This window comes from Odocoileus virginianus, chromosome 28 (genome assembly GCF_023699985.2).
Source record: "Odocoileus virginianus isolate 20LAN1187 ecotype Illinois chromosome 28, Ovbor_1.2, whole genome shotgun sequence".
In the NCBI taxonomy this organism is placed as follows: domain Eukaryota; kingdom Metazoa; phylum Chordata; class Mammalia; order Artiodactyla; family Cervidae; genus Odocoileus; species Odocoileus virginianus.
In genome coordinates, this window is record NC_069701.1 from 6,462,696 (window position 1) to 6,534,784 (window position 72,089).

General features: G+C 40.3%; 1 long non-coding RNA gene across 2 annotated transcripts; it reads right to left on the reverse strand.

Moving 5' to 3' along the window:
* Positions 1-28,200: 28,200 nt before the first annotated feature.
* On the reverse strand, positions 28,201-37,215 carry LOC110129024 (uncharacterized). Of its 2 annotated transcripts, XR_002311360.2 has the most exons (3): positions 36,946-37,210; positions 32,784-32,980; positions 28,201-31,653 (listed from the first exon to the last, which is right to left on the reverse strand). It is a non-coding gene; the product is annotated as an uncharacterized lncRNA (long non-coding RNA). The 2 variants fall into 2 exon arrangements; XR_011484281.1 differs by lacking the exon at positions 28,201-31,653 and having other exon boundaries at positions 32,754-32,980; positions 36,946-37,215.
* Between the last annotated feature and the right edge of the window lie 34,874 nt (positions 37,216-72,089).

Sequence of the window (72,089 nt, forward strand, 5' to 3'; positions counted from 1 at the left end):
ATGTCAGACTAGTGTCTCAAAGAACCATTTTACCCCAGTCAGATTTCAGAAAGGGCGCATGGTTGTTTGTTGCAAGCTTCTTGGTGCAGGAGTACTTAGTTCTTGCAGGTGTTTATGTAGGTTGTCACTGTGTTCCTGTAAACCTCCAACAAGGCAAATGTTTTCCTCTGTTCTGAAACTTTTTATCTGTGTATATATGAACTCTTAACTATCAGAGCCCTGAGAATAGGCTCTCCTGTGTGTTTCAGGCTACAGGCAATGTTCTTTTAGAAAAGGTGCACAGCTGGCATGACTCAGTACAGGCAACAGGAACAAAGTTTAAACAAAAAGGAACAAATCTAATATGGAGTCATATTTGTTCATCCCTATTGCAAGATCATCTATGTTCTTACTGAGTGTTTATCTAGCTATTATATGAAATGATGAAACAGAGTTGTTATAATATTCTAGTATGGTCAAAAAATTGTTTCCCTTCAGTTCTCTCAATATTTGATTTATGTATATTGAGGCTTTGTAATTAAGTTACATAGGCATTGATAATATTTCTTCCTGATTAATTTCTCTTATCATTGTTTATAAAAAGTTATCTGTGATAATACTTGTTTTATTAAAGTTTACTTTATCTGATATTAGTGAAGGCATTTCAGTCTTCATATGCTTACTATTAATGTTTCATGTTTTCTGCATCCACTTACTTTAAACTTATCTGTGTCTTTAAGTGTGGTTCTTAAAGCAGCATATAGTTGTTCAGTCTTGCCTTCACCCTGGACAATATAAAAGGCTGAGTGCCAAAGAATTGATGCCTTTGAACTGTGGTATTGGAGAAGACTCTTGAGAGTCCCTTGGACTGCAAGGAGATCCAACCAGTCCATCCTAAAGGAGATCAGTCCTGAATATTCACTGGAAGGACTGATGCTGAAGCTGAAGCTCCAATACTTTGGCCACCTGACATGAAGAGCCAACTCATCTGAAAAGACCTTGATGCTGGGAAAGATTAAGGGCAGAAGGAGAAGAGGATGACAGAGAGTGAGATGCTTGGATGGCATCACCGACTCAACGGATATGAGTCTGAGAAGACTCTGGGAGATAGTGAAGGACAGGGAGGCCTGGCACGCTGCAACCCACCGATCTCAGAGTTGTACATGACTGAGCGGCGGAACAGCCAATTGTTCGGTCTTGCCTTTACCCGTTGTCAGCGTCTGTTCACTGGGATAGTAAGGTCAGTAACGGTTTATATAGTTACTGGTATAGTTGCATTTAGTTCCGCAAGTTTCTTATTTATTTGTCCTTTTTTCTTTTTTAATCTTCCCCCATATTCTCTCTTTCTTGATTTTTTCTTTTTGGAGTATTTTTAGTATTTCATTTTATTACTTGGCTTTTTGGTTACATGTGTGTGTGTTTTATTTGATTGTTTGCTTCATTTTTAGTTGTTCCTTTGAGGATCACAATATACATAACTAAATTTTCACAGTCTATTTAGAATTTCTTTTTATATCATCTGTTAGTGACACATACTACTAGTTTTATTCCATCTGAAAGTGTCTTTAACTCACCTTCATTTCTGAGGGATATTTTCATTAGATACAGAATTTGCTTTGATAAGATTCTTTATTTTAGCACTTTGAAGATGTTATCTTCTGGCCTTGGTAGCTTCTGTTGAGATATCAATAATTATTCAAATTATTGTTCTCCTATAAGTAACATCATTTTTCTCTAAATGTTTTCAGAACTTTATATTTGAATTTTGGCGGTTTGTCTCTAATCTGGCCGGCATTATTTTATTTGGGAGTATATCAAACATCTCTGAATCTATAAATGCATGTCTCTTATGAAGGTTGGAAAGTGTTCAGCCGTTATATCACAAAATATGTTTCTACTCCATTATCTTTCTCTTCATTTTTTCTGGAACTTCAAATATACGTATACTAGACCTTTTTAATCTTTTCTTTCTTTGTTATTTCCACTATAATTTACATTTTGCTTTTGAGTCCATTCAGTGATTTTATTTTTTTCTGATAATAAATTTTCAGGTCTAAAATTTTCACTTGCTTCTTTTTTTATTGTTTTTATTTCTTGTAGAGATTTCATACATTATAATTAATCCCGTGTGTATTTTTTGTTTTTGACTTTATGGAACATAATGATGTTTTAAAATCTTTGAATATTCCAACATCTTTGTCATTTTGGAGTGGTATCCTCTGCCTTTTTAAAATGTGAGCTACATTTTCCTGATTCTTTGTATGTCAGGTAATCTTGGATTGTATCTTAGATTTTGTGGCCTATTATCATCTTTTGAAGAATGTTGGTATTTTTATATTAGCAAGCAATACACAAGTGAGATATGAACCTCAAGTTCTGTCTTATCTTGTGGATGATGGCTCAAGTTTCAGTTTAGTCCTTTAAATTATTAAATTGTGTGTTTATTTATGACTATTATAGGTATGCATTTGACAATTATGCTGAGATTTGTACAGATGATTCAAATCTCAGTTTAGTTTTTAAAACTTTTTCTATGCTGACTTGAATTTGTCTATGTGTGTGCTTTTCAGGGATTAGGTTTAGTCTTGTCTTAGTGGTTCAAATCTCAGTTTTCTTATCAAGATTTGTGCTACATCAGTTTTGGCATGTCCCGTGAATATTTTTTCAGGTTTAAGCTAGTTTGTCGGTTAATTGTAAGTTTCCCCATATATACAAGGCAAACTGATAAAGTCAAAGTGAATATTTGCTTTAGTTTAGTTTTAAATTAGCTAGTATGGATGCAGAGTTGTAGAGGGCTCAGTGATGAAAATGTCAAGAATAGCCAAAAACTGATAAGATATATTTTGAGAAAAGTGTGAGTCTGAATGAGAATATAGAGCAGTGGTTAAGAGTATAGCCCTTGGAATCAAGCAAAACTGAGATCAATCCCAGATCTAATGTCTGGTTCTGTAACCTTAGGGAAATTACTCATCCTGTCTTAGCCTCTCTTTACTCAACTGCAGTGACAAGAATGATTCCTCTCTCATAAAGTTCTCATGAGAATTCCATGTAATTGTGCAAACTGCTTAGCATAGGGCCTGACATACATTGAAATTGCAACCTATAGTAAGAAAATAATTAAACCATACTTGAAACAAGTTGAAGTAATGGTAGTGTTTATGAGTTAGAAACAGTCCTGAAATCAAACAAGTAACCATCTCCGTATATTTTAGTTTCCATGTAAGTCAGTTTGAAAGAGTATTCTTCATTCTTTTCAAAGGATTATTATTATGAGGATCAAAGGTAATAATCTACAGGAAAATGTTTTGGTAAATATGGAGAACCATACAAAATGCAAAGGAGTACTGGTAACTTCAATGGGGGCATTTTGTGAAAGCTCACAAGCAGAAAACACAACCAGTTAAATATCCTGAATAGATTAAAACTAAACTAAGAGGAAAGGTGTTAAAAGTCCAGACCAATTAATAATAGGGTAACGTCTAAAGAACAATGTGCCTTTAAAATTAAAAGGTGATAATGAGTGCAGTGAAGGAGGATTTTGTAACTAACTGAACCTCTTGAGAGAGAAAGAATGGAAAATTTACATTACCCAGAGCCTACACTATAACTTTTTCTTAGCAGTCTGGAGGAACCATAATTTATTTTCATACCATGGGTTTTTTTTGTTTGTTTGTTTCTAAACTAATTTCTCATTTATTTTTTCACTGGAATATTTTATAGGAGCCTTATGAGGTAATGCAGATATTAATTTCACTTTTTATGAGAAAATTTAGGTTTAAGAGTTTAAATAGAATAGAGAAAATTATCTCAGAAATAAACCATGGAGCTGAGATTTCAACCTGGATCTTTTGACTGCAAAGGTAGTGCTGCTCCTTCTTTATTAGGAGTTATCAATGCATATGCCAGTCAATGAAGCTTCCAGAAGCATCTAGAGGTACATTACCTTGGCCTTGACGTGGCAGCAGAGACTAAGTGAATGTCCAGCTTTTGAGGAGTTGATAGCTAACTATTCAGCTAACTATGCAGCAACATTATCACATGGCTCTTGCTTCTCTGAATAAATAAGTAGAGTATCAGTACCCATCACAACCTCCAAACAAAGAAAACTGAAAAAAAAAAAGAAGGGGATTCGAATTGGAGTGTGTATGTGTTAGTTGCTCAGTCATGTCCAACTCTTTGCAACTCCATGGACTGTAGCCCGCCAGGCCCCTCTGCCCATAGAATTCTCCAGGCAAGAATACTGGAGTGGGTTGTCATTCCCTTCTCCAGGAGTTGGAGAGAAGCCAGTAAAATTTTATAGAAGTTCAGGTCCTGGTTGTTTGGGACATGTGTGGACTAGGCTTCTAATGAAAGATGCTCACCTAACATCTGACCAACATGGAATTTGCAGAGGTAGACAGAAGTGCATACAGCTGTCTATTTTAAAAAATGGGGGCATCAATATGAGCTTTGTGATGCCCACTTCTCACTGCATCTCAGTGGGGCCAAATGAGCTGTCTAAATAAAACATCTGTTTTGTTTAGGTATAAGATATCAGATATGAGAGAATAACAAGATATGTCTGGATCTCATGAGCTCATATGGCCCCTAAGCTAAAGCCCTACTCTGCCTGTTACAACTAACACTCTCCTACCACTTGTTTCCGTGGCTGCAAAGCCCAGCTTGGCCACATATAAACTGCCTATTGAGACAAGTCTCATACGTTTCATGAAAATTGCCTCTCAAATGATGGAAGACTGTGTGGGGTGGGGAGGGTGGGAGTGTAGCTGCTATGAGGGACGGCTATTGATGTTTTGGGCGGTATGGATGGCTTGTGTATGATGAAGGAGAGTCGGGTTGAAATAGAGATAATCGGCAGAGTAAAGGGGAAAATTTTTTAAAAAAGGTAATGTTTTGTTTAGGGACTATTAGGAGACACATTCGTTTATATTGTTTGCAATTTATTATAAATTTTGGATAAACTTCCTTTACAGATATTTATGGCACACATTAATTTTCCAGATTCCGATCAGGACTTGCTCTCTGAATTTCTCAATGAGGATGAACCCTCGGCACCCTCCACTGGGCAGGATGCTCTTTTGGGCTTTGGATGTCATCAAAAGAAGGGGCCTAGAAGCCTCTTTGTGCAATCTTACGTGGACTCCCGAATTCCCGCTTGTCTCATGAGAACTTTCCATCAAATTTGGCACAAATAATTGAAGATCTTATTTTTCCTTCTCTGCCTCTTATTCTCTCATTAACACAGCTTAATAATGCATTGTCTTTTCTCTGGGGAAGTGCTTGACTTTCACTGGGACTGCAGATTTCCGTGCCATCTTCTCCCTTCGCGTCATTTGCTCTCGTCTAGTAAGCTGCAGTTCCTCGTTCTTTCTTTGAACAGTCTCCCTGGCACATTCTTCTGTATTTATCCATGGCACTTCTCAAATCTCACTCTAATAGGACAGCAAAGCAGCCAGGTTATAAAAAGACAGTTGCCTCCTTCAGCCCCTGCACCCAGTCTGCTTCCCTTCCTGTGGCAAAAATGTTTCGAAGGACAACAAAGAAAAAGGAGGAAACAGAGGAAAAGATGACACACAGCTGCTGAGTCTCAGAGAACAGGAAGCCACTCATCCAGGCATTCTTCACACGTCCCCCCACAGAAAGCGGAGCTAAGCTACAGGTGGGTGGCCTTTCCTCCCACGCTGCCCAGGACATCCACCTCCAACCCAGTTATCACCACACTTTATCCTTCAAAGCACCTAGGTTTGCTTACCCACAGAAAATATTAAGAGTGAGTCTTTTCACATCCATTCTGTATTGCATATTCTGAGAATTAGGTACAGAATACCTGAAATTCAAGACTTGTTCTGGTCTTTGGGCACCTTATCTCTGTGCCCTAGCTTTTTTACTCTGAAATTCAAGGCTTATATTGACTTTCCACCCTTTTCAGTTTTACCAAGAAGGAAGGGAACTTACTTCTTTTCTCTGGTTCAAACCCTGACAAAATGTGGTAATCCTTCTAGCAATCACTGTGCACTTTAATATCAGCATCTCCCTAAGTCTTCCTTATTATTTATTTGTTATCATTTCTCTGCCCTCTTCTCTTTTCATGTCTCCCTCTCTCTCTCTCTCTCTTTCCACATAGTTCAGAATCATTTGTGTTCTCCAATAGAGGCTTCTTTGAACTTTTGCCAGTAATTTTCCTGTTGCCTGGAGCCCAGTCTCACCAATGATATTATGTAGGTTCACTGGGCTATAAGGATATTCTTGTCCTCTTTGTTTCCATTCTCTGTGCTTTTCAAGCCTCTATGATATACACCTCCACAGTCAACCTAACAGAAGCCATTTGAGGTACAGTGATGATCCAAAGATTCCTCTTTACTGCCAGATGAAGAATCATTCTTGGTATACTCAGAGTTTGGTCCAGTTCCTGACATCAACTCAGTTATCAGTACATTATTTTGAATGGATGATGCTGGAGAAATTTGTGTTGAAGTCAAATGTATTCCTTATCTTCTATTTCATTCCTTTGCCAATACATTATATAAAGAAGGTTTGTTCAAATATATCTCAAGTACATAAAATTTCTGCTACTTAAAAGGCTTGTCACTTAGAAACTTTAATAGATTGTTTTATCTTGTGTGTTCAAAGTAACCAAATGATATATTTTTAGTCATTCTAGTCAAGATGGTCTTGGTAAGATGTATTAAGGAATCATAGCTTGGCTAGTTTGGCAATACTTTTTACTGAAAACTCAAGCAGTCTATAATTAGAAAGTGGCCAAGTATAGCCAAGTATGATCTGAGATTCCTGTGTTTGATAACCACAGGTCAAAGCCCAGACATATTGACCACCATCGGCTTGAATCACGAGTTTTCTGTGGCATCTCTGGTCATTTAATTTAATTAACAAGCTATTTATTGCATGTCTTCAATTGCAAAGCATTGTGTTAAGTATTTGGAGATACCAACAAAAGACAAGACATGATATTTGATCCAAGGACTGAGGACAGAAATCCATTGAGCACACTTAAAAGTAAGAGATAAGAGACAGAAGCACCTGAAATTCACTTTCTAACAGCATAATTTCGGAAAGCCATTAAATAGAGGTCTTTCACTGGGATATTAGCTAAAATAAGATTATCCCAATCTAATATCTCTCCCGTGTCCCATGAGTAGTAGCACTCTTAACTAAAGTAACATAGCATAGTGATTAGGAACACAGGCCTTTGGCTAGGCATCTTATTGACTGATGGGGTTTGAACAACTTACCTGTGAAATAGAGAAAATGTTAAAATTTACCAGCATTGTTATGAGAACTAAGCAAGATGACCACAGTAACGAGTTTTACACAGTGTTGGTAGTAGTAAGCACTCCATAAATGTTAGTTATTTTTAAAGTTATCAGAGGACAAGCTGGCAGAACTATTTCAAGATGTCATGTGTTGTTTTCATAGTGTAGGATTTGAATTAAAACAGAGAAATATGAAATGTCCACCAGGTTCAGGTGCACTCACATCATTGGCATTTTCTTCTTTCCAGAACAGGTTAATGCTTGCCAGGGTGCTTCTCCTCGTTAAAGGTAGCAAGCTCACCAGGATTCTCGAGGAGAACTCACCTCCTCTTAGGTATTTTTCCCTCTCCAGGAGAAAGTCAGATCTCACAAAGCCATACCATTACCAACTGGAGAAAGATAGACCATAGATTCAAATTCATAAGTGAAGGATGATTGCTGGTAATAAAATAGCTACTGATTCCTGAGTCTGGCTGTTACATAAAATAAGCACAAACATTTCTTTCTATACTTGTTCAGCGAGAAGGACTGAGTACATATCACAAAGTATTAAGCAACATCCACACGTGGAATATTCACTGAGCATTTATTGACAAATTGCTCACTGATAAACTCTGCTTAGGAGAAAGTAGTTGGTTTCAAGGGCAGAAAATTCATTTCAAAATAAGGCAAAACTATTAATTTGTAGACTTAAATATCAAGAGTGTCTTCATATATCTTTGTGGATATCCATAATGTTTATATTTTCGTCACTCCTTTCCCCTGTGGGAAATGATTGTCCAGCTTGGTAGGATGGAGAGTGCAAAAGCTTTGGTCAAAAATTAGTTTCAAAGTAAGTATTAACATTTACTATGTGTGTGATCTGAGCAAAAGTCTTAGTTTATTTTGTTCTCAGTTGTCTCATCATTAAAATGAGGGAACCATGATTCATTTAGTCATTGTAAAGATTGAGTCAAACCATTGGCTAACACCACTTTGAGTAAACACTAGTTTATTCCCTTCATTATACTATATTTCATGGCACTTATACTATAGCACTGCTATATCCTTTTAATCTTTTTTTTAATATTACTTATGACTGATACAGATTTAGAACTTCAAAAGGGTATTCTAGTGCTTTAAGTGATACCTGTCAAAGCCAATTTTAGATCAAACCTGATGCCTCTGCTGGAAGAATGGATGGTAGCAGAATCTCATTCATTCAAGAAAAATATATATTAGATACTCACATTATGCTTGGCGTTATGGATATAAATGAGTCTTTACAGACAAGCATTCAGTACTTGAGACAAAATTTGTTTATGAATATGGGGGAAATGTAGGGTCCCGCAGAAGTATATTGAGTTCAGGAGTGTAGTGATCAAGGAAATCTTGTTGAAAGAGAATGACAACAGAATAGTAATGGATACCATTTATTGAGTGCTTGCAGTGGTCACTTAGCTATTATGAGTGCTGTATCAAACCTAACTTTGCTATTCTCTGTAATAGTTCAGTGAAGAGGATACCTATTTTACTGATGAAAGAACTGAAGTACAGAGATCAAGTAATTTTTATGATGACACACCTAGTAAATGAGACACTGGGATCTGCTCTCTAAATAGAAACTTTAAGTCGTCAAAAGGGGAAATCTGGGGAGAAAGTGGGGGCAAAGGCTTCTAGGCAGAGGAGATTACAAGTACAAAGCCCTGGAGACAGCATGCAAAGAGAAACTAGAGACTTACTGAGTGGTCCAATGGTTAGACTCTGTGCTCCCAATGCAGGGGGCTCAGATCCCACATGCTGCATAGCATGGCCAAAAAATTTAAGAAAAAGCAAAGAACAAACACAGAAAAGAGAAACTAAATGGTGGTGGTGTGGTGGGAGCTAAGAGGGGGCTTGAGGGATAAAGGAAATAAAACTACAAGCAAGAGCAGAGACTCAAGAAGTGACTAAAGTAGGCAAAGACGTCCCCGTGCTTTATTCTGAGGGCTGTGGGAAGCCAGTGGGGGTTTAAACATGTGCCAGAACCAGCTTGCACTTAGAAGGAACATGGGCTCCAATGCAAAGAAAGGATCGGAGGAAGAGCCTGCAGTCAAGGAGAACAATTAGGATTTTCTGGTGGCAGTTTTGAGAGAGAGACGATGATGTGCTGGACTAGGGTAGCGGCAGAAAGGATGAGAACCAGAAGGGGCAGACAGCTGTCTGAGGTAATTGAGTCAACAATAGATGGCGGTTAATTGAATGAGGAAGTTGAATGAGAACGATAGTCAAAAAATATCTCACAGGTTTCCGGACTGAGAAACTAGGTGGACGGAACTTTCATCTGTCAGTGAAGGGGATGGCAGAGCAAGGACAGATCAAAGAGAAATAATCGAGTTTAGTTATCTAATTGCACAAGTGTTTTCACAACACCCCAGATGGGTTTTGAATGAGGTTTTCAGAGATGAATTTATCTGAAAAGTTCAAGTCTTTCATAAAAAGTCACCGTGAAGAATCTGTTCATTGATTATTCCTTTTATAAGGGAAATTGCATTGGTTTTCGCCACATTAGCGTGGCTGTATACTGGGTGGAAATTTTGAGACTCGTTGAAGGAACAGTGCAGGCTAAAAGCTCGATTTGTTATCCCAGACTTCATTCTAATGCAGAGAAGGACAGATGCCCCGATGTCAGTGGAGAAAGCAGAAGCACCCGACCAGGCAGTGGATTCGTGCCTGAACCCCTCATCTTCTGCATTAGTTTGCGAGGGCTGCCATATCAAAGTGCCACAGCCTGGGTGGGTTCCCCAGTCGTAATTTATTTTCTCCCAGCTGTGGAGGCTTGGAAGTCAGAGATCAAGGTGGTGGCAGCCCTTCTGAGGGCAGGATCTCTTCCAGGACTCTGCACTTGGTAATCTTCTCCCTCTGTCTTCTCAGTGGCTTCAGGCCACATAGGCCCGTGAGCAAACTTCCTTTCTTATGCGGACATCAGTCCTGTTGGATTGGGGCCAAATCCAGTGACCTCATGTTAACTTTATTTCAGTGAAGACCCTACCTCCAAATATGTCTCTTTTTGAAGTACTGCAAGTTTGGACTTCAGCATGTGAGACTGAGGACAGAGAAGACACATCCTGCAGCAGTATCTTTGGTAAAATGCCCTAAGGAGGAACACCATACATGGGGCTGGCCAGAAAGTTCTTTTGGGTTTTTCTGTACCATCTTCTGGAAAAACCCGAATGGACTCTTGGCCAGCCCAATAGAAGGCATGATTCAGAGACTATAGAGACAGTAGGAATTCATCCCAGGAGTTTAGAGAGAGGGGTCACACACCCGGATGAAGGTCTGTTGATGACAGCCGGCATGCCTGCCATTCCGTGCCTTTGGTGGAGGCAGTGCCAGTCACATGGCCTCGGTCCAGCTGGCAGATCAGGCTTACCTGGTATTCTTCCCGCTTCTTCCAGCTTTGCCTCCGTTGGTCTCTGCTCATCTTCTTAGCCTCGTTCTCCAGCTTTTCGAGGATACCAAGTACCAGCATTTTGCTTTCTCTGATTCAATTAGTCAGATATGATTTCTCATATTTCTAACTAAAAACCCTTGAGAACAAAGCACCTGGAGATTCTTTTACATGGTGAGTTATTATAAAATTTCTTGTGGTACAATATGAGGAGAACAGTCTGCAGCACAAGAAGACCTGGGTTTAAGTCTTGACTTCACTGTTTGCCAGACATATGAGCTAGTTTCTGAATCTGAGCATCAGTTTCCTCATAAGAAAATTTGAAATCATAATGTATAATACCAAACATTTGTCAGGCACTTACCAGACTTCAGGTGTCTTTGGTATTTTGTATACCTCATGCCATTTATTTCTCGTAACAACCCCTTGTCATAACAAGCATTATTAATACCAGTTTTATAGATAAAGATAATGATGTTACTTGTCAGTGACTCCCAAATGCTTCTTCCAGACTCAAGGTCTGTCTTCTGAGCTCAGAACCAATATGCCCAACTGCCAATCTGATGTACTGCAAACCCAATATATTAAAAAATGAAATCTTGAGCTCTGGTTCTTTCCCCAACTCATTAAGTGATGACAACCAAGTTTCTCAATCCTAAAACCTTGGTTATTAATAACACCCCTAATTTCTTGCCCTCCCCCACTTCCCATTATAAAAAAGTCCTGGTAACTTAGCCTCTGTATTAGTCTCTCACTATTCGAACAAATTGCCACCAGTTTAGAAGGCTAGAACAAACATCCATTCTCCCATTTCTGAATGTCAGAAATCTGTCTACCATGTGGCCCAACTGGGTATCAACCTAGAATCCCACAAGACTAAAAATCAAGATGTTGGTAGTGACGAATCTCCTTCTGGAGAGTTCTGGGGGTAAATCTTTTTCTGAACTCATTGAGACTGTTGGATGAGTTCAGTTTTGTTTTGTGATGGTAGGACCGAAGTTCTAGTTTCCTTGCTGGTTGTCAGATGGGGGCTGATCTTTGATGCCAAAGATTGACAGTCCCTTCCCACGCCTTCCATGGAGCTCCTCCATCAACGGCGGCTCCAGTTCCCCCTCATGCTCTGACTCTCTGACTTTTCTGCTGCATCCCTCCACTGCCAGCTGGAGAGAGTTCTCTGCTTTGAAAGGCTCATGAATAATCCAGGATACTCTTCCTGTGTTAAAACCATCTGAGTAATAACTGTAATTGCATCTGTAAAATCCATTTTTCTATGTAATGTAACATATTCACAGGCTTTGAAATCAGGCTATGGACTTCTTTGGGAGGACATTATTCTGCCTACTACACACAGTAAGCAAACACATAAATACCTCTCAACACACTGTAATAGCAATGTGACACTTTGGTTAAGAGCATAGGTGATGGACCTGGACCCCTTGGGTTCTTCTACCTACTGGCTATTGCCTTGGACAAGTTACTTAACTTCTCTGTGCTTCAGTTTCTTCACCTATAAAATAGAAATAATAATGTTAATTGTACTTACCTCATAGATTCTTAGGAAGATTAAATAAATAACTATGTTTAAAGTTTATCAAAAATGCTTAGTACATAGTAATATATCTAAATATACTTGAGATGTATTTTGAAGGTTGCAATAGGCTAAATAATGGCCTCCAAAATATAACTATGCACTGATATCTGAAACTTAGGTGGCAGAAAGGACTCTGCATATGTAATTAAGGTTATTGGCCTTAAAATGGGGAGTATCTGAATTATCCAAGTGGTTCAATCTAATTACATGCATGCTGCACACTGTCACTTCAGTTGTATCCAACTCTTTGTGACCCTAACCCACCATGGACCATAGCCCACCAGAGTCCTCTGTCCATAGGATCCTCCAGGCAAGAATACTGGAGTGGGTTGACATGCCCTCCTTAGGGATCTTCACGACTCAGGGATTGAATACACATCTCTTGCACCTCCTGCCTTGGCAGGTGGATTCTTTACCACTAGTGCCACCCAGGAAGCCCCAATTTAATCACAGGAGCCCTTAAAAAGAACTGTCTCCAGCAGGAAGCAGGAGAGGACAGAGAGATGTGGTATGAGAAGTCAGAGATTCCAAGAGTGGGAAGGACATGGCATCACTTTGCTGGCCCTGAGATGTAGGTATCTGTGTGCCAGGACTGGAGAGAGACCTTCAGAGACGTTCAGGGGACCCCCAGTTGATAGCCAGCAAAGAAATGGACCTCAGTCCTACAGCCATGAGCAACTAGATGCTACCAACAAGCTGAATGAGCTTGGAAGGAGATTCTTCCCAAAGCCTTCCAGTAAGAGCCCAGCTGGCCAATACCTTGAATCTGGCCTTGAGAAACCAGGAGCTGAGAAAGCAGCCGAGCCAGCTGGACTTCTGCACTGCAGAATGGTGAGAAGTAAGCTGGGTTTTTGTTTTTTTTTTCTAAGCCTCTATTTTGTGCTAATTTGTTATTGCGGCTATAAGAAACTCACAAGTATACACATTAATGTCAGTCTCCCTCAGGCCGTGGGTTCTGTAAGTACAGGGACTGTGTCTCTCCATCACTGAGTCCTAGCACAGTTCTTGGCATATAGTAGGTATTCTAAAAGGATTTTGTTGGAAAAATGAGGGAATAGTGTTTACCTAACTTGCTTCATGTCATAGAGTTAGTAAGTGTTTGAACTAGGCCTTGATCTCATGCCAGAACACCACACATAATATGTCATTGTTTTGGACGTTACAAAGGATATATAAAGCCTCTGATACAGAGTAGGCATTTAATACCTATTATATCCTCCATTTCTGTTATATCTTCCTGACCCCAGCTCTCTGGCTTCCCTTTCTAAATATTGTCCAGGCACCAGCTTGAAAGCCCACCTCCCACTGCACAAAGTCCTTCTTAACTATACTATCCATCCTTTATCTCATTCTCTGAATTGATCGCATTCTTATGCATTTATTTATTTAGTCTATTCCACAATTCTTAAGTATATGTCTTTGATATGACAGTCATTTGTGCTGGACATAACCTGTGACATTTGCCCAATATTTTAATGTTTTTTCTAGTTTGCTGATGTGTGTTTAAGTCTTGTCTCTTCCACTGTGCTGTAGGCTCCTCACAGAGCCCCCTAAGAGGTAGGTTCTGGAGTCCAACAGGCTGCATTCAGATCCTGGCTATCTCTTTTAAAAAAATTATTTTGGTAAAAGTCACATATGAAATGTACTGTTTTAACCATACTTAACTGTAGAGTTCAGTGGCCCTAAGTACGTTCACATTGTTGAGCTATGCTCACCATCATCCATCTCTCGGATTTCTCACCTTCTTAAACTGAAATTCTGTCCCTATTAAATACTAACCCCCCAATCCCTCTCCCTCCACCCCTCCCAGGCCCCTGGCCTCTACCAGTATACTTTCTGACTCTGTGAATTTGATTCTTCTACGTACCTCGTATAAGTGGAATCAAACAGTGTTTGTCTACACCTACTGTATATTGGAATGCATTCCAATCTACATTCTATCCAATTTGATTGATGCTGCATTTGATCCTATTTCTTACTAGCCATTTCACCTTGGGGGGCTTCCTTCTTTAAAATTTAATTACTTCATTTATAAAGTGAAGAGAATAATTGTATACTTCATTGGGTTGTTCTGGGAAACAAAAGGAGGGAATTCATGAAAAGCTCTTAAAATACTCACTGGCACCTATGTACTCAACATTATCCATTGTTATTTTTTATTACTATTACCTTTACTACTATCCTATACCTTCTGCAATGTTTAGTATAATGCTGAACACATAGTATATGTCGGATAAATACCCTTGACTGAATAATTATTGAAAAAATAAGCTATATTAACTGGCTAATCTAATAGAGTAGAATTGGGAAAAGGGTTCAAAGGAGTATTGACTGAACTGAGCATTCAATTGACAGAAACCAGGAAATAATTTGGGAGGTGATGACAGCCGCAAATTATTCCATTATATATAAATCAAACTAAATAAGGAACAGGAAAATTATAATCATTAGGTAATTTTATTTTTTGAAAACTTTAACTGATTAAATTAGTGTGTGTTGTTAGTAAAAATGAAACTCCAGTAACAGAGAGGGGAAGGTAATAGCTCCTCTCTCCTCACCCCTCACTATCCCCACTGCTCAGAAGTACCTATTGTGAGAAGTTTCATATCTGGTTTTACCTAAATTTTCCATGTGTAGTTAATTGCCTTTCCTACCCTCTATCTTCTCATTTTGAGAATTAGTTTAGTACAACTACATCATAGGAGTGTTCCAAAAATTTAATAAATCACACAATATTTTATCCCAGATCAATTTGAGAAAGCTGTGTATCACTTTATAGACACAGAGGCAAAAGAGCAGAGATTTGTCAGAGTACTTGCAAGGTGAATCAGCGATTAAGTCTCTTTAAGGTATTAACTCTCAAATGTATGCCCTTTGCTAAATCCATTTAAATGAGTGCATTGTTCAAACAGGAAGTTGCAGATGAATTAGCTGTTTTAAATATATTTTAAGAAAGAAAATAAATATGTGCATATATAATCATTCATCACTAAGTCAGTTAGCTTGCCAAATTTAAAGCATGTTGTTTGGTAATCAGAAAAGCTGATGAACAACTTGAAAAACAATTCACAGAATAAATCAATAAATAAACAGTTACTGAAGAATGGATACCGAAAAGGGTGGAGTAGGAAGTAGAGCGTGGCAGCCATGGCTGATGTGCAAGGTCTTTGCCCAGCAGTTGCCCTCGGAGCAAGAACAGCCTGGTGATCTTCCCTTGACTTCTTCCTCCACTGGCAGGACACCAGACACAGAATAAAGTGGACTTCAACAGCCTTCATTTTCCACAACTGTCTTCATCTCTTCCTGCCCTGTTTTACTTTCTAGACTCCTAATTTGCCTCTCAATCTCCTATGATGATGATAATGATGACAGTGATTTAATTGTGTATGAATAGCAGCCCAGAAATTCACCTCTGTGAGAAATGTACCTTTATTTTACTTTCCTACACCTAAACTGAATGTATATTTCCGAGTTCCCTTCTTCCAAGGTGTCTTGAAGTCCCAGGAACTCTTTTCCTGGGGCTGTGTCTGCATTGTTGCTCAGTGACAAGGCAGTGGGGTGCAGGCGGCATGGCCTCTGGGATTTATCATTCTTGCAGTCAAGCTTCGAGTCCTCTCCAGATCACAAGACCATTGGAAACTCCTGAACCATCAGGAATTAAAAACACTCACTGGGGCTATCTCTCACCTTTAGCATTTCTCAGACACTGTGGGGCACATAGGAGACATTCTATGACAGCTGCCCACCTTGGACACCTGGGAGCTCTGAGTTCTGTTAGACCCTCAACGAGGCACAGCCTGTCCTGTGCTCAGGGGCCGGCAACAGCCTGTCCCGTCCTTCTCAAACTTGGAATCTCTGACTTCTCCTTATGGCATGTCTCTGAAGTTTTCTGCTCCTAGCTGGAGATAGTTCTCTCGTTTTGAGAGCTCATGCAATTAAATTATAACCACTTGGATAATCCAAGCTTACCTCATTTTAAGATACATAACTTTAATTGTATCTGTAAAATCCCATTATGCATGCAAGAGAACATAGTCACAAACTGTAAAGATTAAAGCATAGACATCTTTGGAGGAAATGAACTATTCAGCCTACCACAAGCTCTCAGATATTATGTTCACATCAGCCTTTACCGTGGACTCCAAATTAGTTTTCCCTGATTTGGTTCTTGCTCTTTTCTAATCTCCTCTGCCAGAGTGCCAGAGTGGTCTCTAAAGTTTGTTATTCATGTCCTGTCATTCTCTAGCTTCCACTGTTCTGATGTGTAAGTCCTTCATTCTCCCCACAAGGACTTAGGAATCTGTTCCCTTTATCTTCTCTGTCCTCTTTTTGCCTCACTCTACCAGGCTGCAGTCACAAAGACCAACTTGGAGTCCCTCAGATATACCGGGATTTTCTCACATGAGTCACAACTATCCAAATTCCCTGCCTGGGAATTTTTTCATTCAAGTGTGGTTGATTTACAGTGCTATATTAGTTTCTGGTGTACAATATAGTGATTCAGTATTTTTTACAGATTATGCACATTTAAAGTTATTATAAAACATTGGCAATATTCCCTTTACAGTACATGCTTGTATCTCATTTATTTTATAGTGGTCGTATACACTTCTTGATAGCCATACCCTATCTTTGCCCTTCCTTTTACCCCTCTCCCCACTGGTTGTTCTCTGTACTATATGTGATTCTATTTCTACTTTATTAGATTCATTTGTTTTATTTTCTACATTCCATATATAAGTGAAAACACAGTATTTGTCTTTCTCTTTCTGACTTAACTTCACTAAGCATAAATACCCTCTAGGTCCATGCATGTTGTTGCAAATGGCAAAATTTCATTCTTTTATGGCTGAGTAATATTCTGCATGCCTATGTAGCCCATCTTATTTATCCATTCTTCTTTTGTTGGACACCTAGGCTGCTTCCATGCCCTGGCTATTGTAAATAATGCTCTTAGGAACACTGGAATGCATATATCTTTTGACATTAGTGTTTTTGTTTTCTTTGAGTATATACCCAGGAATGGACTTGCAGAATCACATGGTAGTTCTAGTTTTAATTGTTTAAAGAACCTGCATACTGTTTTCCATGGTGGTTGCACCAACTTACATTCCCACCAACAGTGAACTAGGGTTCTCTTTCCCTGCATCCTTACCAACATTTGTTACTTGTTGTCTTTTTGATGATCACCTTTCTGAGAGGTATGAGGTGAAATCTCATTGTGGTCTTGAACAAACATTTCTGTTTTCATCATGTTGAATTCAGTGTTTTTAAAATAATTTTTAGTAAATATTTTATTTTATAATATTTAGACTTACAGAAATGTTTCAAAGATAGCAGAGGGGGTTCCCATATAATCCTCACTCATTTTCTCTTAGTGTTAATCCTACGTTATCATGGTACATTTGATAAAAACTAAGAAACCAACATTGGTGAATTACTATTTCCTAAACTCCAGGGCAGTATTTGAATTTCACCAAATTTTCCACTAATGTTCTTTTTCTGTCCAAGGATCCAATCCAAGATTACAACATTGTTTATAGATGCTGCTGGGTTTTAATCTCATCTTTTCCATTTAGAAAGCTATTAATAACTGTAGCAGACAACCTAGTTCTCCATTTTGTAAGCTGTGGTTTATAGCAGTTTCTACATGTTGCTATTAACAAAATTTCTGTTTGAAAAGAGATGCATTCAAGATTGGTTTTTGTCTGAAGTTTTACAAATATTCTACGAGTGAACTGATTATTTTGGTGGTAGAAAGACTAAGAACATCAAGACATTTTTAGTATATGATGGTAATATGGATTTAGGGATTTTTATTTACTGATTTAGACTGGCTTCTCACTCACTCACATTCTTCCTAAATCAACACTACCATTGGAGCAGATTCATATGTTTTCAGGCTGGGGTTAGTGAAAGAAAAAAAGTAGCTAAATTTTTGTTAATAGGGTTATTTGTTATATTTCCTTAGGGATAAGTAACATTTTAAATAAAACTGATCAGTCATGTCATTCTCAATTAGATTCATATTTCCAAGAATATTTCTTAAAATTTTTCCACTAAATTTTTTCTAAAGAGAGAATCAAACTTGGACCCTTGAGATTTGAGAGATTGTCATAAGAGCCTGCCAAAAGCAAAAAAAAAAAAAAAAAGAAAACCTATTTGAAGTCTTTGGCTTTAAGTTAAAAATTCAAATAAATTTTGAATTCTACTCCATGGATATTTGCTTTTGTTTTAAGTAAAATTGATAAAATTTGTAAATTGGTAAAATTTATCCTTTAAATTATTTACTAACAAGTCAAAACTGAGTGCTGTTTATCCTGTGCCTTCATAAACCTCCTTTGACATGGATGGTCATGGACACCAAGGTCCCTGTTTGACAAGCAGAGCCAGGTGATGGAAGTCCATGCTAGTCAATCAGTCAGTTCAGTTGCTCAGCCATGTCTGGCTCTTTGCGACCCCATGGACTGCAGCACTCCAGGCCTCCCTGTCCATCACCAACTCCCGGAGTTTACTCAAACCCATGTCCATTGAGTCAGTGATGCCATCCAACCATCTCATCCTCTGTTGACCCCTTCTCCTCCTGCCCTCAATCTTTCCCAGCATCAGGGTCTTTTCCAGTGAGTCAGCTCTTCACATCAGGTGGCCAAAGTATTGGAGTTTCAGTTTTAGTATCGTTCCTTCCAGTGAATATTCAGGGCTGATTTCCTTTAGGATTGTCAGATTGGATCTCCTTGCAGTGCAAGGGACTCTCAAGAGTCTTCTCCAACACCACAGTTCAAAAGCATCAATTCTTTGGTGCTCAGCTTTCTTTATGGTCCAACTCTCACATCCATACATGACTACTGGAAAAACCATAGCCTTGACTAAACATACCTTTGTTAGCAAAGTAATATCTCTGCTTTTTAACATGCTATCTAGGTTGATCATAGCTTTTCTTCTCTAGGAGCAAGCATCTTTTAATTTCATGGCTGCAGTCACTATCTGCAGTGTTTTTGGGGACCATCCTTGTCAGTGTTCCCTATTGTGACATCAAATAACCTCTTTGGTCAAATCTTCCTACACATGTGCATGCTCAGTTGGTAAGTCATGTCTGACTCCTTGTGACCCTTTGGACTGTAGCCCTCCAGGCTCCTCTGTCCATGGGAATTTTTAGGCAAGAACACTGGAGTAGGTTGCCATTTCCTCTTCCACGGGATCTTCCCAACCCAGGAACTGAACCTGAGTCTCCTGCACTGTAGGCAAATTCTTTACCACTGAGCCACAGGGAAGCCCAAATCTTCCTACACATATGATGATTTCCATGCAAGAAAAAAACATCTGTCTCAAGTCCAGCCTTAAGTTGTCATGCTTCTGGACTGTTTAATAAATGGTTCCTTCTATTTTAGGTGTCCTCCCTTCTTGTCTTCATTAACCACTTCCGCTGTGTCATGACTTGGGTTGGGGAGACTGAGACTGGGCAGCTGGGTGTGTTTGAGACCAATAGGTAGAGCTCTTTTTACCATGTGGTCATGATTTTTTTAAATTCTAACACTGCCACATATTAGCCAAATGACCTTGAGCAAAACCTCACTAAGCCTTAACCTCCAACTATGTAAATTTTAGATACATTAACAGTAGCTTATTTTCAGATTTATTATGAAAATTAAATGGTATGATGCAAGTAAAGCATTTAGTCAGTTGTCTGACCTATAGTAAGAGCTCGATTATTTTATTATTTCCTGTATTTTAAGGTCTAGTTCAAGGTCACGTCTTTTATGGGGACTTCCTTTCATTTCCTTGGAGAGTTAGTGATTTTCTACTTTGGGTTTCCTTGCATTTTTTTTTTTTTTATTTTAAAAAATAGAAGTTAGAGTCATGGGAAAATCATCATATGTTTTTAAATGATAAGATTATAAAACAGCAGGTGCAGAGCATGTATGTGAGATAGCCATGTTAACAGTGAAGTATTTTCTTTTGGCACCTCTCTATTTCCCAAATTTTCTACAGTGAACATGCATTAATTTTATAACCGGAAATAAACAGTGTTATATTGTTCTAACCACACTACATTTATTTTATAGAAGTCATATATGCAAATAGTCTCCTTTCTTGCCACTCCTTATGTACCAAACACTGATCCCCAAAGGATATCATTTTCAAATCTTTTCACTCTTTCTCCCATTATATACCTTCATATTTCTTAATAATATACATATATCAACCCTCAGATTTACCATTTTAAGGATTTATTGGTTTACACAATTTATTGAATTGTGTAGAAAACCACAATCCAATTTCCCAATATTTCTCTCCACCTTACCAGGATAGATATATCACAGAATTTTTCATTAAATCATTATACAACATAGTTATTATAGCTATGTAAATATAACTCATGGCCAAACTAGTTTTGGTTTTTTTTGTATCTTTTGGTTCTCTGGAATTAGCAATTGTTTCATGATTTGTTTCTTTAAATATGATATACCTATTATTGCTTCTTTCCAAACTCCTATAGGCCATTACTTCTCAATAGTAAGTGCATCCAATAGTGTCTCTCCCTCCCTGACCTTCACTCCTAGCCTCACAAAGGGCTATTTTCTTTCTGGGCTTCTGTAATGGACTGAATGGTGTCCCACTAAAATCCATCTGAAGCCCTAACCCTCGGTGGCTCTGAATTTGATTATATTTGGAGATAGGTCCTTGGTTTCTTCTTTGTTCAGTAGCACGTTGTTTTAACCTCCACTTACTTGTGAATCTTCCAGCTTTTTGTAGTTAATTTCTGGCTTCATAGCATTGTGATTGGAAAAGATGCTTGATATGATTTTAGTCTTCTGATATTTATTAAGACTTGTTTTGTGACCCAGTATATAATCTATCCTGGAAAATGCTCTGGTTGCTTTTATTAAGTTTATTTTCTTAAATCTTAACTGGAATACAGTTGCTTTAAAATGTGTTAGTCTCTGCTGTAAAGTGAATCGTTATATTTACACATATCCATTCTTTAGACTTCCTTCCCATTTACGTCATCATGGATCACTGAGAAGGCTCCCTGTGCCAATCAGTAGGTTCTCGTTAGTTATCTGTTTTATACATAGTGGTGCATATATGTCAGTCTGCTGTTCCTTTTGTACAGAATGTTCTGTATGTATCTGGTATAACATGTTGTTTAAGGCTGGTTAATATCTCCTTATTTATTTTGTTGCATTAACTATCCACTGCTCTAAATAGGGTCTAAAAACCCCCTACTATTATTATGGCAGTTTCTCCCTTTAGGTCTTTTACTGTTTGCTCTGTATCTTTAGATGCTCCTATGTTTAGATATTTACATAAATATTTACAAACATTATATCCTTTTGTTGGATTGATACCTTTATCATTATGTAACACTCATCATTGTCTCTCATTGTTACAGTCTTTGTTTTAAAGTTTATTTTCTGATATAAGTATACCGACTCCAGCTTTCTTTTGGTTTCCTTTTGCACTGAATACTTTCTTCGTCTTTTCATTGTCAGTCTGTGTGTGTCTTTACGTCTAAAATCAGTCTCATGCAACACATAATGGATCTTGCTTTTTACCTATTCAGCCATTCAGTGTCTTTTGATTGGAGAATTTAGTCCATTTCAATTTAGAGTAATTATTGACAGGTTTATTGGTACTGGGGCTTCCCCAGTGGCTCAGCAGTCAAGAATCCCTCTGCAGTGCAGGAGTTGCAGGTTCAATCCCTGAGTTGAGAAGATTCCCTGGAGAAGGAACTGGCAATCCACTCCAGTATTCTTGTCTGGAGAATCCTATGGACAGAGGAACCTGGTGTGCTACAGTCCATGGGGTTGCAAAGTGTCAGACACAGCTTAAGTGACTTAAGTGACTTAAGTGACAAATACGCACACACAAATGCGTATTTGTATTGCCTTTATGGGCTGTTTCTCAATCCTTTCTGTTCCTTTCTTCTCTTACTCTCTGGTCTGATGACTTTCACTTCACTTCAGTTCATTTCAGTCGTTCAGTTGTGTCTGACTCTTTGCAACCCCATGAACCATAGCACGCCAGGCCTCAGTTGGTCCATCACCAGCTCCCAGAGTTTACCCAAACCCATGTCCATTGAGTCAGTGATGCCATCCAGCCATCTCATCCTCTGTTGTCCCCTTCTCTTCCTGCCTTCAATCTTTCCCAGCATCAGGGTATTTTCAAGTGCCAGCTCTTCGCATCAGGTAGCCAAAGTATTGGCGTTTCAGCTTCAGCATCAGTCCTTTGAATGAATATTCAGGACTGGACTGATTTCCCTTAGGAATGGACTGGTTGGATCTCCTTGCAGTCCAAGGGACTCTCGAGAGTCTTCTCCAACACCACAGTTCAAAAGCATCATGGCTTTCTTTAGTGGAATCCTTATATTCCTCTATCTTTATCTTTTGTGTATATACTATAGGATTTTGCCTTGTGATTATCGTGAGACTTATATGTAAAATGTACTAGAAAATGCTCAGCCAAAATTAATTCCATCGTTACTTCTGCCCTTCCTTTTTTCTGCTCTGGGAACCCTAAGTATGTTGGATTTTCTTCAATATCTGTGCCTCTTTGCTTCTCTTTTATATATGACATTTAATCTCTCCATATTAGTTTGAGACGATTTCTCAGATCCATCTTTTGCTTTACTAATTCCTTATTCTTTTCTCTAACATGGTGCTAAATCCACATATTCTTTTTGAACTGTTTTCAATTTGGTCTTTGATTCTAGTTCCTTTTTTCTGTATACATAATTTCAAGCTTGTATTTTATTTCTTTAAACAGTTATAATCTGCATCTGATAATTTAATTATCTGGCTTTATAAGACTATGTCAGCTGTCTGTTTAATACTGGTTCTTATTTATGGTAGCTTGTTTCCTTGTGGATTTAGTTTGCTGGTTTTTTAATCTTATTTTTTCATGTACTTATTTTCCTTAGACTTTCATACATGGGAATTATTTGAGTCCTGGTATAAATGTGAATACTACAGCAAGGATTTATTTGCCTTGTTTTTGCCAAGTGCTGCCAATACAGGACCACTCTAATTTAAATATGTGACCAGGTTTCAACACAATTAATCTTTCATTCACTGAAAGCGATTTTATTGGTTTTTTTTATTTGGTTCTAATCTGTCTCCATTCTGGAGAGGTTCTTATACCCTCAGAGTCCTAGCTTTAGTGGAGAAATCGGTTTTGGCTGGCTGTAACGCTTTGTTTCCCATCTCCTTCATTCCATGCATCCATGAGAACCTAAACTCAGGTTCGTGTAGTTCAGCAGCCGTCTTTAGAGTGAATCCATCTGCCAAGCTCTTGTTATCTGTTCTTTGAACTGCTGTTCTTTATCAGTGCCTGACCTAGAATACTTTACTTTCCTGGTAGCTTATTAGTGCTTCAAATTTATTTTTATTATATCATCTAGTATTTTTAGGATGTTTCAACATGAAGGAGTGATCCAGGAAACTCACCTCTCTGTCTTACTAAAAGAATAGCCTTGCAGCTTCTCATAGTACATGTATTAGTTAAAATAAATGTATTGAAGGTATTTGAGTTCCTTTCTTCTCTACCAGAATTGCAGCTTCTCAAAGACAAAGACTGTTCATTTCAGTGCCTGGCTTATAATAGGGACTCAATACATATTGAATAATTGAGTATCAGTAAATTCTACATAAAATCACATTTTCTTGTCCTTATTGATTACTTATAAATCTAATTTGTGGACTTATAATTAGGACCAGGAAAAGAAACTCCAGTTTGAAATTTGATTAACTGATGATAGAATATATGGCACTTTTTGAGTTTTTGTGTTCCTTTTTTTTTGTGGCATGACTTACAGGAGAAGTGGATTATTAATGTAATTGTTAAATTCAGTGTATTATCTCAATACAACCTATAAAAAATACAATCTAGTTGCCCTCCCAATATAAAAATAAAACAAACAAAAAAATCCTGTTGTATAACATTGACTTTTAATTGTCTCAATTTTGAGGGGCCTGTTGCTATGGCTATCTCCCCACACTATCTGCAGATATGACTCACATACTGGGCAACGCTACATCTGCAATGCTGCAGTGTACCGTATGGCAAATTTACTGCAGCCAAAGGAGGCAAGTAAAAACTCTATCCACAGATGGATTCAACACTTCCACGGTTGAGGCAGCTGTTCAGTAGGCTACATTGCCTGTTTCTGGACAATACCAAAGCTAAAAAAAGCATCTGTCCTGAAAGACCGAATACCCAGGTACTGAGCCGGCACTTGGAATATGTAGGAAAAAAGGGAATGTTGTGAGAGAACAGCTGTAATAGAAAACCTCAGACTTGAATCGGTAAACATTGCATCTCATCCCACTGACTGGTCTTCATCTGAATTCAGTTTATCACTAGTGTGTATAGAATGCTATTGGTTTATAGATCTGTAGTTCTAAGAAATCATCTCAATGTTTGTTTCTAATAATTTTTTAACATATGAAAATTGGATGGATGGCTGGGTGATCGAATTGGGAAGCTAATTCTTGAGGTATATAGAGGTACCATCAATGTGAACAGATGATGAATACCGTTTGCTGATCACCACACCTGCTAGGCTTTTATCAATCGTTTTACCTAAATAATTTTATTTTCATTTTCCAATCTTTCTACAAAAATAGATATCATTTCCTTTTGTCCTCTAAAAACACTGAAGATAAAAGATTAATTTGTCTGTCACAACAGTAAATGTGATGTCAAGCTTAAGTTTCACTGCAATTCTATCTGACCTTGAAGCTTAGTCTCTTCTTACTATACGACAAGCTCTCTTTGAGAGCTATACATACGTCAAAGGTCAATACTATGCTTTAGTGTCAGACTGCCTGGGTCCAAATGTCTGTTCCATCTTCTACTGTCTATGTGACTTCAGGCTATTTATTTAACTCTAATGGCTCAGTGGTAAAGAATCTGTCTGCCAATGCAGGAGACATGGATTCAATCTCTGGGTGGGGAAGATCCCCTGGAGAAGGAAATAGCTACCCTTTCCAGTTAGTTCTAAAAGGTCTTGTAGGTCTTCATAGAACCACTCAACTTCAGCTTCTTCAGCGTTACTGGTTGGGGCGTAGGCTAGGATTACCATGATAGTGAATTATTTGCCTTGGAAATGAACAGAGATCATTCTGTCATTTTTGAGATTGCATCCAAGTACTGCATTTTGGACTCTTTTGTTGACCATGATGGCTACTCCATTTCTTCTAAGGGATTCCTGCCCACAGTAGTAGATAAAATAGTCATCTGAGTTAAATTCACCCATTCCAGTCCATTTTAGTTCGCTGATTCCTAGAATGTTGACATTCACTTTTGCCATGTCCTGTTTGACAACTTCCAATTTGCCTTGTTTCATGGACCTAACATTCTAGGTTCCTATGCAATATTACTCTTCACAGCATCAGACCCTGCTTCTATGAACAGTCACATCCACATCTGCATATTGTTTTTGCTTTGGCTCCATCCCTTCATTCTTTCTGGAGTTATTTCTACACTGATCTCCAGGAGCATATTGGGCACCTACCGACCTGGGGAGCTCCTCTTTCAGTATCCTATCATTTTGCCTTTTCATACTGTTCATGGGGTTCTCAAGGCAAGAATACTGAAGTGGTTTGCCATTCCCTTCTCCAGTGGACCACATTCTGTCAGAGATGGGAATACCAGACCACCTGATCCACCTCTTGAGAAACCTGTATGCAGGTCAGGAAGCAACAGTTAGAACTGAACATGGACCAACAGACTGGTTCCAAATAGTAAAAGGAGTATGTCAAGGCTGTATATTGTCACCCTGCTTATTTAACTTTTATGCAGAGTACATCATGAGAAACACTGTGCTGGAAGAAGCACAAGATGGAATCAAGATTGCTGGGAGAAATATAAATAACTTCAGATATGCAGATGACACCACCCTTATGGCAGAAGATGAAAAGGAAGCCTCTTGATCAAAGTGAGAGAGGAGAGTGAAAAAGTTGGCTTAAAACTCAACATTCAAAAAACTAAGATCATGGCATCTGGTCCCATCACTTCATGGGAAATAGATGGGGAAACAGTGGAAACAGTGTCAGACTTTATTTTGGGGGAGCTCCAAAATCACTGCAGATGGTGATTGCAGCCATGAAATGAAAAGATGCTTACTCCTTGGAAGGAAAGTTATGACCAACCCAGACAGCATATGAAAAAGCAGAGACATCACTTTGCCAACAAAGATCTGTCTAGTCAAGGCTATGGTTTTTCCAGTAGATGTGAGAGTTGGACTGTGAAGAAAGCTGAGCACCAAAATATTGATGCTTTTGAACTGTGGTGTTGGAGAAGACTCCTGAGAGTCCCTTGGACTGCAAGGAGATCCAACCAGTCCATCCTAAAGGAGATCAGTCCTGGGTGCTCATTGGAAGGACTGATGCTGAAGCTGAAACTCCAGTACTTTGGCTACCTCATGCGAAGAGTTGAGTCATTGGAAAAGACCCTGATGCTGGGAGGGATTGGGGCAGGAGGAGAAGGGGATGACAGAGGATGAGATGGCTGGATGGCATCACCAACTCGATGGAGATGAGCTTAAGTGAACTTCTCGGGTTGGTGATGGACAGGGAGGCCCGGCATGCTGCGATTCATGATGTTGCAAAGAGTCGGACACGACTGAGCGACTGAACTGAGACTGAACCCTTTCCAGTATTCTTGCCTGGGAAATCCCATGGACAGAGGAGCCTGGCGGGCTACAGTCCATGGGTTGCAAAGAGTCAGACATGACTTAGTGACTAAACAACAACAGCAACTAATCTTCAGTTTTCTCTCTGTAAATGGAGATAATGAAATTGCTTACCTGTGAAAATTATTTTATTTTATTTTTATTTAATTTAAACTTTTTATTTTCTGTTGGGTTATAGCTGATTAACAATATTATGATAGTTTCAGGTGAAACAGTGAAGGGACTCAGCCATACATATACATGTATCCATTCTTCCTCAAACTCCCCTCCCAACCAGGCTGCCACATAACATTGAACAGAGTTCCATGTGCCATGTCCTTGTTGATTATCCATTTTAAATAAAAGAGAACCCTCTTACCCTATTGGTGGGAATGCAAACTAGTACAGCCGCTATGGAGAACAGTGTGGAGATTCCTTAAATACTGGAAATAGAACTTCCATATGACCCAGCAATCCCACTTCTGGGCATACACATCGAGGAAACCAGATCTGAAAGAGACACGTGCACCCCAATGTTCATCGCAGCACTGTTTATAATAGCCAGGACATGGAAGCAACCTAGATGCCCATCAGCAGAAGAATGGATAAGGAAGCTGTGGTACATATACACCATGGAATATTACTCAGCCATTAAAAAGAATTCATTTGAAGCAGTTCTAATGAGATGGGTGAAGCTGGAGCCCATTATACAGAGTGAAGTAAGCCAGAAAGATAAAGACCAATACAGCATACTAACGCATATATATGGAATTTAGAAAGATGGTAAAGATATATGCAAAACAGAAAAAGAGACACAGATGTACAGAACAGACTTTTGGACTCTGTGGGAGAAGGCGAGGGTGGGATGTTTTGAGAGAACAGCACTGAAACAAGTATACTATCAAGGGTGAAACAGATCACCAGCCCAGGTTGGATGCATGAGACAAGTGCTCAGGGCTGGTGCACCGGGAAGACCCAGAGGGATGGGATGGGGAGGGAGGCAGGAGGGGGATCGGGATGGGGAACACATGTAAATCCATGGCTGATTCATATCAATGTATGGCAAAAACCACTACAATATTGTAAAGTAATTAGCCTCCAACTAATAAAAGTAAATGGAAAAAATAAAATAAAGTAAAATGGATAAAATAAATAAATAAATAAATATAACAGTTTGTACATGTCCATTCCAAACTCCCTATCTATCTCTTCCCCCCACCCTCTCCCCCACCCTCTGACAAACATAAGTTCATTCTCTTAAGTCTGTGAGTCTCTTTCTATTTTATAGTTAAGTTTGTCTGTATCATTTCTTTTTAGATTCCATATATAAGGGATGTCACATGGTATTTCTCCTTCTCTGACTTACTTCGCGCAGTGTGATGATCTCTGGGTCCATCCCTGCTGCTGCAGACTTCAGACAGCATTATCGTGTTCCTTTCAGCAGCTGAGTGTTGTTCCCTATATGTATGCAGCACATGTTCTTTGTCAGCTCCTCTGTCAGTGGGCAGTCGACAGGTTGTTTCCACGTCTCGGCTGCTGTAGACAGTGCTTCCGTGAACACGAGGGTGCATGCATCTCAGGGTTCTTGAGAGAATTAAATGCCCTATATTGCTCAGGGACCAATAAGTGCCTATTTACATGTTCAGCATGTGTGAATTGCTATCATTGGGCACATTCATTTGATTAAAAAATATGGCATGCTAGTTTTGTATATTAAAGGGTGATTTTTTTTTTTCCCCTTTTAGGGCATCTCACTTACTAGGGTGGTAATCCTCAAACTGTGGTTCCAGGCTGCCAGCATTACCACAGCTAGGGACATGTTAGAAAAGCAAATTATCAAGCCTTACCTTGAATATTGGTGAATACGAAATCCTAGAGATGGAGCCCAGCCAAATCTGTTTCAACAAGCCTCCAGTGATTCTGATGTACAAAAGTTTGCAGATGTTGTTTAGTCGCTCAGTCGTGTCTGACTCTTTTGCGGCCTCCTGAACTGTATGGTAGCCCACCAGGCTCCTCTGTTCATGGGATTTCCCAGGCAAGAGTACTGGAGTGGGTTGCCATTTCCTTCTCCGGGGGATCTTCCTGAGATCAAAGCTGCATCTCCTACATTGTCAGGCAGATTCTTTACCACTGGGCCACCAGGGAAGCCCTCGAGAGACATTAGGGTTAGAGAAAAAAATGTGGCCTTTCCCAATTTCACCCAAGGCCAACTCTGCCCAAAAGAAGCTTTTGGAATTAATCCTTAGACACTGATTTTTCTAGAATCAATTCCCACAGCTCCAAAAGGATGCTGCAATCACCTTGTTCTGTGAGCCCGTCTGATCACTAAGATTCTTGATTAATAGTTAATCATTTTGTCTTGACAGCATTTGAAATTATCCATCATTTTATAAGGGTTTCTTCTCGTGTAGAATGAGATGTAACACTGTGATGATCACAGTCATTAGAAGACGCTGCTGGACTTTCTCCAGAGTGAAGCAGGCAGAACATTTGAGTTGCCCCCAAAAGCAAGCTGATTTCTATTTTTTCATAAAAAGCTAATATTTGATCAATTTTTCTAACTGGTGATTATTTGAATCAACCTTGTAAGGCTTTTCTATTTAAGTTTCACATTGTTTGTTAAGTTTCATGAGTAGAAAGTGACCTACGGTGAACTTTCAGATTAAACCTGATTCAGTGCAGGAACAAAACTCTATAGAATGTTTTTGAGCTTTAGTAAGATTAATTTAACATCATTCTCAAAACTGAAAATGAAACTACTATTTTAGAAAAGTCCAAAGAGAGGAAATTAAACTACAGTCCTTTTTATCAATAATTTTTAACAAATGAGAATACTTAAATGATTTAACTGTTTCAGCCTCCATAATTTTTTAAAGTCATCTAACTTCCCCAATATCTCATAAGTAAAGGATGTGCCTGCAATGCAGGAGATGCCGAAGACAAGGGTTCGATCCCTGGGTTGGGAAGATCCACTGGAGCAGGAACTGGCAACCCACTCCAGAATTTTTGCCTGAAAAATTTCATGCACAGAGGAGCCTGGAAACCTACAGTCCAAGGGATTGTAGAGTTGGCTACAACTGAGCCACTGGGCAAAACTTCCCTAAGTCTCTTTCTTTAATCTATAAGACTAAAGGGTTATATAAGTAGATTTTTCATTTCTTCATAGCCATGAGTAAAGAACAGTGCAATGAATACATTGAAAACTATTATTTATAGTGAGGAATAGAATGTTTTATTCCTTTGGGAGTCTTTCTGAAGTAGATTCTGTTCTAACTAGATAAAAATTTTGAACAAGGTCCTTTATTTTTATTTTAGGGAATTGTTCCATGTGATTATTAAAGCTCTCATGACTGAAACCTGTAGGACACACTGGCAGACTGGAAATTCAGGCAAGAATTGATGCTACCACATCGTCTGGATTATGCAAGCAGCAGGCTATAAACTCAGGGAGGATTTCTATGATATAGTTTTTAGGAGAATTCCTCCCTCTCTGGGAAACCTGCCTTTGTCCTTAAGTCATTTAACTGATTAGGTGAGGCCCACCTACATTATAAAGAGTGATCTTCTTTACTCAAAGTTTGCTGATTTAAATCTTAGTCACATTTTAAAAATACCTTCACATCAGCATCCGCAGTAGTTTTTGGCCAAACCACTGGACACTGTAGTCTATCCAAGTTGACACATAACATTAAACATCACAGTATAAGATCACACTTCAGGAAAAATATAGATCCTATGAGAAAGTATAGATGAAGCTGAGGCTTCAATCTTTAGACTGAGAAAGAAATACTAATGAAAAGCTTGAAAAATCCACTATAGGTAACAGTTGTATGTCCCAGGAAGGCTGCTAGTGGCAGAGGATGAAGGAATGATAAACCTGGATCAGACTTGGAAGAATTAGGAAGGTTTATAATTTTTTTAGGCACAAATGTCAAGACCAATGTTATAATCTTCTGAAGGTTAAGCATTATTTAACCTTTGCTTCTCAAAAGCTAGATGCAACTCAAGAGTTCTAGAAGGTGAAGAGGGTGTGGGAAGAATCAGTGATTGATTTAAAGAGTGTGAAATAAGTACTCTTGTTGCTTATTTCAGCACTAGGAGCAGTGCTGAAATAAGCAAAAAGAAAGTGAAAGTGAAAGGTCACTCAGTCATGTCCGACTCTTTGTGACCCCATGGACTATACAGTCTGTGGAATTCCCCCGGCCAGGATGGTGGAGTGGGTAGCCTTTCCCTTCTCCAGGGGATCTTCCCAACCCAGGGATCGAACCCAGGTCTCCCACATTGCAGGCAGATTCTTTACCAGCTGAGCCACAAGGGAAGCCCAAAATAAGCAAAGATATTAATGTTTACCTTTAATGTTCTATATGTTCTGCTCTTTGTGAGTAAAAGCTAATGAATACAAGGGGGAAGGACAACACAGAAGCTGATTCTAGTGCCCAGTTGCTGCCCAGGGACTAGAACCAAGACTGATGAGTCAGCTGTTGGGGAGAAGAAGCCAAAAGTAACATTTTCAAGCTGATGTAATTTCAGAAACATGCTCTGCATCATATACACTATCTTATTTAGTTCAAACAGCTTCTTACAGGTTTTTACAGATGAGAAACTTGAATTTCAAATGCTTTAGGTAAGTTACCTAAAGTCATATAGCATTTTAGTAGTAGATCCACAGTTCAGATCCAGGTCTCTCTGACTTGAAAACTCGTTGTCTCTATGCTTCATCGCTCTGCCTCTGGAAAAGAGGAAGGGAACAGAAGTCATGAGGGAAGGTGCTGTGTCAAATTTTCCCAGTCTGCTTCTGTCCACAGGGGTCCTCTCAATTCTGAATCCCTCCTTCCTGGGCATGCCTGATTCTCATAAACTCGTAGACTAGCTCAGCCTCATTGCCCCATCTTCTTGTGAATAGGTGGGAGTATCCCAGAAAGCCTGGGGCCTGGGATCTTGGGAGCCAAGATTTGGTGTGGGGAAAGAGCAAGGCTGGCCTATGAGCTGCAGAGCTTGAAGGCAGACACATCTGAAAGTCAGTTCTCAGGTCAGGAAATCTAGGTATCAGTCGAACCAAGGTGTCAATCCAATGGAATGAGGAGGCACCCAGGTCTGAGGCTGCAGGAAGGAAATGAGGCTTGTCAAGCCAGAGCAAGAGACAGAACAGAGGAGAGAGGGCATTCTCTTTTTGATAAGGCTCCTAAGATAGTGAAAATCCACTAAATAGAATCATATAGGCCCAATATTTAAGGTATTGGCTCCCTGGTCACTTATAAGCTGTCTGATCTTTGGCAAGACTGTTTCTTCATGTGTACAATGGACTTAAGGTTGAAAACTAATGCATATAAAATATCTAATATATTAGATATATATATATATAATATAATATCTGTATTCATAAGTGCTCACTAAAATTGCCTCTGTTTTTGTTAATTATTGTCAACCTTACTGAGAAGGGGCTTCCTAGGTGGCCCAGTGGCAAAGAATCTACTTGCAGTACAGAAGACATAGGTTCGATCCCTGGGTCAGGAAGATACCCTGGAGGAGGAAATGGCAACCTACTCCAGTTTTTATGCCTGGAAGACTCCATGGACAGAGGGACCTGCTGGGCTACAGCCCATGGGATCACAAAGAGTCGGAGACGATTGAGTGACTGGGCGCATACGCGCTGGTTAGAAGACAGCTGTAAGGGGGATGATGGGGTTAATGCTGTGTGAACCACACTGACACCACATTCTCCCAAGGATTCTGGGAAGTATCCTCTTGCCCCGTCTCCCTGAGATGCCGAAAGCTCAGCATCTCTGCACACTGGAGCCTAGTTGAAGCTCAAAGAGACAGCTTTGGGCGAAGTAGGAAAGAGGAGCTTTATTGCTTTACCAGGCATAGGGAGTCACATTGGGCTGGTGCCTGCAAAACTATGTGTCCCAATTTGCTAAAACAGTAGGAAATTTTTATTGTAATTGATCAAAGAAGGCGTGGTCAGCTCGTGGATGTTCTTCTGATGGGTTAGTGGTGAGATCCATAGGAGTGAGCATCATCAATCTTCAGGTCCAGCTGGTCTGGGGTCTGCATGCCTGTGGGCAGCAAGCGTACCATCGTTAATCACTACCTTCTCCCACCTGGAAGTGGTTTCAGTATCTGCAGAATAACTCAAAGATACTGCTGTGTGACCAGATGGTTGGATGGCATCATCGACTCAATGGACATGAGTCTCAGCAAACTCTGGGAGACAGTGAAGGACAGAGGAAGCCTGGCGTGCTGCAGTGAATGGGGTCGCAAAGAGTAGGAAACCTCTGAGCGACTAAATAACAGTATTAGTTGTGTGTATCTGTTATTGGGGAAACAGGACCTTGTCCCAAGGCTGCTCTTGATTGCTGTTTCTCCCTGGTCTCACATCCCCTCCCTTCCCTAATTAACAACAACTTGAATCTGCCCACTGAAACTCAGGGAAGGTCATGGAGGCTGAATAAAGACTGTCTCCTATAATCAGTGAAATAGGGGACACAGAATGGCCTTGTGCCCAGGAGCCCCACCAGGCCCTGTACAATATCACTTATGTTAGAAACAATCAGACCACAGAGGATCCATGACAGGGATCTCACAGGTCCCCAGGTGGGGCACAGGGCTATCGCTACTATTTGTGGAATTTATAGAGCTAAATGGAGGTACCAGCAGGTATATCCTGAAGGAGAACCATGATAGAAGAAATGCCAATTTATCTTCCATCAGAGGAGTTAAAAAGAAGAATCAAGACTTTTACAGTCAAAACCAGGAAACCTGAGGAACCAGGAGAGCTGAGAGTGAAGAGACCAGAGCATATTCAGGAGTCAGCTAAAGGGTTCCGCAAGATGGAGTGCGGGCACTGAGCCTGGCAGAGGGTTTTAGACGTAGACGAGCCAGGCCACCTGAAAGAACTAGATTAGGAGGGACAGAAAAGGGGCAGCTGCTAAACTCTAGCATGACCTCCTGAGAGCACGGTGTTCTTCCGGAATCAGGAGCCTGAATGCACTTGTTGGATCTAGCTCTGCCACGCAAGATCCCCCAGTCCTGGAAGTGGAGAGGATTGGTCTTTGGCAACCGTGGCCCTCTTTTCCAGCTCTTAGGAGACTTTCTTCCTGGGGCGGGGGGAGGGGGCAAGCTTATGCTGGTGCTCATCTACCCAAAGTGCGTTCATCGCCCAGGCAGATGAACTAAGAGCTCTTTATCTGGTTTTCTCCCCTTCTTCCCCCTCTTGCTTACTTGCCTCCTGGAAAGGGAGAAAAAAAGAGTCTTAGCCTTGAATGAGTCTTAATCTTGATTTCAGCCTTAGGACTGGCACAGTTTTCTGTCAACACACTGTGCTGCCTTAATGCCCAGGTGGATTTTGAAACGAGCTTAGGAATCACCCTCCTCCTCATATCCTACCAAAATTTATCATTGAAATAAATTCCTCTGAGGTTTTTCAAGTGGTCATTTTGCTGCTCTCATTGGACTGAAGGACAGGAAATACTATCTTCATTTTCTTAAAATTAGGGTACCTCACAGAAGCACCCTTTTATTTCCTCTAACTCCTATTACATTACTAATGTGAGATGGAAAAAAACTATGGTTTTGGCAGTGGGTGATAAGAAGCACTGGCTCAAAAAAAAAAAGAAAGGAAAAAAGAAACACTGGCTCTTTTTCACAAAAGTGGACATTTTTCTATAAAATAATCTTGCTCATTTTCAGAGAATTTCTTTAGAAGATAGACTTTAAATTTGTTTCTCATCTGTGGGGGCAGGGAGGAGAATCAATTTTTCAGTATTTGTATTCAACAGGATAATTTAGAGTCTATGATTGGCTACATTTCTCTAATTTGTAAAGGATTAATTCACTGCTGACCTAAATTCTTTCACAGTAGCAAATCGAGAATTGTTTCCAAGCAACCGAAATTGCTGACATGAGGATTCAGCCTTTCAGCACTTTTCACAAAAGCTGAGAAGTCTGTTCTGCTGGTCAGATGAATGGAAGGTGTGTGATGAGAAGCCTGGGACCTCTGAAAGACCAGCAAAACTGCTTCTAAGACTCCAGAACACAGCCTATGTCTGTACAGTCAGGACCTTGCTTTTTGGTTGGAAAAACATACACGGCTCCACTTACTGAGAAATCCCCAAAAGACTCTATGCTGTTCATATTCTGATTGAACATCAGTAATTGGTATATACAGAGCAGTTTCTACAACAAAAAAACATGCAACTAAATGCATTCAGTCTTAGGAATGGAAATTGTGTTTACTCTTTTCATAACCTGAATTTTCATATATTTGTGGAGCAGATTACATGGGACAAAATAAGCTCAGACCAGTGCTAAACACACAAGAAGTACTCTTGGAGGTGATTTCAGCACTGGGGGTGGAGGCATGAGGTCCCCCTAGTGGCAAATCAGGACAGCCCCACGGATAACAGGCAAGTCTTATGTACTAAGCAAAAACGGATTTTTGAAAAAACTTGAGTGACCTATTTCATTTTACAAATAAGAAAAGGAAGTTATTTGCCCAACTTCAGTGGTGGTCAATTTGAAATCGTAATTCCTCAATACTGAATTCTTCTCTACTTTATAGTGAATAGCATCCTAACCAATTAGAAGTTCTCTAACAACTTCAAGGTTCTTAGTTTGATCTATGGCAAAGCATTAGAGTCAGGTTGATCTGAATTTCTAAGAGAAGACAAAATATAAGTATTTTGTAACAGAAACAAATAAAGGAAACTCAGATGGCTCACTTGTAATTGCCACCTGAAAAGGTACTATTTGAATTTTCATATATTTCAGTGTCTCCCAGACATCTATGTGTGTGTGTTAGTTGCTCAGTCATGTCCAGCTCTTATTACCTCATGGACTATAGCCCCCACAAGGCTCTTCTGTCCATGGGATTCTCCAGGTAAGAATACTTGACTGGGTTGCCATTTCCTTCTCCCCCAAAGGTCTATAAATACACATGAAAGACCTCTAGTAAATTTCTTACATTTTATACATATCAGGTACTTAATATATATAATAGGAATAATACTCATTTAGAGAAGATACTGTTAGAATTTTTAAAATAAATAAGTATAATCCCTGTTGTCTTTTCCTTTTCCCTGAAATTTAAAAAGCATGGTAAGATATGGTATAACAAAGGCTCGATTAAGGCAGTCATGAGGGAACTATTATATATGTGGAGCCAGAGAACAGGAAAAAGAAATTTTCAGAGATGAGACTAGTAGCCCCTAAAAGATTCTATAGCAAAGAAAACGGTAAATGGAGCCAGCGTTCCCAAAGAGGGCCTACCCTTCACAATAGTGTAGGCCACAAAGTTTCTGAGAAGAGAGGCAGAAAATATTCATGAAGAGATAAGAAAAGCCCAATCGCTGAATTTGGTCCTTTTTTACTCTATGCAGCATTGTATCATTGAAAAATTTAAGCAGTGGGTGTATGATGCTATTTGCATTTCAGAAAGAAAGATTGATGAGTAGATTGTACTTACCATCTCCATCTGTGCTAATAGAACTTTGCCCTTACAGAGTATAACCACTGGGTTACAGAATTACTTATAACAAAGGCATAGCTAAGACCCCTAGCTTTATGATTACTGCCTAACTTAAAATCAAAGCTCTATTTGCAGCTTAAATCCCCTCTGTGTCTATAGGATAATAGGCAATCTAAACTTTTCAGAAATTTTGATGTATTAATGGAAAAATAAATTTTCTTCTACTCTTTTTACATGTCTGAGAAGTGACAGAAACTGACAAGGAATTGAAAGGCATACAGTTTAAAATAGTATGCTATTCACACAATTTCAATTAACATCTGACTTATTTTTATTACTTTTAAATACAGAAGAGATAAAATATATGGAAATTGGATAAGCTTATCTTTTCTAGTTTGTAAAGAATAGGAAACGCTTGAGAAAAGGAAACAATTAACATTATCATCAAAGTTATTTTCTGGATTTAGTGTCCAGATTATTAAACAGATAGCAAGAAATGAAGGACAAAAGGACAGAAAAAAAGCAATAAAATAGCTTTGGAAATAGACCATTTACCTTCTTAATACTTTCTTCAGAGTTTGCCCTGTAGGAAATGTCTGTCCCTCTGAGCATTCTTTTAAAAACAAAAATACAGTCATTGGGCTTCTGATAATGGAAGGATTACCCAGCTTGAGGAAGATTTCCTGTCCTTTTCCCCACTGGAATGTATGTCTTTTGTCAACAGGTCCAAGCTCACATCAGGGCTTCATCGCGCAGCCCGGAGTGTGGGTAAGCAGGCCTCTGAAGCCATGACTGCCTGTCGCTGTGGAGCGGAGTCAGCAGATCCAAGGCTGCAGCCCGGGCCCCAGGCCAAGCCTGGCTTAGTGTCTCCCACACTGGATGGTCTATTTTAAACCCAGGCCTAAGTGTGAAGATTCTTTACAGGCTGAGCAAAACAGTAGTTGTGCCACATTTTGTTAGGATTTCTTGGTGACTCTTTTACAACCCTCTCACTTTCAAAACATCTGTATCCTTATGTTGTAGATGTGGCTCTTGTGAACTCATATAACTGAGTTTTATCCAATTCAGAGCTGTTTTTCTTTAAGTTAGATCCTTTAGTCCAGTTATAGTAAATGAAATTATTCGTGTGTTCGTTGTGCATTCATAATAAGTGGCTTCAGTCGTGTCTGACTCTCTGTGACCACATGGACTGTAGCCCACCAGGCTCCTCTGTCCATGGGATTCTCCAGGCAAGAATACTGGAGTGGGTTGCCATTCCCTTCTCCAGGGGATCTTCCCAAACTTGGGATGGAATTCGCATCTCCTGCATTGGCAAGCAGGTTCTTTACCACTGGTGCCTAGGAAGTTACTCATACATGGGTTTAAATCCACATAAATCTTATTATGTGCTTACTGTTCGTCATGCCAAATTTAGGCTCCTTTGTCTCTTTCATCTTGCCTTCTATGGAACTGATTACCTTTGGCAATTCCAGTTCCTTCCCCTCTACCAGCATTTCCCTCATAGCTCAGTTGGTAAAGAATCTGCCTGCAATGCAGGAGACCCCAGTTCAATTCCTGGGTCAGGAAGATACCCTGGAGAAGGGAAAGGCTACCCACTCCAGTGTTCTGGCCTGGAGAATTCAGACTGGTGTACAGTCCCTGGAATAGCAAAGAGTTGACAGGACTGAGTGACTTTCACTTTCATTTCACTTTCACTTTCCCTTCTACCAGTTTAGGGGTTATATGCTCCATATCTATGCTTTTTATGATTACTCTTTAGCATACATCTTTAATTTATTAAAGGCTATTATTAATTGACATATTTCCGCCACAAGAAAATGCAGAGCATACAACACTTTAACTATCATTCCACTTGATGGATAACATATCATTGTTATTGTCATTAATTATACATGTAATAGAATGTATTATAGATTAATGTTTTATATACCTATGCATGTATATATATAAATATATATTCTACAAAGTTTCATATGTTATTTTAATGTCATTTTTCATTTAAATTTACCCACCATTCTTATTCATTTGATCTTTTTCCTTCCTATATTTCTGAGCTTTCTCTTGGTATAATGTTCCTACATTATTCTTCTGCTACATGTTTAGAAATTCTAATATAGTGGATCTACTGAAGATGAACTCTCTTGTATTTCATAGCTTTGTTGTCTTACCACGTGTTTATTTTGCCTACATTCATGAGGGGTATTTGCACTGGGAACAGGTCTCTAGACTATCAATTACTTTGTTTCAGTGTGGTAAAGATATAATTCCCCTGCTTTGTGCTTCCAGGGTTCTACATTGGAGAAGTTAGCTGTCAGTTTTATTGCCCCTTCAAAGGTAATTTGGCCGATTTTAAGATTTTTCTCTTCATTTGGGGTTTTCCAAAATTTTTATGTACCTGTGTTATCTACTGGTATGTGTGTATATAAACAGATGGTTGATGGATGGAAGGAAGAAAGGGAGGAAGCAAAGAGAGATGGAAGGAAGAGAGAAAGAGAGAAAAAAGAAAGAATTTTGAATGTTACTAAACAGATCTTTTCACACTCCAGATGCACTACTGCTTTTTTGCACTATCCTTTTGCCACCGTTTAAGTAGAAAGTACTCAGAGAGTAAGAGGTACTTTATTTACTGCCCTTCTAAGGGAGGACATATGCCGCTTAGAGCACAGAGTTGGAATGTTGACACTGAATTCCAAAAAGGCTCTTACAACTCACGGAGGCGAGAACAACCTTGAAACCAGAGGTTTTCACTGAAGGCTGAGATCTTTAAGAGACAAAGGACTTTGTGAATTTAAAATCAAAGTTAAAAGTTTAAATAAATTTGAGAAAAATCATTAAGATTGTAAGGCAAGTTTTCTTTGTACAAGATGAGGAGATAAAATAATTTATCAGGGAAGCACTTCTTGTTCATGAATACAGAAAATAGGGAAAAACAGTAAATGATTTACAGTTTGTGGGCAGAGAGTTCACTGTCTTCAGTCCCTAACTCTAGAGCAAATCCTTTCAAAGGGAAATGATAGAATCCCCAGATAAGTTCTGGAGGACACCTTTAGAGAGGATGTTTGTCTCATTTCCCAGGCAGAAAGCCCTGTAGAGAAGCTGTTTGCTTGGTCCAGGTAACTATGGAAGAGCAGAATAGTCTGAGTGGCCAAACTTGACAAATGGACCTAAAGCATCAGCAGAATTCAAGCCTTCACAGAGTCGTAGAGAAAGGTTTTCTGTGTCCCAGGAGAGCAGTACAAAGACTGAAATTAGGCAGACTGGAAGATGTGGGCCTGTTGACCAGTGGCCATGGTAAACCCAGGAGGACCTCAGCAGAGCCCCTGTATACAAGCATACAATCAAACACCAGTGCTGAAAGCCTAAAAGGTGTTGAACACCCACACAGGACAGAAGATGGAAGTGGACCAGATGTCTCTACCCAACACCAGGACAGTGCCTCCACTCACTGCCTCTCACCACTGCGGAGTTTAGATCATCCACCAGAAAGGTGGAAAAGTGAAAAAAATAAAACCAGGAAGGAAATCCCAGTAACAGACTGAATATTTTCCTAAAGAAGGTCAAGCCCACATCACTAATTGTTATTTAGTCAGTCAGTGGTGTCCAACCCTTTTGTGACCCCATGCACTCTAGCTCACCAGGCTCCTCTGTCCATGGGATTTCCGCAAGAACGCTGGAGTGAGTTGCTATTTCCTTCTCCAGAGGATCTTCCCAACCCAGGGATGGAAGCTGCATCTGCTTCACTGGCAGATGAATTACTTACTGCTGAGACACCAGGGAAGCACTACAAGCCCATATAAGAACATATAATACAGCCGAATGGACCGAAATAACCATAGGTAAGCAAACTACCTCTGGAGAAGGCAATGGCACCCCACTCCAATACTCTTGCCTGGAAAATCCCATGGACGGAGGAGCCTGGTGGGCTGCAGTCGATAGGGTCGAGAAGAGTCGGACATGACTGAGAGACCTCACTATCACTTTTCCCTTTCATGCATTGGGGAAGGAAATGGCAACCCACTCCAGTGTTCTTGCCTGGAGAATCCCAGGGACGGAGTCGCACAGAATTGGACACGACTGAAGTGACTTAGCAAGCATACTACCTCAACAACATTTAAAGGAACTACCCCAACACAACATTTGCCATCGTTAGCTTTTAAATAGGTGCAATGAGTGAACCATGAAAAGTCAGCGTTACCCAAAGGTATCCCCTGTAGATGAACACAAGGAGTCAGGAGGTGGTCCGTTGGCATTATGCAGTCATAAACATTCATTGGTGATGAAGAGGAAAGAGTAGCTGGATTCAGGTTTGCACCATGTCAAAGCGTTATGAGAGGAACAGTTACCAGAAGCACTTCACAGGGAGTGAGGTGGCTGACTGAGAAATATGATGACAGTGTAAGAGCGCGTCTACTGTCTGAGGGGCAGAAATGGTCACGGGGCCCCATAAGTTTCCCTGGTGGTCTTAGCCAGAGAGGCGGTGGACTCAGTGGCTCAAAGGCGGCAGATCCCCACGACACAGAACCCGCGTGCTGACTGTTAGGCCGCACACGTCCATGCTGGGCCCCATGTGTTAGGTGAGTACTCCAAGGTCGTTCTCTTCCTTTTCACAGGCATCTGATAATTGGGCTGCCCAGGAGCAGGTGGGCCCATCAAACTCCCCTTTAAAGTTTTAAAGGCTCTGTCATCCAATTCTTCCCCTTAGATTGGGTCAAGGCTGTTGTTGTTTAGTAGAACCCACAGAGTTTTGGCTGCAAGAGAGATATTTGGATTCCAGTTTGGGGGATTAACCAACTCTCTTAAGAAAACCTTGCAGCGGTCAGTTAGCTTTGTATTTGGGAACACTTGGGGCACTTATGAAGTCCATCTGAACCTAGTTGTAGCCCTTCTTCTGATGTCAGATGCCCTAAATATTAAACCAGGATCTGGGCAATTTTTGCGGGGAAACTTACGTCCCTTTAAGGTTAAAACCCTTAGCATGTGGCTGCTGTCTTCTTGTGAAGAGGCTTGAGAAAGGAAGCAAAGAATCAAATTATCCACATATTGCAGCAAAGTAGGACCTCTAGGAACTTATACCATCCAGATCAGCCTTTGGCAGTTTTGCGAAATAAGGAGGACTGTCAGTAAAACCCTGAGGCTTTACCATCCAGGTGAATTGTTTTTCTTCCCAAACAAAGGCAGAAATGTATAGCCAGCTTCACCAACGAGAAAACTAAAGAATACACTGCATAAGTCAATGCAATAAAAATTTGGCTTTCGGCGGAAATTGATGCTAATAAAAAATGAAGGTTAGGAACAACGAGGTGTCAAGGGATAACAATGTTTATTGCTCAGATGTCCTGGACAGAGCTCTACCCTTGGCCTTTAGGCTTTTCATTTGTGAAATAGAAATATTAGAAGGACAAATATGAGGGATAAAGAGGCCTTGAGGTTTGTAATTTTCTAATATGAGTTTTACGTCTTAAAGGGCTTCCTTGGTTTTTCTTGTTGTTCAGTTGCTCAGTCGTGTCTGACTCTTTGCGACCTCATGGACCGCAGCACGCCAGGCCTCCCTGTGCATCACCATCTCCTGGAGCTTACTCAAACTCATGTCCATCGAGTCAGTGATGTCATCTAACCATCTCCTCCTCTGTCATCCCCTTCTCCTCCTTCTTTTAATCTTTCCCAGCATCAGGGTATTTTTTAATGAGTCAGCTCTTCACATCAGCTGGCCAAAGTATTGGAGCTTCAGCTTCAGCATCAGTCCCTCCAATCAATATTCAGGGTTGATTTCCTTTAGGATTGACTGGTTTAACAGCCTTGCTGTCCAAGGGACTCTCGAAAGTCTTCTCCAACACCACAGTTCAAAAGCATCAATTCTTCACTGCTCAGCCTTCTTTATGGTCCAACTCTCACATCCATACATGATTACTGGAAAAACCATAGTTTTGACTAGATGGACCTCTGTCAGCAAAGTAATGTCTCTGCTTTTTAATACACTGCCCAGGTTTGTCGTAGGTTTTCTTCCGTGGATTTATACACTGCATAAGTCAATACAATAAGAAATTCTATTTCAGTGGAAATGGATGTTAATGACAAATGAAGGTTAGGAACAAGGTGTTGAGGGAAAGCGATGTTGTTTATTGCTCAGAGGTCCTGGACAGACCTCCACCCACGGCCTTTAGGTTTGTCATCTGTAAAATAGAAATATTAGTAGGACAAATATGAGGGATAAAGAGGCTTTGAGGTTTGTAATTTTCTATTATGGGTTCTATGTCTTAAAGGATTTCTTTACTTTTCAGTTCAGTTCAGTTCACTCACTCAGTTGTATCCGACTCTTTGTGACCCCATGAATCACAGCATGCCAAGCCTCCCCATCCACCACCAACTCCCGCAGTTTACCCAAACTCATGTCCAAAGAGTTGGTGATGCCATCCAACCATCTCATCCTCTGTCGTCCCCTTCTCCTCCTGCCCCCAATCTCTCCCAGCATCAGGGTCTTTTCCAATGAGTCAACTCTTTGCATGAGGTGGCCAAAGTACTAGAGTTTCAGCTCCAGCATCAGTCCTTCCAATGAACACCCAGGACTGATCTCCTTTAGGATGTACTGGTTGGATCTCCTTGCAGTCCAAGGGACTCTCAAGAGTCTTCTCCAACACCACAGTTCAAAAGCACAATTATTTTGCTTTCGGCTTTCTTCACAGTCCAACTCTCACATCCATACATGACCACTGGAAAAACCATAACCTCGACTAGACAGACCTTTGCTGACAAAGTAATGTCTCTGCTTTTCAATATGCTGTCTAGGTTGGTCATAACTTTCCTTCCAAGGAGTAAGTGTCTTTTAATTTCATGGCTGCAGTCACCATCTGCAGTGATTTGGGAGCACCCAAAAATAAACTCAGCCACTGTTTCCACTGTTTCCCCATCTATTTCCCATGAAGTGATGGGACTGGATGCCATGATTTTAGTTTTCTGAATGTTAAGCTTTAAGCCAACTTTGTCACTCTCCTCTTTCAAGAGGCTCTTTAGTTCTTCTTCACTTTCTGCCATAAGGGTGGTGTCATCTGCATATCTGAGGTTATTGATATTTCTCCCGGGAATCTTGATTCCAGCTTGTGCTTCCTCCAGCCCAGCATTTCTCATGATGTGCTCTGCATATAAGTTAAATAAGCAGGGTGACAATATACAGACTTGATGTACTCCTTTTCCTGTTTGGAACCAGCCTATTGTTCCATGTCCAGTTCTAACTGTTGCTTCCTGACCTGCATACAGGTTTCTCAAGAGGCAGGTCAGGTGGTCTGGGATTCCCATCTCTTTCAGAATTTTCCACAGTTTATTGTGATCCACACAGTCAAAGGCTTTGACATAGTCAATAAAGCAGAAATAGATGTTTTTCTGGAACTCTCTTTCTTTTTCAATGATCCAGCTTTTACTTTTAGAATATTGATTAATACTGGGAAGAGGTTTTGAAGGACCTACTTACATTTTGATAGAAGGTGCACTGTGAATTTTTCCAATTTCAGCTGTAGACTTTACCCATAAAGAGGGTGATAGCTGATTTCATAGGGAGAAGTGATCGGTTTTTCCAGAGTCATCAGTACCATGAAAGATAAATAAAATATACCAAAGGTTTATTTAATTCACCTGATTAATTATTTTGACTGTTGAATTCTAGAATGATTTCCCCCTTTGGGGAGAAAGAAGTCTTGACCTCATAAATGGACAGGGACAGAGGAACTAAGGAGAAAGGGGTATGTATATCTCTCAAGGAGCCCCAGCAAAAGAGAATAGGTTTAGACATGGGTACGTCTTGAGGTTTATTAGAGGTCTCCACTGTTTAAACTGTTTTAGTGCTTCAAGGCAGGGACTCATTCACAGTAGTGAGGTTGAGCACCGAGAGTGTGGCTCTGGTGTTAATTAGGATGGGAAGAGGTGCACCCCCAGTTTGGAGACGTGTTTCTCCAAGCCCATTAAGAGGGAGATTGGGAAGAGACCCTGCAGTTCCTCAGAGCCCTGACATTGAGAATTGGGAGGGTGCTGGAAAGGATGGCTGGAAGGCCAAAGGCACCTAGAATGATTAAATTTGTAACAGTCTCTTTTCCAGTGCCCTGAACTCTTGGCAATAATAGCAGAAGCTAGGGAGGTTTTAGTTTCATTTGGGGGCCTTCATTTGCTGCAGTTGAAGAAGTTAAGAATTTTAGCAGTCTTTCTTTTAGGTGACTCATCCAGAGTGCGAGGAAGCACTGGTTTGCTATATTAACTCCTTCTGGAGTGGACACAGCTTTCCATTCCATCCTCGCCCTCTTTACTAGGAGGGACAGGTCCTGGTGCAGCCCATTGATAAACATGGAATTGAAAGATACCTGGGTGAAATCAACAACTGAAGGAAGACCAACCCAAATTTTGTTTAAAAGAATCTGAGGTCAATTGTAATAGTCATGATGAACAGTTTCATCAGATTTTTGTGGGCAAGACTGAATTTTATTCCAACCAACAGGCTTTGGAAAAGCTCTAGGATTGCTTGATGAAGTTCCCTAGCAACTGCCCAAGCATGATAATAAAATAAGTTAGTGGGTTGTAATTCTAGAGACTTTTCAGGATTTTCCCAACTAGCTGTTTTCAGCCAATGCTGGGCCTGGCCTTCACCAACAAGCGTATGAACTAACTGGTGTAAGTCAGAGAAACCAGATCGAGATGTTTGAATGACTATATTAAGTTCCTCAGCGAGTTTGTGAGAATCTCTGGTTACCTTGGGGAAATCTTTGACCGCACTTGCAAATCTGCTTTAGTCCTGGGAATGTAAGTTAAGGGTTTAATTTCTGGCATGTTTTGATGAGTTCAGAGGAAAAGGGAGTGGGAAGAATTTCCAGGAAAAGGAAGCTATAGGGAGAAAGTTAGCATGAGGGCTCTGAGGGTATAGAGAAGGCACAGGCAGCGTCGAAGGGAGACACACGAGACTAAAGAACTCAAGGGAGAAGAGCCCGAGGCTTCAGGAGCCACTTTACCTTTCTTTAGGCATCTGCTTACCTCAGCTCACCTCAAAACCTTATTTTCAGAGAGGCAGTTTTAGGTTCCTGATAATGTTTGGAAGCTTCGAAATACCCATTGAAACAGGCATATCATTCAGTTTTGGAAATTTTAGGACTAATCCAATTCAGTTTAAAAAAATTAAGTTCGGGGATTTCAGAAGTTCCCCATGATGGCCGTTGATGTAAGCTGCCTTTGGTCAGGTTGGGCCTTTGTTAGAAAAGTGCAGGAGGCAATACCACAGGCTTCTCTTGTTAACTTTTTATTTTGTCAGTTCAGTTCAGTCACTCAGTCTGTCTGACTCTCTGCCAGGCTTCCCTGTCCATCACCAACTCCCGGAGCTTGCTTTTTTATTTTATATTGGAGCATTGTTGATTAACAATGTTGTGTCGGTTTCAGGTGTAAACGAAGTGATATACACACATCTATTCATCTTCAGATTCTTTTCCCAGTTAGGTTGTTTCAGAGTATTGAGCAGAGTTCCCTGGGCTGCACAGAAGGCCCTTGTTGGTTATCCACCTGAAATATAACAGCGTAAACACGTCAGTCCCAAACGCCCTAACTCTCCTTTCCTCCACCTTCCACTCCTAATCATAAATTCCTTCTCCAAGTCTGAGTCTCTTTCTGTTTTGTAAATAAGTTTATTTGTATCATTTTTAAACATAAAGTTGGCCAAAATCCCTCTGAGGGATGCCCTCAAAATGTTTACATAACTGAGAACTCATTTCTCCAGGATTTTTCTCTAAAGTAAAATATCAATCTTCAAACCACTTTAACAGTTTGAAGCTCACACAACTCAGTTAAATAGTCTGTGGCTCAAATAGCTTCAGGTCTAATAGTAGCTAGTTCTAAGGGGACAGCTTGGTCCTGGAGTAGTCAGGCAAAGTTCCCATAGAATATCCCCTATTCCAAACACAAGGACCAAAGGCTGAGCTGGTACAGTTTTAGTGAAACAACCCCTGTTGCCAAAATACTCAGCTAAAGCCTTCTCATCCAGTTTCATTTGAAACAGTGTGATCTCGGAATCAGGCTGGTATCAAACAAGTATTCACGTACGGAATAAGGCCTTAAACAAAAAGGATGAAACCTTAAAATAGGTCCCAGATAAAGCCTGGAGATCTTCAAATGCAGAGGACATGATCTTGGATCCAGGAGAGAGAGAGCTTCAGACTCCAGGGTTGCTGAGAAAAGCTGTGAGTTTGATGGACTCAGCTGTGGATACCACAATTATTTGCTCACCAGCCTCCAGGGGTCTTCCCTGGACCCTGTATGAACCACAAAGATGTTGCCATAAACAGACTGCTAGTTATTTCTAAATAACTAGTGCTAAGGAAACAGAGTCCCTGGCTTTTCACTGGCTGAGTCCTTGCCAGAAAATCAGAGGAGTCTCTCTTCTCCCTGCTGTGTTCTGCTGTCATTGCAGTGTGCACGCCTCTTCTGGTCTCCTGACTATTCAGTTGAGCTTTCTGTTTATTGATTTTTTTTAACTAAAGCTGTTTTCTCTACTACCTACACCAGGTACAGTGATGATATTCAATAAATATTTGTGGAATTTGCATTTCTTAATGTCAACTAGATATAATCTCCAGTTGAAAATTATTGACATTATAGAAAAATTAAATCATTTATACAGCCATTTAATAAATATTTCTAAATTCCAGAGATGATATGATGTGCCATCTCTGTGTTGCTTTGCGTATTTCAAAGTGCCAGATACTTAGAAAACAAACTAAAAATATCATTTAACTAAAATCCACCCTCATAGCCACCTTCTCTTGACTTTTTCAATAACATTTCTTTATGCCTCTATAATGACTTAAAAGCCTATATACATTTCTCAATTCTTTTCCACAACAACTTTGGGTGTTTAAGTGACTTCCCTTATTCTTAATGTTATTTTTATTCATTGTACTATTGTATCTCTACCATAAGAGGGTAACAGAGATAGGATCAGTCCAGTTCAGTCACCCAGTCGTGTCCGACTCTTTGCGACCCCATGCAACACAGCACGCCAGGCCTCCCTGTCCATCACCAACTCCCAGAGTCCACCCAAACCCATGTCCATCAAGTTGATGATGCCATCCAACCATCTCATCCTCTGTCGTCCCCTTCTCCTCCTGCCCTCAATCTTTCCCAGCATCAGGGTCTTTTCCAATGAGTCAGCTCTTCACATGAGGTGGCCAAAATATTGGAGTTTCAACTTCAACATCAGTCCTTCCAATGAACACCCAGGACTGATTTCCTTTAGGATGGACTAGTTGGATCTCCTTGCAGTCCAAGGGACTCAAAAGTCTTCTCCAACACCACAGTTCAAAAGCATCAATTCTTCGGCACTCAGCTTTCTTTATGGTCCAACACTCACATCCATACACGACCACTGGAAAAACCATAGCCTTGACAAGACAGACCTTTGTTAACAAAGTAATGTCTCTGCTTTTTCATATGCTGTCTAGGTTGGTCATAACTTTCCTTCCAAGGAGTAAGTGTCTTTTAATTTCATGGCTGCAATCACCATCTGCAGTGATTTTGGAGGCCCCAAAAATAAACTCAGCCACTGTTTCCACTGTTTGCCCATCTATCTGCCATGAAGTGATGGGGCTGGATGCCATGATATTAGTTTTCTGAATGTTAAGCTTTAAGCCAACTTTGTCACTTTCCTCTTTCACTTTGATCAAGAGGCTCTTTAGTTCTTCTTCACTTTCTGCCATAAGGGTGGTGTCATCTGCATATCTGAGGTTATTGATATTTCTCCTGGGAATCTTGATTCCAGCTTGTGCTTCCTCCAGCCCAGCATTTCTCATGATGTACTCTGTATATAAGTTAAATAAGCAGGGTGACAATATACAGCCTTGACGTACTCCTTTTCCTGTTTGGAATCAGTCTGTTGTTCCATGTCCAGTTCTAACTGTTGCTTCCTGACCTGCATACAGGTTTCTCAAGAGGCAGGTCAGGTGGTCTGGGATTCCCATCTCTTTCAGAATTTTCCATAGTTCATTGTGATCCACACAGTCAAAGGCTTTGGCATAGTCAATAAAGCAGAAATAGATGTTTTTCTGGAACTCTCTTTCTTTTTCAATGATCTATCGGATGTTGGCAATTTGATCTCTGGTTCCTCTGCCTTTTCTAAAACCAACGTGAACATCTGGAAGTTCACATTTCACGTATTGCTTGGAGAATTTTAAACATTACTTTCCTAGCGTGTGAGATGAGTTTACTAGCAATTACTAGTAAATTTTTTTTTAGATACTAGATTACTTTACTAGCAATTGTGTGGTAGCTAGAGCATTCTTTGGCATTGCCTTTCTTTGGGATTGGAATGAAAACTGACCTTTTCCAGTCCTGTGGCCACTGCTGAGTTTTCCATATTTGCTGGCATATTGAGTGCAGCACTTTCACAGCATCATCTTTCAGGATTTGAAATAGCTCAACTGGAATTCCATCACCTCCACTAGCTTTGTTCATAGTGATGCTTTCTAAGGCCCACTTGACTTCACATTCCAGGATGTCTGGCTCTAGGTGAGTGATCACACCACCGTGATTATCTGGGTTGTGAAGATCTTTTTTGTACAGATAGGATGGGAAAATGCAAAAATAATCAAAGATAGAGTAAGAAGGTTTATCTCTGGATAGCCACTTGATGGCTTTATGAACAAGAAAGAAGTAGTCATAATTTTGATTGTGAATTCTCATAAGCAAAGTGCAAGCAACCTTCATAAAATTTGCTAGAATATTAAATATGATTATTAAAAGTTTTTGAAAATTATAAATTAAATGTGATTATGAAAGTTTTTGTTAATTATAATTTACTATGTAAGTGACAATTATTATTATGATTTTAGAGAGGAAAGGTGAAGAAGCACTTAGATTGAGATAATTTATTTACTATCAGAAATCCACTTAATTGCCTAAGATCTGTACTTGACTACTCTAGCTTCCTTGAGGTGATTATGATTTTTCATCTAGAGATAATCTTTGTGTGTATGTCCTCTCATCACAAATTATTTTATTTGTCAAATAAGCCCAAGATCATCAGGTTTCTCATCCACAATGTTCTCTTTAGGGCAGGTATCAAAAGAAAAAATTAGCATTAATGTAGAAGTTCATTGTATTAATTTACTTATACAAATGAGGCTCAGATATATCTTTTGTTAGTGTGAAAATGACTAAATCACATTACTCCTGGAGGGTAGGCAAGTAAGAACAGTGAGTATTCGTTACCAATAATGCTCTAAGAAATTTTTAAGATGAAGGCAGAAGATACAGCAGACACTTAGGTGGAATCACTGAGAGCTTTAACTTTAGACTGTTTGATTCAGAAAGCAGTGAGACTCCCAGTTTTGTGAGCTATGAAATGCATATATTCAGGATCAGGCACAGACAGAGCTCAGAAATTCTGGGAATCCAGAAAGTTTTGATACAGTGATGGTTTGTATTAATATCAGCCAGAATTCTGGCACAGTTCTCATTCACAGTGGGTCCAGTGGGCCCCAGGATCATACCCTGTGGTTATTTACCTGGTCTCTCAAAGTCTTAGAGTAGCTGAGAGAACCCTCTCTTTGATCCCTTTACCTGTGGAATAAAAACATCATTGTAGGAAGAGTCATGTGAAAGTTTCTGAAACTGTTTACCATCATCCCCCTGCCTGCTGCCACACCAACCAAGATAGGAAGTTAGAAATAACCCCTTATCCAGGGAGAAATGGCTGAGATTTAATGACATCAGAGATTCGAGGAGGTGATAGCCACTACTTTTCCTCCAGTTTTACTGAGACATAGTTGAATTGGCATACATCACTGTGTAAGTTTAAGGTGTGTGGTGTAATGGTTTGACTTACATATATTGTGAAATGATTACTGCAGTCAGTTTAGTTAGCACCTGTCATGTCATTTATATACAATAATAAGAGAAAGCCAAACTGAAGAAAAATTTTTTCCTTGTAGTAAGAAGTCAAGGAATTTACTCTCAACATTGTTTATACATGTCATATAGCAGTATCATAGCACATCATCACTAGTTCTTACTTGTCTTATAACTGGAAGTTTTTACCTTTTGACCACCTTCCTCCAATAGTCTAGTCTTCCCTATCCTCTCACCTCTGGTAACTGCGAATCTGAGATCTTTATCTGTGAGCTTGGTTTTGTGTTTTGTTTTATTCTGTTTTTTTAGATTCCACATGTAAGTGAGATCATACAGTATTTGTCTTTCTCTCTCTGACATTCTTATATAATTCCCTTGAGGTTCATCAGTATTGTCACAAATGGCAAGTTTTTGTCATTTTTATGGCTGAGTAATATTTTGTTATATACACAACTTCTTTATCCATTCATCCTTCAATGGACACTTAGGTTGTTTCACACCTTGACTATTATAAATAATGATGTTATGAACATGGGGCTGCGGATTTCTTTTGAGGTAGTGTTTTCATTTCCTTTAGATATATTCCCAGAAGTGAAATTGTTGGCTTGTATGGTAGTCCTTTTTTTTCTTTTTTTGAGGGTCCTGCATACTGTTTTCCATAGTGGCCCCAACATTTTATAAATCCATGAACACTGTACAAAGATTCCTTTTTCTATACATCCTTGCCAGCATTTGCTTTTGTTTTTAGTCATCCAGTTGTGTCTGACTCTTTGTGAGACCATGGACTGAAGTCCACCGGTCTCCTCTGTTCATGGCATTCTCCAGGCAAGAATACTGGAGTGGGTAGCTGTTCTCTTCTCCAGGAGATTTTTCCAACCCAGGAATCAAACCCAGGTCTCCTGCATAGCAGGCAGATTCCTTACCATCTGAGCCACCAGCGAAAGCCAGCACTCATTATGTTTTGTCTTTTTTGTCACGGCCATTCTGACAGGCGTGAGGTGGTATCTTTTTGTGGTTTTGATTTGCATTTCTCTTATGGCTGGTAGCCATTTAAGTAACCTGAATAGTCTCTGAAAACCCAGGTGGATTACGCTTGATAAGGGAGGTGGTTGTTGTTCAGTCATTCAGTCGTGTCCGACTCACTGTGACCCCATGGACTGCAGCACGCCAGGCCTCCCTGTCCTTCACCATCTCCTGGAGCTTGCTCAAACTCATGTCCATAGAGTCGGTGATGCCATCCAGCCATCTCATTCCCTGTCGTCCCTTCTTTTTCAGGTGGCCCCAGCCTCAGCCCCTGAGGGGGATGTGGTCTGTGTACTGGCACAGATCAGCATGGCCTTTGGTGCTGGATAGGCAGCTAGTCATCTGACAAACGTCTTCTTGTTGATGCTCCTTCATTCGGGAGGAAACTGATTTAGCTACCGCCACTATGAAATAACAAGCGTGCCAGAGCAGAGGCCAATGATTAACCCTCATTAATGGATGGTTTCTTAAAGAACCCAGTCAACTAAGTGGGAACATGTATACATTAGACCTTTTCTACTTTAAATTTAACCCTACCTAAATGGAAGCCTGGTAAGTAATTTAACCTCACCAGCATGGAAATTGTCTCTCGATATGTATTTGCCTCTCTTGCCCACAGTAACTCTGCCAGAACACCATCTGAGGGCTTACCAAATATTTCATCTGACATCATGGTCAGCAGAGGGGGTGAGACAGTTGGCATATATCCACTAGTTTTGTAATCTAACCCCATAAGTAGGCAGCATCCTAGAACAGTATAAGGGTATTAATACTCAAAGTGCTCAGGCTTGGAGATTACATTCCAGAACTAAGCCCACGGCGTTACGTTTCTACCGGTCAGAGTGTATGATTCAGTCATCAAGGGCTGGAAGGGGTATTGACTCTGATCATCATAATTCCAAGTGATCCACTCACAAGATTTTTCCATCTCCAAAATCTTCAGCCTGCTAGATTAAAAGGCAGGTTCCCAGCAGGTTAATGCTTCCACCAACGATGTAGTAAGGGCCTCTCTGAACTTGAAACTGTGACTGCAGCCTGGACATTCAGGGCTCCTCGTATCCATGTACCAACAGACAAGGAAAGTCCCTGACACAAGGGATTGCTGACTGATAACATGATGAGCGGCTGCCACAGAGTAAAACAGGGTGGGAATGACTTTATCTGGAGTCCAGGGGGTTTGCCATAGGCCTGTGAATCTTCTGTGCCCAGTGATGAATGGGTAATTGTTGCAAACAAGTCTGGAGAAAGGTAAAGAAATAAAGGGGCTCAGATCACTTGGGAATACAGGCCTGGATCACCCCACCAGATAAATTGCTGACCAAGGGTGAGCAGTACCTAGAACCGGTGACGGGGGAGGGTATGTGCACCATTACAGCCACATAAACTGCTGCAGTCGTGGGGACCATCGCTGACTTTGTCTCCCTGGTCCTTTCACATGGCCTCTGCAGATATTATGGCCGCGCACCATCCAGAAGGGACTTCTACAATAGATTGGACTTGAGTGAGGGCACAGGTGGATTGGAGTAGTACAAGGAGTGAAAAGAGTGAACTGTTAGAAATCTTTTAGCTATACTTCTCATTCCAGCCGTGGTTGCCTTAACTAGTTCAGCACAAGTTCTAGCCAGCTTCATGCAGTTACAGACTGACTCATCGGGCTCACTACTTACCCCTTGCCTTGCCCCAAAGTCAGGAAGCAAGTCACCCGTGGGAGCTGCTTGATGCCTACACATGCTCAGAGCAGAAATATGAAACGGTTAACAGCCTTCAAGGTGACCTATTCTAGCAAATAGAAGCCAATGGACAAGTGCCTTCTTCTCTGTGGCCCTGAGAGTTCTGAGACACTGGTGCTGCTTCTCAGGTGGTCTTGAATCAAGCAACCAGCCAGTAATGCATTTCTGTACTGGTTCCCACTCCTTTCCTGCTTTGCACCCCTGTCCGTCACGTCTGCTGCTGGAGTGACATCCCCTGGAAAGTATCAACACTCCCACATAAACCTGTCCCAGGCTTTGCTTCCTGGGAGACCCATCGAAGATGCACTGTGAGAAAGCTCTTATTAGACCTGCAGTTCAGATGAGAAATAAATCTGTGACTTACCTAAGAGACTCACAGATGGTGATGGTCTGAGCCATCATTCTAATCGTATCTTTTGACTCAAAATTACTATTAATATATTTAATCCTAGTAGTCTCTACACCAGATCACTTCTCAATGAAGGTGGTAAATTTAATGACTATTAAAGTAAGAAAAAAGATGTTGCCAGTTCTGGTGATTATGACTTTAATGTCAAATCATATTTTTTTTTCTTTTATTCTAGTCAAGTCAGAGACTGAGAAACATGCAAGAAAACAGCAGATTTCTCTACTTTAAACAACAATGTGGGAGGGGAATGCTGTCTATTCTAGGCAGTGCTCTGTTTCCAGTAACTGTAAAGGATCCTATGTAGAACCTAAGCATCACAGTGTCAGCATTCATAGAAAATGATGCATTCCACTTTTAAAAATGAGACACTGAGGCCTGGGGAGATCAAGTTACTTGTCTAATTTCACTAGCTCATTAATGGCAAATATTTAAGTTGTGACTAGATAATCTAAAGGATGAAGTAATTATGTTTTTGGTAAGTTTAAATACAGGTCTATAGAGGAATCTAGGAATTTTTGACAAGGCCTCACGAGAGCCCTTCCAACATGACGTTTCAGTGATTCTAAGTAATCATCACATCCAACAAATTAATTATACCACATGATATTTCCCCAGTTTAATACAGATGGCTTCATCACATAATTTTAGAATGTGGTTAGATATGATTCACTGGCATTATAAACACACCGTTGCGACTGTTGCCCAGAAGAAACTCAAAGAGAATGCTTCAAATTGCTGTGTATTAAAAATACATCACTTATCTAGTGACAAGTCCCTTTGCAACTGAAAGGGTCCATACAGAATGGAATTCTGGCAGACTGGGTCAGAGAGGCGCACCTGGGATATGCAGCCAAACTACCTTTCTGGAGACTGAGCTGCAACAGGCATGCCTGTGCATCAGGGTCTAGAGGCCTGTCTTGTATGTGTGAACCAGCATGGGTCAGAGCAGAATGACAGAACCCAGTCTTGAAAATCCTGGAAACTGAGTCAGAACAGCTGGAGAGCATTGACAACATGCAACGCCCTATTAAAAACGGGATGCTTGAGTTCCTTCCACGAGCTCCTTGACAGATACGTTCCCTCTGAACTCCACCACTAGCTGAAATAAATACTGAATCTGCTGTTGTCTGGGTTAAAGTAAACCTTCCCCTCCTTGCTGAACATTACTTTCATCTCTACAATTATCTTTAAGTCCATTCACTAAATATTTATTGAATACAATATACATTGGGCTCATATCAGATGGTGGGAATATAAAGATGACTACATGGAGAGGAGAAAGGCTTACCCACTCCAGTATTCTGGCCTGGAAAGCTCCATGAACTGTATAGTCCATGGGATCGCAAAGAGTCGGACATGACTGAGCGACCTTCACACACACACAGACACACATGTGTGCGCGCACACACACATACACACGCACGTGCACACATGCACACGTTTCTATATACCTTGCTTCTTCCAAGAAATGTTTGAGGCTTATGGAACCAAATATAACATCAGTGGCTCCCTCAAAGAACTCTCAAGATGGAGCAGATCCCAAAATGTAAAGCGGTGATGACCGTGAGTATTATGATGGAAGTGCTTAGAGGGACAGCCTGTCCTCCTGGGTGATTGAAAAAGGCTTCTTAGAGATGGGATGCCTGAGTGAGCTGAGCACTGAAGGACTGGTGGGATTACCTCGAGAAGAAAAGAAGAAACAGTCCTGCAGAGGGAGCAAAGCCTGCAAAGGCAGAGAGGGCACAACACAGTGAAGAAAATGCAAGCACCTCAGGAAACTGGTGTGAGCTTCCTGAAAGCGGGGTGTGGTTGAGGAGGCTGGGCAGGCAGAAAAGGCCAAGTTGTGGAATGCACTACAGAAGCTTAAACTTTATTTTGAAATCTATGAAGAGTGGCAGAAGAATTAAAGGGTAGTCAAAGCTTGGTTTTTCCAGTAGTCATGTATGGATGTGAGAGTTGGACTATAAAGACAGCTGAGGGCTGAAGAATTGATGCTTTTGAACTGTGGTGTTGGAGAAGACTCTTGAGAGTCCCTTGGACTGCAAGCAGATCAAACTAGTCAATACTAAAGGAAATCCGTCCTGAATATTCATTGGAAGGACTGATGCTGAGGCTGAAACCAATACTTTGGCCACACGACCCAAAATTCAACTCATTAGAAAAGATCCTGATGCTGGAAAAGATTGAAGGCTGGAGGAGAAGGGGACGACAGAAGATGAGATGGTTGGATGGCATCACTGACTCAATGGACATGAGTTTGAACAAGCTTCAGGAGACAGTGAAGTACAGGGAAACCAGGCCTGCTATAGTCCACGGGGTCACAACGAGTCGGACACGACTGAACGACTGAACAACAACAAGATTTGGGTCCAGGTATTTCTGGTTCAGACCTAGGTCTTAACCTCCACCCATATGATATTAATAATAACTGCCATCATTCACTGAACTTATAGTAGCAAGTATTTCAGCAGAAGTGTGGTGAACTACTATTATATCCATTTTATGGATGAGGAAATGAAGCCTCAGAGAAGTTAAATGACTTCTCCAAAAGCACATAGTGGTGGCTTAGGAAACAGCCCAGGTCTGCCAGACTACAAAGCCTGTGTGTTTCCTGCAGCTCCACAGCCTCTCATAGTTAATCCATGATAGGGATTCTAGGACTGATTAAACTCAAAGAGCAACCTTCAGAACCCTCCAGATATGCCTTAAGCCTAGATATTTGAAATTTCCCAATGAATGCGGTTCTTGCCTGTCTCCCCAGCCAGCGTTTGGAAATTGCCTCTTTTGCTGTGGCATCACCAGACAAGGATCTCTTTTCTGTTACCTAGGTCACAATACTTGGAAACTGGCTCACTTAGGACAAGCATCTCAGACCAAGGCTTTGAGACTCTAAATGATGTTATCATCAGTGCCATTTACTTCTCCCCCCTTGCCATCATGAATTTCACTCTTACATGGCAATCATTAGATAACTTCACTCACTTTCTTAAGAGTCCCATCTCCTGCTACTGACTAAATCCCACATATTGAGCTTCAGATTCAGGATAAGAAAATTCTTCCCTCAAGCAGTCTCCTAAAGGCTGCTGGGCTACTGGGCTCTTTCCGTTTAATTCTGAAGAGAAGATTGTATGCAGGATTTAGGACTTCCTCTATCCATTTCTTAGAGGACTTAGGGATCTCTTCAAGCTATAACTCATTTAAGCCATTATTTACCTACATTAGGAAGCCCCCAGAAATTAATTATCTCTAATAATAATTAGCATTCCAGCTTGTACTTCACCCAGCCTGGCCTTTCGCATGATGGACTCCGCATATAAGTTAAATAAGCAGGGTGACAACATACAGCCTTGATGTACTCCTTTCCCAATTTGGAACCAGTCTGTTGCTCCATGTCCGGTTCTAACTGTTGAACTGGACAAGCTGGAATCAAGAGTGCTGGGAGAAATATCAATAACCTCAGATATGCAGATGATACCACCCTTGTGGCAGAAAGCAAAGAAGAACTCAAGAGCCTCTTGATAAAAGTGAAAGAGGAGAGTGAAAAACTTGGCTTAAAGCTCAACATTCAGAAAACAAAGATCATGGCATCTGGTCCCATCACTTCATGGCAAATAGATGGGGAAACAATGAAAACAGTGAGGGACTTTATTTTCTTGGACTCCAAAATCACTGCAGATGGTGACTGCAGCCATGAAATTAAAAGATGTTTACTCCTTGGAAGGAAAGTTATGACCAACCTAGACAGTATATTAAAAAGCAGAGACATTACTTTGCCAACAAAGGTCCATCTAATCAAAGCTACAATTTTTCCAGTAGTCATGTATGGATGTAAGAGTTGGACTATAAAAAAAGCTGAGTGCCAAAGAATTGATGCTTTTGAACTGTGGTGTTGGAGAAGACTCTTGAGAGTCCCTTGGACTGCAAGGAGATCCAACCAGTCCATTCTAAAGGAAATCAGTCCAGAATATTCATTTGAAGGACTGATGCTGAGGCTGAAACTCCAATACTTTGACCACCTGATGCGAAGAGCTGACTCATTTGTAAAGACCCTGATGCTGGGAAAGATTGAAGGCAGGAGGAGTAGGGGATGACAGAGGATGAGATGGTTGGATGGCATCACCGACTCAATGGACATGAGTTTGAGCAGGCTCCGGGAGTTGGTGATGGACAGGGAAGCCTGGCGTGCTGCAGTCCATGGAGTCACAAAGAGTTAGATACGACTGAGCAACTGAACTGAACTGAATAATAATTAACATTAGAATTAACTTACTTTCCTTAGCCCTGCTCTTTGAGCTTAGGGCTGACCCCATGACCCCACTTTAGCCTAATGAACTATAATTTTTCTTCAGCTCATTGCAGTGTGCACATATGTTCACACACCTGTTTGACATAGAGGCTTGGGGTAAATATGTCTCTTCATCTTGTGAGAAACTTGAGGGTAAGGACACTGTATTTTTAACCTTTGATCATGGTATCCCCACAAGGTTTAGCCTTAGAAATATGTTCAAGAAATATTTGCTAAATTACCATGACCAAAATGTAAAGTTATTCTCTTTCCAGCAGAAGAAAAGATACATGTCAAAATAGATGTTTAAAAAATGTTTTTCAAATACTAAGCTTGTGACATAGAAAACTGTCACAAATCTCACACTCCCTGATGTTGCTGCTTCCATATTTACTAAACCTTCCCTAAACATTGACTGAGCACTGGTGTGAGTCAGGCATGTTGCAAATGTGATAAAGGTCCCTCCCCCTCAGGGCCTGGCAGTCTTTTAGGGGAGACAGCCCCCGTAACATGTTAATCTTGTCAAGCAAGGTAGGTGCAGCAGTTTCAAGGTATGTGAGAATGGTGAGGGGTATGGCTCACAGTCAGAGAGTCAGAAAATACTTTGAAGAGGCTGGAGTAGGGAGGAAGAGGATGGACAATCTGGGCAGAAGAGGAAGAGGTAAAGAAGTACAGCATGTTCCTAGACTGTCAAACATGAAGTGTGTCCTGGCAGTATTGATCATGGAGGAGGAAGAAAAGGTTGGAGGTAAGGTTCTAAAGGTTTTGAATATCATTAGTCCAAAATGTACCACCTTGTGGTCAGTGATTATCAACTTATTTTTTTTTGAGTGCAGTCATCATGTTTGCACCTTTATCCCTAGGGCATAGCCAGTGTGTTGGAAATCCCCTATGACCTGGCATTCCAATCCGCTTCCTTTACTTTCAAGAAAGTGTGGCGTGATGCCCCCGGGCGAGTATAGTCTTAGTTACCACCGTGAGTCTGCCAGGGCTTCCCTGGTGTCAAACAGTAAAGAATCTGCCTGTAGTGGAGGAGACCAGGGTTCAGTCCCTGGGTCAGGAAGATCCCTTGGAGAAGGGAATGGCAACCCACTCCAGTACTCTTTCCTGAAGGATTCCATGGACAGAGGAGCCTGGTGGGGTACAGTTCATGGGGTGGCAAAGAGTCAGACATGAGAGAGCGACTTTCTTTCTTTCTTGAGTCTGCCATGGTAAAAATTAAGTAAATAGTCTCAGGCTTCCATACTTTGATTTGGGGTGCTGCCCTAGGTCTGTTGTGGCATGCAGGCTCCTCTTGTGTGCAGAGAGTGAGCTCTAGAGTTCAAGGGCTCCGTAATTATGGCTCTCAGGCTTGTCTCGTTGTGGCACATGGGCTTAGTTGCCCGTGGCATGTGGGATCTTTAGTTCCCTGACCAGGGATTGAACCCACGTCCCCTGCATTGGAAGGTGTATTCTTAACCACTGGACCACCAGAGAAGTCCCCACACTGTAATTTTTAATAATAAAGATTTATGACAGCCCTTGGAGAAGTAAATGGCAACCCACTCCAATATTCCTGCCTGGAGAATCCCATGCACAGAGGAGCCTGGCAGGCTACAGTCCATGGGTCGCAAGAGTCGGACATGACTTAGCAACTAAACCATGACCATGACGACATCCCTTACCTTTCGTGCGTGCTACATGCTAAGTCACTTCAGTCATGTCCGACTGTGTGACCCCATGGACTGTCGCCTGCCAAGCTCCTCTGTCCTTGGGATTCTCCAGGCAAGAGTACTGGAGTGGGTTGCCATTTCCTTCTCCAGCAGATCTTCCCCACCCAGGGATCAAACCCGTGTCTCTTACGTCTCCATTGTCAGGCAGGTTCTTTACCACTAGCGCCATCCCATAAACTATCATGATTCTACTGTGATTCTGGGGAGTGTATGACTAGGGAGGGATTTCTGGTAGTGGCATTGTGTGATCAGTGATTTATTTTGGAACCACAGTAAAAGCCAGCAGTTAACCACCCTACCTTTTCTCTAAATCAGGGGATGTTAAAAAGATTGGAAATGTAAGGTCAGTTACACTGAATTCTTGCCCCATTCCCAATAACTTAGCTTTAAAAAAAAAAGAAAGAAAGAAAAAACTTTCTCTTTGCCGCAGGTTTGGATTTTTCAGACTTCCCCTTGGCCAGATTGCCTTTGGAGAGATATTTACCACAGAATGCATCCTGTTTTGTTGATGTTATTTCAGATTGATCTCCCCACCTTGGTAAAAAGTCACCAGTCTAGCAATTAGGAACTGCTGTGCTCACTTGTTTTTAGCTGAAGTCCCATACTGGGAAAATTGCATTTTACTTGGCTTGAGTTCTGCTCTTGAGTGATGCTCAAGTTAAGAAGCAGGTGTGCCTGGTAGCAGTTAATACCTTCAGTGGATAAAGTGCTGTAAATGAGATGCCCCATGTCAACCAAACTCCAATGAACGGAGAATCATTAATTTTCATTTTCTCTTCCGCACTTTGAGTGGGGCCATGATCTCAAACCTTTATGATCTCTAGCTTGGACCATTGCAGTAGCCTCCCAGCTGCTCTCCCCGCTCCAACCCCAGTGCTCTTCCAGTAACTTGCAGCACTGCAGGAGTGATTCCCCAACGGGCAGCATCCTGTCACTACCTTTTCATAAAACCATTCATGGACAACCCTGTTTCTAAGAGATTAAAATTAGAAGTTTATGAATCAGTCCCAAGAAACCTTTTGGGTCTTTCTGCTTACCTGAGCTGTTACTCAGCATTCCTTCAACACAGCTCTCTCTCTCTGTCTTCCCCATCCCTCCTGCCTTCCTTTCCTTTCATGCTTTTGAATCTTTTCCTCTCAAAGTTGTTGTTTCCTGAAATGCCCTTCTACCCCTACTGACTTTACTCTTAAACTGAGGTTTTGGGGTACAATTCAATCATCTTTTTGTCTCACAAACCTCAAGAATTTCTAGGTAAAGTTCACTGCTCATTCATTCATTTAGCATCTACTGAATGTCTTCCTTGTGCCAGTTACTGTTTGCATTGCTGGCAATACAGAGATGAACCAACCAAGGTTCTTGCCCTCATACATTTTACATTCTGGTGTAGGCCATGTAATAAGACAGTAATTAAGTACATGGATACATAATTCCAAACAGTGAGGATTGGATTAAGAATAATACATCAGAATACATAGAAAGAACTATTTTGGATTGGGAGAGAGCACCTTTTATATACCCAAACTTCAGACTGCATATACTACCTTGGGAATTTGTTTCATGTGTTTTCTCTTTGTTATAGCTCTTTGAGGTGATAAATGTTACTTATCTTTGTCATCCTTGATCCTTCCTGCAAAGCTTTAAACTATTCTGTCCTGGCTGGATAAATAAATGCATACAAATATGGATGGGTAAACAAGTGGGTTATTTTTTAGCCACATTTTATTTTCAATTCATTGGAAAGGAAATTTTCTGTGAAGTAATAAGTAAAATGCTCTGAAGACAAGCTAATTTCTCAAACACTTACACTTTGACCAAAGTCCAAATTACCTTTAGCACATGGGTTAGAATTATAAGATACTGCTTAGAACCAGTCATCTGAGTTGTTTAATACTCAAGATATCTTCAAAGAGAGATGAAGCCACTATTAGCCAGTATGGGCTCTATAATCTCACACCTGAAGAGATTCTCCTTCTTTCTCAAAAACAATAAATTGATTATATCAGTATAATGAATTACTTTAAGATTTTTTTGCAGAACAATTTTCTGAACACAATAGAGCCAATTTTTGTTAGTTTCAAAGAATATATATAATCTAAAGAGACATACATCAAGGCTGTATATTGTCCCCCTGTTTATTTAACTTATATACAGAGTATATCATGAGAAACGCTGGGCTAGATGAAAGACAAGCTGGAATCCAGATTGCCGGGAGAAATATCAATAACCACAGATTTGCAGATGACACCACCCTTATGGCAGAAAGTATAGAAGCACTGAAGGACCTCTTGATGAAAGTGAAAGAGGAGAGTGAAAAATTTGGCTTAAAGCTCAACATTCAGAAAACTAAGATCATGGCATCCAGTCCTGTCACTTCATGGCAAATAGATGGGGAAACAGTTGAAACAGTGGCTGACTTTATTTTTTTGGACTCCAAAATCACTGCAGATGGAGACTGCAGCTGTGAGATTAAAAGATGCTTGCTCCTTGGAAGGAAAGCTATGACCAACCTAGATGGCATATTAAAAAGCAGATTGCAACAAAAAGAATAAAATACTTAGGAGTATATCTACCTAAAGAAACAAAAGACCTATACATAGAAAACTATAAAACACTGATGAAAGAAATCAAAGAGGACACAAGCAGATGGAGAAATATACCGTGTTCATGGATTGGAAGAATCAATATTGTCGAAATGGCTATACTACCCAAAGCAATCTATAGATTCAATGCAATCCTTATCAAGCTACCAATGGTATTTTCCACAGAACTAGAACAAATAATTTCACAATTTGTATGGAAATACAGAAAACCTCGAATAGCCAAAGTAATCCTGAGAAAGAAGAATGGAACTGGAGGAATCAACCTGCCTGACTTCAGGCTCTACTACAAAGCCACAGTCATCAAGACAGTATGGTACTGGCACAAAGACAGAAATATAGATCAATGGAACAGAATAGAAAGCCCAGAGATAAATCCACAAACCTATGGACACCTTATCTTCGACAAAGGAGGCAAGTATATACAATGGAAAAAAGACAACCTCTTTAACAAATGGTGCTGGGAAAACTGGCCAACCATTTGTAAAAGAATGAAACTAGAACACTTTCTAACACCATACACAAAAATAAACTCAAAATGGATTAAAGATCTAAATGTAAGACCAGAAACTATAAAACTCCTAGAGGAGAACATAGGCAAAACACTCCCCGACATAAATCACAGCAGGATCCTCTATGACCCATCTCCCAGAATATTGGAAATAAAAGCAAAAATAAACAAATGGGACCTAATGAAACATAAAAGCTTCTGCACAACAAAGGAAACTATAAGCAAGGTGAAAAGACAGCCCTCAGATTGGGAGAAAATAATAGCAAACGAAGCAACAAAGGATTAATCTCAAAAATATACAAGCAACTCCTGAAGCTCAATTCCAAAAAAATAAATGACCCAATCAAAAAATGGGCCAAAGAACTAAAAAGACATTTCTCCAAAGAAGACATACAGATGACTAACAAACACATGAAAAGATGCTCAACATCACTCATTATCAGAGAAATGCAAATCAAAACCACAATGAGGTACCATTATACACCAGTCAGGATGGCTGCTATCCAGAAGTCTACAAGCAATAAATGCTGGAGAGGGTGTGGAGAAAAGGGAATCCTCTTACACTGTTGGTGGGAATGCAAACTAGTACAGCCGTTATGGAGAACAGTGTGGAGATTTCTTTAAAAACTGGAAATAGAACTGCCATATGACCCAGCAATCCCACTTCTGGGCATACACATCAAGGAAACCAGATCTGAAAGAGACACGTGCACCCCAATGTTCATCGCAACACTGTTTATAATAGCCAGGACATGGAAGCAACCTAGATGCCCATCAGCAGACGAATGGATAAGTAAGCTGTGGTACATATACACCATAGAATATTACTCAGCCATTAAAAAGAATTCATTTGAATTAGTTCTAATGAGATGGATGAAACTGGAGCCCATTACACAGAGTGAGGTAAGCCAGAAAGATAAAGACCAGTATAGTATACTAACGCATATATATGGAATTTAGAAAGATGGTAACGATAACCCTATATGCAAAACAGAAAAAGAGACACAGATGTACAGAACAGAATTTTGGACTCTGTGGGAGAAGGCGAGGGTGGGATGTTTTGAGAGAACAGCATTGAAACATGTGTATCATCTATGGTGAAACAGATCACCAGCCCAGGCTGGATGCATGAGACAAGTGCTCGGGCCTGGTGCACTGGGAAGACCCAGAGGAATAGGGTAGAGAGGGAGGTGGGAGGGGGGATTGGGATGGGGAATACATGTAAATCCACCACTGATTCATGTCAATGTATGACAAAAACCACTACAATATAAAAAAAAAATAAAAAGCAGAGACATTACTTTGCCAGCAAATGTCTGTCTATGGTTTTCCAACAGTCATGTATGGATGTGAGAGCTGGACTATAGAGAAAGCTGAGCGCTGAAGAATTGATGCTTTTGAACTGTGGTGTTGGAGAAGACTCTTGAGAGTCCCTTGGACTGCAAGGAGATCCAAACAGTCCATCCTATAGGAGATCAGTCCTGAGTGTTCATTGGAAGGACTGATGTTGAAGCTGAAACTCCAATACTTTGGCCACCTGATGCGAAGAGCTGACTCATTAGAAAAGATCCTGATGCTGGGGAAGATTGAAGGCAGGAGAAGTGGAAGACAGAGGATGAGATGGTTGGATGGCATCACCAACTCAATAGACATGAGTTTGAGCAAGCTCCAGGAGTTGGTGATGGACAGGGAAGCCTGGTGTACTGCAGTCCATGCGGTCACAAAGAGTTGGACATGACTGAGTGACTGAACTGAACTGAACTGAAAGGGATATTTAAAATGAGATATATGTGTTGTGTTAGTTGCTCAGTCATGTCCGAGTCTGCAACCCCATGGTTGTAGCCTTCCAGGCTCCTCTGCCCATGGAATTCTCCAGGCAAGAATACTGGAGTGGGTTGCCATTTCCTACTCCAGGGGATCTTTCCGGCCGAGGGATAGAACCCGCATCTCCTACATTGCGGGTGGATTCTTTACCATCTGAACCATCAGGGAAGACCAAAATGATGTGTGCATAGTTGATTCCCTTTGCTATACAATAGAAAGTAACACAACAGTGTAAAGCAGCTATGCTCCAATAAAAATTTTAATAATAAAAAGTGAAATGCTATAATTGTATTGCCATGGTGCTCTGTAAACTTGCATCCTTATAGTGGATGGCTGATGCCTGGTCCTAGGTTCTAGTCCATTAACTCACTCTAACAGATTGATAAATCTTTTACTCATCATTTTCTTAGTTACCATGTCAATACAATGGACTTTTCTAAGTCTGCAACACATATTTTAGAGCCCTCTTCTATGTCTATATTAATCTGTTGAAACCCCCATCCTCACCAGAGTAAAAGTACAGCATAGAATAAAGCAATGTTCCCTATAGAGACGAGTTGTCGATACTTTATTTTTGTCTTGGTTTGTTTTGTTTTTAATACATAAAACACAGTACATGGCAATGTGTTTTGGAGTTCTCTGGTTGCAAGAAATAGATAGATCCCCTATTATCAACCCTTGTTAATTTATGCCAAAATGTATTTTTTTGGAAAGCTGAGAGATCGGTCCAAAAAAATACCCCGAGAACTAAGATATTCTGGAATTTAGACAAAAGAAACTAATGGGAAGTCTCTTTAAGGTTTCATTCACCACAGGGATAAATAAATCCCATCAGCGACCATACTATTTTACACTGTTCAAAATTCAAAATCTGGGGACAGAGCATTTGATTGGCTTAGCTCAGGTCAGTCCTACATCAGGAAAGCTGGGAGGGAGGCATTTGGATCGATGGGCTCACGAGGAATACAATTGATGGGAAAGCTGTACTTCTGCAATGGAAAAATCAGATGCTTTTAGTAGAAGCAATGAGAATAAATGTTTAGCAAGCAGAATATCTGTCCCAAGCAAAGTCTCAGAAGATCCGGAAGAGGCTTGGCATACTTGGAGAGAGCTATGATTTCATGATTTCATTTCATTAAATGGCCTGGAGTTCAAACTTAGGTCCCCTTAATAGCTGTTCTATTTTGCCATCCTCAGAGGGTTGCTGTCAGGATAAAATGAGGTAATCTAAACAAATTAGTGTCTAGCTCAAACTGAGTACTTAGTAAATTATCACCTATTATTATTACCAAAGAATGAATGTGTTTAGGGTCGCTGGGGACAAGAATGCAAACATTTAATGGCGAGTTATTGGAGGACAGTGAATGCCCCTAAGGAACACAGCTGAGAGATGATCAGGAGCAACTACAGGATGTGTGTGTTTCCAGATAATCTGATTGCACAAGTCCCAATCCTAAATTAATCTCAGAGTTGCCTACTGCTGTGTCCTCGTTGTGATGCTGGCCTCTTCTATTCATTATCTTTGACCCAAGAGTACAATATGCAAATAATGGAACGGAGGGAGTAAATTGTAATGTTTGATTAAAATATGAGATGCTATTTATTCTCACTCTACTCATTTGTTACTTTCTAGACACAGTCCTTTCATTATAAAAGGATTGATAGTATACTGATTTTCAGTAATATTTTTATATGTGCAGATCATACTCAGATATGAGATGGGCAGGAGATATCTGTATAGTTGCAGACAATAAGTAGATGTATCGACTGTAGAGAATTTTTTTGAGAATTTAAAAAAAAATAATAAAACCCATAAAGGCTATCCATTTTTTATTATCATAATGTTCCAGCACTTCTAAATAATGTCAGTAATAAAGCATTTCTCCCCTCTCAAAAGAAAACCTGCTTTTGCCCCCTTCTTTGATTCATCACCTTATAGGTGTGTCTTGCCTTTCCTGCCCTGTTGTAGGCTTTTAGAGGTCACCCTCCATCCCTTGCTCAATTTCATAGCCCCTTAGGAACTGGCACTGACGCTGTTTAAGTGAGGGAAATGGGTCTGGGTCCTCCTCACCATAGTGATTTACCTGGTTCAGGTTGAAAAAAAGTGAAAGTGTTAGTCGTTCAGTCACATCCATCTCTTTGCGACCCCATGGACTATAGGCCGCCAGGCTTCTTTGTCCATGGAATTCTCCAGGCCAGAATACTGGAGTGGGTTGCCATTCCCTTCTCCAAGGGATCTTCCAGACCCATGGATCGAACCCTGGTCTCTTGCATTGCAGGTAGATTCCATCTGAGCCACCAGAGAAAGATTTTTAATTCATAACTTAAGAGTCAGTGAAATTAAATCTCCAGTTCTTTGTCTGAGAAAATAGGATAGTAATGCCCACCTGTGAATCTGTGATGCAGATTAGCAATAAAATGGGTAAAATCTTTGGCACAAGCCTGCCACCTAGGCTTTCAAAACTGAAGGTCATTGACTTTGAAATCATTAAAGCCATTATTAAGTCAGTAGATATATAACATAAATTATCATATTGTTTGTGACAGTTGGACCATAAAGAAGACTGAGCACTGAAGAATTGATGCTTTTAAACTGTGGTGTTGGAGAAGACTCTTGAGAGTCCCTTGGACTGCAAGGAGATCCAACCAGTCCATCCTAAAGGAGATCAGTCCTAAATAATCATAGGAGGGACTGATGCTGAAACTGAAGCTCCAATACTTTGGCCACCTGATGGGAAGAGCCAAATCTTTAGAAAAGACCCTGATGCTGGGAAGGATTGAAGGTGGGAGGAGTAGGGGATGACAGAGGATGAGATGGTTGGATGGCATCATCAACTCAATGGACATGAGTTTGAGCAGGCTCCAGCAGTTGGTGATGGACAGGCAAGCCTGGCGTGCTGCAGTCCATGGGGTCACAAAGAGTTAGACATGACTGAGCAACTGAACAACAAAATCATAGCTTAGATTAATATAAGGGGATGCAAAGATTTCTGAGATAGGGCTTTTGTCCAAACACATATCACCAACACAGCCACCAGGGAAGCCCCCATTAAAAGAGCTAGTGAAGAGTATAAAGCACAGCACAAGGTGCTGGACGTCAGTCCTGCAGGGAAGCCCGATATCCAGGAAAAGCTCCTAAAAAGGCCACGATTGAGAAACTGTGTGCTACCGAGAGACATTGCTTAATGGGAAAATCCAGTTATCCAGAAGCCAGAAAATAATACAATAGAATGTTCTGTAAATACATTAAGTGATAAAAGTAAGACACAAAATGAAACACAATTTCAATATGAAGGAACACAAATAGAATAAATAGTGGATATAATTCTTCAAATTATTAAAACTGGTCATCTCTGGGTACTGGGACTATGGGTGGGTTTTTTTTTCTTCCTTAAATGAGTGCAGTTTTTCATTTAAGGAAACAAGAAATATGACTATAAAATCTAAAAGAAAATGCTGTTTTTAAAAGAAGGTGAGCATATAGCATTGAAAACGTAATTTGGGAAAAGTGTTATTTTCTAAGCTCAAAATTCTGGTCCCTGGACTGTAGAAAACTAAAGGGTACATTTGTTGCAAATAAAATTTTATTTACTTGGCCCTAGAGCAAGCATAAGCTTCAGTCAATAAACTGAAAAATCCGCTCCTCTTTGGACCAGTCTCCTGAGTGAGATGTGGCTTTAGTGATTTGATTTAGAGAGAATGGAAGGGTGCCCTGCAGAGGACAGTGAGGGGGCGCTGCGGAGAGTTGCATGTAGATTTCTGAAGCGTGAGAACGTGTTCTGAGTATTCTGTGCCATGCTTTCTCAAGAAATGTCAGCCCATTAGATAATGAGTTTTACTGTAGACATTTTACTATAGACCCTTTCATACTTCACTTTCTCTGCTTTTCTCCTGCTGAAACCCTGTTCCCCCACAAAGGTCCCTGTCAGCTAAGAGTAGCTCCAGGAAGACCAGGTTGACTCTCCCCACCCCCTACTCAGCTTTTCCAGCATCATATTTTGATGAAGTATGTATCTTCATCAGAGCTCTTATCACTCTACCCAGAAACATCCTGATTTTTGTATGTATCCCTTAGTGGACTGTGGTTACCATGAGGCAGGGCCTAGCATCATCCTGTCCTAAATATCCTGTCCTGACAGAGTGCTGAACATGATTTGTTGTTTTTCAGTCACTAAATCATGTCTGACTCTTTGTGACCCCATGAGTTGGAGCATGCCAGGGTTCCCTATCCTTCATTATCTCCCAGAGTTTGCTCAAATCTATGTCCATTGAGTCCATGATAGAAGATGACTAAGTAGTTGATCTGTTGTTGTTTAGTTGCTAAATAGTGTCCAACTCTTTTGCGACCCTGTGAGCTGTAGCCTACCAGGCCCTTCTGTCCATGGATTTCCCAGGCAAGAATATTGCCGTTTCCTCTTCCAGGGTACCTTCCAGACCCAGGGATCGAACCTACATCTCTTGTGTCTCCTGCATTGGCAGGCAATTTTTTTTTTAACCACTGAGCCATCTGGGAAGCCCATAAAGACCATAATAGTCTAATAGCCAACTGATTTATTACATAGTATATCCAAACTGTTATTGAAATGCTCTTCCTAAATCACTACTGATGTCATGTTACTCTCCTGTTTCATGTCTCTTTACTTCTTACAGGAAGTCTTCTTAGGTAGTAGGTTGTATTCTCAGTAAAGCAGTCTCTGACGCAGAGTTAAGCATATAGGATGTTTATCAGGAAGTGCGTTTGAGGTCAGCATCTACTGAAGGGAAGAGAAAGAGGTAAGAGAGGGTGGAGAGAAACATAAAGTTGTGAAGTGGGCCTACTAGCAACTCTGTTTATTTCCTTTCCCTAATGCTCCAACTTCCAACCATATTTATCTGCTTGCAGCTTCTCATTAGCTCAGCTCAAGACATCTGTCTTTCTCTTTTAGATAATACTGATCATTCTCTCCTCTGATCTCCCATAATACCCTGTATAGACATCTGTATTAAACTTACTGATTTATATGCCTATCTCTACTAGATGCTAAGCTTATGGATATCAGGCAGCCAACTTACTCATCACTTTTTCTAATAGACAAGAACACATATAATGTACCTGGCAAATAATACCCGCTTATAAAAATAGTATAGAAAGGATGGATAAATGGATATATGGATGGAAGAAAGGACAGAAGCATTATGACCATTCCTTCCCACAACACGTACCCCAAGGCTATTGTGAGACAATGAATCATTAACCAGTTCTAGTGTAGCATTTCAGAGAATGATGCCATTCCCCAATTTGGATGGGAGAGACAGGGAGGCGAAGAGGTAATGTGACTTAAACAGATGAGGCCCAAAACCCAGACAAGTTAGCAAAGCCAGGTTTAAGCAGGAAAATGCAATAGGAAAGCTAGGATTCAGATTCCAGGTGGTCTAAACAATAGGAATCAGGATCCTTGCCAAGGAGAGAAGGAAACAAAAAAAATAGCTAGGAATCCAGAGGTGTGTTTTGGAACTAGAGCCCTGGTCAATGAGTTATAGAATCCCAGAATTCTAAGAAAGGTCTTAGAAGTATTCATCAGGCCTTCATTTTTCAGAGGAGAAGTGTTAAGTTCCTAGGAAATAAGAGGTCGGAATCCATCCATCCATCCACCCATTCATCTACCTACCTACCCATGCAATTATTCATACATTCAATATTCATTTGCAGTTAGTGAGAACCTGCTATGTTTAGATACACTGCTGGTAAAACTGGGACGACAAGCATGAAAAAGTCATGTTCCTTTCCATCAAGTAGCCCACAATATGCTAGAAAAGAAAGCAATATAATCAAAAGTATACAATATAAAATGGTGAGTGCCTTAGTATAAAATTGTCTAGGTATTGGAGATGTCAAGAATGCAGCTCTCAGATTGACCCTGTGGGGGAAATTGTCAAGTCTTCCAGGAACAGATAATAATTGTGAGTCACAAGGATGAAGTCTGATATGAAATCAGAAATTCTGAGAACCAGCATCTCCCTGCCTTTTCTCCACCCAGGTTCAGAAGAGATATCAAACGTGAGCAGAGTTGAGAAGATAGATGTGCCTGGACTGAAAGAAGAAGAATAGGAATTGACTTCTGACATGGAAGTATCTGTGTTTAGCTTCCCCTTATACCTCCTTCTACTCCAGAAGCTACCAAAGATCAGAACATAAGCAGCACTGGATCATTTTAGGTTTGCTTAGTCAAACTTATTAGCTAGTGTCCACTTATCTGTCTTTATTTAAGTAACAGAAAGAAAGGGGAAAGGAGGAGGAATAAGAGAGCGGGGGAGCCCTCCTAAAACAATGATAACCAGCACCTCCTGTTCTGAGGCTTGATCGCGAACGTGGCTTCATGTCACTAAAGTAGCACAATGATGCTGCAAACCCTTCAAGGATCAGGCGTGAAGCCAATCCTTCATAAAAACCTCTCCCGTGAGTTTCTTTAATGAATCAGGTCAGACTGACACAACATTTCCCAGATATACTCTTAGGAAATAAACCAAGAAGAGGTGTTGGGTATGCAATTTAACTTGATGAAATTTTGCTTCAAAAAGAGAATACTTTTCCAAGCAGTCATACTGATTCATGACTCTTAAGTTTTTATCCTCAGCTATTCTAACACTGAAGTTCTCTCATAGGGAAATAGGGCAGGGTATGGAAAGAGCTGAACAGCTTAAAAATGTAAAAATCAAAGAATATAAAATATGTCTCATTGTCTCATTTCAGTATTCAGATACAAGTTGAAAATTTAAATGATATGTGCCTAAACTGAACTCAAACAGCACCCACTCAGTTTCACCATAGAAATAGAAAGAGACTAAAGGGCTAAATTTTGGTCAAAAGTTAAGGACCAAACATTATGACCAATTATGACCAACTATTAGTATAAGACCACAGAAACTGCCTGAGAATTCTAGGCAGTCCCCCATATCTTTTTCTTAACATTTTCTTTCCATTTTCAAACAAGAAAAACAAGACAATGAGGGACTTGCTGAGGAAACTGCTCCTATTATTTATCCCTTGGTTAGCTGGCAGTTAAATTTCATTTTAGGACTAGACCCTGAAACATGATTATACCACAAATACGCAAGAAGCCCATGTCTTTCCCTGTTCCTTCACCTTGAACATTAGCTCACTCTTCCTTCATTCGGGCATTGTCTTTTCCCGTGGGACTTGCACTGAATTGAAAAAGCTTATAAACACTCTGAAGTCAAGATCTGAGTCTTTATCTTAGTGTCTCTCTACCAAAACCTCATTTATGACCACTATTAGTATGTCACCAGGCCTATTTGAGAATCCTCAGTTGACTGAAATGAAAAAAACAGTCACTATAGAATCTGGAATCAACATCGTTGTTACTAATATCCACTATGCTTGACTTGCTACGGCAGAAACTGGGCTCATGGAGAACATGAAAAGATTTTAAACAAGAATGAAAGTAAAAATGACTTTCTGCCTCATCCCATGTAAAATTAAAAAATAAACTAACCAGAGTCCTTAATTCTTCACCCAAATTTGGCTTTTTAGTCTCAAAAACAAAACAAAATGAAACAAATTACTTTTCTAGTTCAAACAACCTCCAAAGAAAATTCAAGGAAAAAGAAGACAGGGCCTAAGTAGAGATAATTAGATATTTCACCAGGGATTTCATGACCTCTGAAACTTTCTAGGAAAACATAATCATTCCAGAAAAGATACTCAATCTCTCAAGTATAACCTGAACTTCTCTGTGCAAATGTAC